This window comes from Medicago sativa, chromosome 2 (assembly GCF_051527215.1).
Source record: "Medicago sativa cultivar Bolivia chromosome 2, Bolivia_mono, whole genome shotgun sequence".
Classification (NCBI taxonomy): domain Eukaryota; kingdom Viridiplantae; phylum Streptophyta; class Magnoliopsida; order Fabales; family Fabaceae; genus Medicago; species Medicago sativa.
The window spans coordinates 24,874,297-24,946,385 of record NC_140750.1 but is presented as its reverse complement, the minus strand read 5'-3'; the positions used below and the strand labels follow the sequence as shown (position 1 = coordinate 24,946,385).

The window sequence follows — 72,089 nt, the reverse complement described above, 5'->3', positions numbered from 1 at the left end:
GGTATCAGAGCCGGGTTAAGGATTGCAATATGGAAATTGGACCCCAGGTCCACGCTAGGCGTAAGGGTGGGTGTTGAAGTTGATTTTGAAGTTGTTTGTAGTTTGTTATTTGTCCCACATTGCTTAGGTTCCCAGACTATTGAGCATATAAATATGTTTGAGTACCCCATCCTTTGAGCTAGTTTAAACATCCAAATGTTTATAATGAGCTTCTTAGTTAGGTGCTTGCTTAACAGTTAGGTGCTTGCTTAACATTAACAAACACGATCCAAAACCACGATCCAAAACCCCCTTTCTAAACCACGATCCAAAACCCCCTTTCTTAGTTTCTCGATTCCGTACATGTTTCATGGTTTCTCGATACCGTACATGTTTATAATGAGCTTCTTAGATCCAAAAAACCCCCTTTCTTGGTTTCGATTCCTTAGATCCAAAAAACCCCCCTTTCTTTGTTTCGATTCCATACATGTTTATAATGAGCTTCTTAGATCCAAAAAACCCCCTTTCTTGCTTTTAATTCCATACATGTTTATAATGATTTATAATGAGCTTCTTAGATCCAAAAAGGGTGACAATTCAAACCCCCTTTTTCTTGGTTTCGATTCCGTACATGTTTATAATGAGCTTCTTAGATCCAAAAAACCCCTTTTCTTGGTTTCGATTCCATACATGTTTATAATGAGCTTCTTAGATCCAAAAAACCCCCTTTCTTGGTTTCGATTCCATACATGTTTATAATGAGCTTCTTAGATCCAAATCCATACATGTTTATAATGAGCTTCTTAGATCCAAAAAACCCCCTTTCTTGGTTTTGATTCCATACATGTTTATAATGAGCTTCTTAGATCCAAAAAGGGTGACAATTCAAACCCCTTTTTTCTTGGTTTCGATTCCGTACATGTTTATAATGAGCTTCTTAGATCCAAAAAACCCCCTTTCTTGGTTTCGATTCCATACATGTTTATAATGAGCTTCTTAGATCCAAAAAACCCCCTTTCTTGGTTTCGATTCCATACATGTTTATAATGAGCTTCTTAGATCCAAATCCATACATGTTTATAATGAGCTTCTTAGATCCAAAAAACCCCCTTTCTTGGTTTTGATTCCATACATGTTTATAATGAGCTTCTTAGATCCAAAAAGGGTGACAATTCAAACCCCTTTTTTCTTGGTTTCGATTCCGTACATGTTTATAATGAGCTTCTTAGATCCAAAAAACCCCCTTTCTTGGTTTCGATTCCATACATGTTTATAATGAGCTTCTTAGATCCAAAAAACCCCCTTTCTTGGTTTCGATTCCATACATGTTTATAATGAGCTTCTTAGATCCAAATCCATACATGTTTATAATGAGCTTCTTATATCCAAAAAACCCCCTTTCTTGGTTTCGATTCCATACATGTTTATAATGAGCTTCTTAGTTAGGTGCTTGCTTAACAAACACGATCCAAAAAGGGTGACAATTCAAACCCCCCTTCTTGGTTTCGATTCCGTACACTGGCTCACTAGATTGTGCTTGTGGTCCATATTTGTGCACTTTCTGTCTATGTTTTGTACCTTTTTGGGATGATCAGGTTGTTTTTATGTTTTCTGTGTTGTGTTTTCATTGGGTCAGGTTCATATAACATTACTCTTAATGTTTTTAGTGTTTACATGATGATTTTACAATTTGACAGGCCAAATACGAGAAAATGCAAAAAAATATCCAAAACTTCGGAAGCAACCCAAAGAATCTTTGTATGGTGACTGATAGACATTCTCGGATTGAGGTACCCACACGGCTTAACTGACTAATCACTATATCTACATATATTATGTAGAATAATTATGTTTTTATGAATATATATATATATATATATATATATATATATATACATACATACACACGAATTGATGAATATATTTTTGTGTAAAGCATCAATAAAGTCACCAATAAATTGAGGTTATCCTCTGTGTTTGTTTTAAGGTAAGAACTTACATTTTTTGGATTGTTATTCTCGGAATAATATTTCTAGGAATAACACTTCTACCCACGTGTTTGGTAAAAATTGATTTTTTAGAAATGTTATGGAAATTATTTGATTAAACAAATAAAAATGGAAATAAATGTGACTTGTCGTGGAAAATTATAGTAAGTTAAATTCTATTCCCATGAGAATGTTAGATTCATCCTCTTTTAAATATGGAAATAATAATAGAAGAAATCATGTGTAAATAACATTTCTGGAAATATAAAATTCATGCGAACAACTTTTCAAAACTTGAAACAGAAGAATGTTGCTTTGCAATCTCACATTTTCGGAAATCATGTTACAAACCTCGAAACAAACACACCCTTAAAAATGGAGAAATTGAAATAAGAGAAGAAACTCTTCCAGAGACTCTTGTTGACATAGAAGTCATTGAACATAACTCCCACCTCTTCTTTAAGCAAGTCCTAGATCCCTATCAATAGCTTGGGTAACACTCTTCAACTTCCTCAACAAAGAAATAATGACTTAGATTGCCATTCAAAAACAAAAAATTGGTTTAGATAGGAACAAGATTTTTGCTTCAACTTCCTCAACACCATTGTGTCGGATGGTCCCAATTGTTGCCATATTATTAACTCAGAAAATGCCTTCTTTTTTTCCTCCTTCATCTCTTACATCCAACGGTTTTGATGCTCAACCACAACAAGCATGGAAAAAAAACCATGAATTTGCATTACTTTCTTTGAGCCATCTTGATCAGGGCCCTAAAAGATTATGGTATTTGTATTTTAATATTTAGAGGTCATCTAATATGGACTCTGGGTCATTTTATTTTTAGTAATTTTTTTTTTTGCATGACTATCTCTATTTTTAGTAAATTTTAATAAAATATTATTTTTATTTTTCTTTTATTATTATTATTAACTTCTTGTTATTAAAAATGGTAAAGGTATATCTTAGACCATTTTTTAGAGGTCTATATTAGATTGAACTTAATATTTACATGGTCTTGCTAATAAGTGCCCTAAAAGACATTGTTTAAGGAACCCAAAAGAATTAAGTTTGTCTTGAAAATATAAGTCAAACGCATGCAAAAATTATAACTACACAATTTTCAATGTAAAAGTTACTACTTTTTAATGCTTAAACAATACCCTAATGACACTTATTAACATTTTATGTATTTATATTAGGCTTGATGAGGTCCATCTTTGGACCATTTCTAACTTGCAGCAAAAACCTCACCAAAGATGAAGTTTGATGACCATGTTTCAACTTGTTCATTAGGGTTATGCTAACAAGTGTCTTAATGACATTGTTTAAGGAATCCATTTCCTTTTAAAATTATTCATTTTTCTTATAATACCTACAAACAAAATATTCCTTATTATCAAAATAATGACCAAAATACACATATATTGATGATTTTCCTTATTATCTTTTTTTGAAGATCATTAACGACCAAAAGGAAATGCCACTGGTTGTTTATGTTTCTCGTGAAAAAAGACCAAATGTTCCTCATAGATACAAAGGAGGAGCTCTCAATACACTGGTGTGTACTCAACTGATTTATCTCTAAGCATTCCTCTTAAATTTCTTTAAATTAAATTCATGATACACACATATGCATATAATTAATCATCTAAACATTTTATCAAATGTGATTACAGCTTAGGGTATCAGGGCTAATCAGCAATGGCCCTTATGTTCTTATCGTAGATTGTGATATGAATTGTAATGATTCATCATCAGCCAAACAATCCATGTGCTTTTTTCTTGATCCTCAAATCTCTCAAGATCTTGCTTTTGTCCAATTCCCACAAATGTTTCACAACATTAGCAAGAAAGACATATATAATAGTGAGGCTAGGAATGCTTTTACGGTATGTCACCAAAATTTCAAGCTCTTTAGATTTTATCCATTCATTTTGTGTCTTTGTCTTGTTTATGAACTAAAATGCATGTTGAATTTTCTGTTAGACAATGTGGAAAGGAATGGATGGGTTAAGAGGTCCAGGTCTCACTGGCAGTGGAAATTATTTAAGTAGAAGTGCATTACTCTTTGGAAGTCCAAACCAAAAAGGTACAAATAGCATCATTGCAATTTCGAGAATTCTAACAAATGACCTGAGGACATTATTAATTCTAACTGCACTTTTCGCCCCCTATGTTTTAAAATGTTGCGATTTTGGCCCCCTATTAAAAGAAATGGCAAAAGTGACCCCATGTTTAGGGAAATATGCTCTTTTGACCCCCCTAACATAAGGGAAATATGATCTTTTGCCCCCTTATCTTCTCAAAAAGTTGCGATTATGGCCCCTGTTTTGGGACACGTGGTGTCTTCTCAGCAATTTTGGGACGAAAGGGGACAAAATTGTCATTTTCTAAATAGGGGGCTAAAATCGCAACATTTTGAAACTGAGGGGGCGAAAAGTGCAGTTTAACCTGTATTTTAAAGATAAAGCTTTCTTTTGTTACATTCTTAACCAATAATCTTAGGACACTCATTAACAAGACTTTTTGTTGTACAATAGTTATGTTTAATTTTTTTTTAATGACAAATGTTATATTTATTCATATTGGCTGACGGAGACAATATATATGGAATTTATAATGGCAGGGGACTATCTACTTGATGCTCAAAACAACTTTGGCAAGTCTACTATGTATGTAGAATCACTGAAAGCAATACGTGGTCAACAAACTACTAAGAAGAATATTTCAAGAGATGTAATTTTACAAGAAGCATGTGAAGTGGCTTCTTGTTCCTATGAGAGAAACACAAATTGGGGTAATGAGGTAAGAACATAAAATACACAAATTAGGGTAATGAGTAACCTAGGGTTCGAACTCCGGTCATGACGTCCGGCCTAACAATTTCGATATTTTTGCCAGTTGAGCTAGGACTTATGAGACTTTTCATTTGTAATTATGCATCGACATTTTTTATGTCCATCATTAACTTGATTGATATCCACAGGTAGGATTCTCTTATGCTATAAAACTTGAGAGTACCATTACTGGCTATCTCCTTCATTGTAGAGGTTGGAGATCAACCTATCTTTACCCAAAAATACCATGTTTCTTGGGATGTGCTCCAACTAACGTGAAAGAAGGAATGAGTCAGTTGATAAAGTGGGTATCTGAACTTTCGTTGTTTGCAATATCTAAATATAGTCCATTCACTTATGGACTTTCAAGATTGCCTATTGTTCATTGTTTAACCTTTTGTCACTTGTCAAGCTTAGCCCTATATGTTATTCCATACACCCTATATGGAATTGTTCCTCAGATTTGCTTCTTGAAAGGAATACCTGTATTTCCAAAGGTTAGAAATGGATAAATAACTTATTTAAATTTTATGCTCGTATATAAATTCAAATAAGTCAATTCAAACAGGACGGATATTTAGTTACTATCATTTTATTTTATGTTACAGGTTACGGAGCCTTGGTTTATAGTGTTTACAATATTGTTTGTATCCAGTCAGATTCAGCATTTTATCGAGGTAATTACAACTGGTGGCTCATCGACACATTGGTGGAATGAACAAAGAAATGCGATTGTAACATCAATCGGGTGCGTTTTTGCAATTATAGAAGCAACAAAAAAATGGTTTGGGTTGAACAAGGCAAAATTCACTTTATCAGACAAAGCAATTGACAAAGATACGCAAAAGAAATATGAGCAGGGTAGGTTTAATTTCGATGGTGCAGCGTTGCTCATGGCACCAATGATTGTGTTACTCATACTAAATATTGTTTGCTTCTTTGGTGGTTTATGGAGACTACTCAATGTGAGGGATTTTGATGAAATGTTTGGTCAAGTTTTCCTTATTAGTTATGTAATGGCTCTAAGCTATCCTATTCTAGAGGGGATTATAACTATGAAAACAAAGGGTGGGTAGCAAAAACCTTTGAACCATGAAATGCAGTGGAATATGTGATAGTGCTTCAACTTTGTATCTTGTAATTTTGTAATCCATAGTTTCGATGAATTTCATTTGTTTCTAACATGAGAAGAAAGAATTTTCAACACTAGATTAAAACAATTGCGCCATCAATTGCTTACTAATGTTGCAATGTGACATGCTTCCCAACCGTGTCCATAAATTCACAACATGTTATAACCTGTAAATTCCTCCAAAAATGTGTGTATTCTATGCACATTGAGTTGCATTTAGAATGTGTTCAAGTTGTATGGTCAAGTGGCATGTGCATGTCGCCTAAGTGATCACCCTGATTCAATTTTAAGTAGATTAAGTAGGTAGAAAAAGGTTGTGTTAATTTTAGCTAGAATCTTTGTGGTGAATTCTTTGGACCTGCATGGAAGTCTAGAGAACCAAAAATCTTCAAGTAAAAGAATGCATCAAGTGTCTTTTTGTCACCATTTTAGAGTAAAAAGTAGTTAGTTTATGTGTGTTTTCGTCGAGCTTTGTAAAGTAATCATTTAAAAAGTCATGAAAAGAGCAACTATGGGAAAAAAGACTTTGAAACACGTCAAAATTACCAAAACCAGACAACTTCATAGTTGTAGCAGGCTTACTATAAGTGTTATACAAGCTTCACATCTTAGAGACTCTAGGTAGCATCGCAAGAACTGGAAAAATTACGCATTGAAGAAGTCACTTACTAAAGAGGTGGAGTGCAGAGAGTAATGATATTTGGTAAGTTACTCCCATATAAAAATATTAAAGAGTATTCAAGATCAAGCGCAGATTCAATCAATGATTTTGACGTCGTGAACATTGCAGATCTGGAGACACGAGTATTTTGGATGCTTAAACACAGTCATATTTGTAGACATATATACTATGTCGTTTTATGCTCTTAACATGGATGTTGTGAGTTTGTTCGCAAATTCATCTTTTTTGATTTTAACAACTTTGAATTTATATTGTATTAATGTACTCTATCAATTTAATTGTATGAATATCGGTTATTTTTGTAAAAAAAAAAAAAAAAAACAGTAGGAAGCAAGTTAGCAATATACTTCCTTCAAAAAAAAAAGTTAGCAATATACTTGCTTTTTGTAAAATGGAAATCTGAATTATTTTCCAAGGAAGTAGAATTGCATATATGATAGGCTACATATTAAAAATTCATATTTCATCCAAAGTATCAAATCCATCTCAACATCATCACATGTGATATTTAATTTATTTGCCAAAGAAAACACAACCAGGTTAATAATTATCACCTATCGGATCAAAAAAAATGCTTTTATAATATAATTAAATAAATCAAAATAAAAACCACGGATAGAAATGAATAAAAAATTTGTATTTTTCCCTTCCAAAAAAATTGTATTTTTGGATTGGTGGCTGCCTCACATGCAGCCCCTTTAGACCGGTCCTGTGTAATATACTACTTGCTGAAGGTAGCAACAATGGTCTAATACTTCATAACTTTAAAAGGGGGAGATACATGTTACCATCCAAAACTTTTAGGCATTAGTTATATGTCTCTCTTTAGAAAAGGGTGTATTGATCTTTTTTTTTATATTGCATAGAGGGCTAAAAGGCTCCTAAATTTCAATGCATTAAATACATAAATTTCGTAAAAACTTATTATTAAAAGAGAAATGCTAACAAGTGCAAGACACTTTTTTTTAAGAAGAATTTTTTTTCTTAAAAATAGTGCATTCAATACATTGAAATTTTAAAAAGTAACTTTTTGAACATAAAATTTACCAATTTTTTCATTTTTAAATCCTTAACAAATGTTCTGCCATAAGGGTACTTCTTAGCAAGACCCTTATTAAAAAACTTTAATTTTTTTTTGTTGAATAAATCAAAAAGATATATTAAACAGAGAGCCATCTTATAGGTACAAGATGTACCACATAAGACACCCATAAATTACATCAAACGTTCAACAACAAAGAAATAAAATTAGCCAAATCCCGCACATAAGAAAGGATTTTGGCACCAGTTATAAAAGCTATAATGAAAAGATACAACATTAGCTTTAAACCACTAAAAGGAAAGAAGCTTGACATTCTCCATAAGCTGCACAAGAGAGCTCTGATTACCTCAAAATATTCTAGCATTCCTCTCCTTCCAAATTACCCAAGTTGTAGCAAACCAAATCAAATGCATGAATGAACGTCTAGATTTACCAAAACCTGTAGAGGAACTAAACTTAATAAAGTGATTCAAAATATGAGCTGGATCCGCCGAGTGAACACAAAGCCAGTTCCTTACAAGCTGCCAAAGTTGTCCGAAAAAATCACAAGACAGGAATAGATTATGTTTGGATTCATGGAGACTGCAACCACTGATACATGACCGGGCCTCAGGAAGAATGATGCCTCTGCGGAACAAATTCATTTTAGAAGGCAATCTATTGCGAAACAAGCGCCATTTGAACACGGAAACCTTCAAAGGAACATCCTTCCTCCATATGAGGTTCGCCGATACATGGTCATTGGAAGGCCTCATAACTGTGAGCAAACGGTAGGCACCATTGGATGTGTATCCATTGACTGCATCAGGGGTCCACCTCCAGACATCAGCAGTATCAACCTGCAACATAATTGTTAGCAATAAATTTATACACTCCTCTACCAGCTCCTCCTCCCACGCCCATAACCTCCTTCACCACTTTTAAGCCTCCCCACCCACATCCCACCCCCATCTCAAACTTTTGCGCCACAGTAGAGTGTTTGTTATCTGATAAATCATATAAGCGGCGAAATTTCTCACAAAGAGGGACATCACTCACCCACCTATCCAACCAAAACAAGGTATTAACACCATTACTGACCTTTAGGCGTAAGTTGGCGAAAAATCAACTACCCAACACCGTACCACCTCCTTCACGAATACTAACAATATCCTTCCACCACACGGACCCCTCCCGCCCACCATGATGTAACCGCCCCCCAAACCCACCATATCTAGCAGCAGAATCCTAAACCAAAAATCTTCTCTCTCTACCGCCATCCGCCAACACCACTTACCCAACAACGCCAAGTTAAACTCCCTATGTCTCCTTACCCCCAAACCGCCAACCTCCTTGTCCAAACAGATGGACTCCCAATCAATCTAAGAAATTTTCCCATTATCCTCACACCCACCACAAAAAAAACGAATAAAAAAGAGATTCAGTAAAGGTGATGATACCTGAGGGAGCTTTGAAGATTGAAAGAGCATAGACAGGGAGTGAGGTCAGGACAAACTTAAGAAGAACAAGACGACCACCAAAAGAGAGATGTTTGCTTTTCTAAAGGGACAGGCGAGATTTAATGCAGTTAACAGCATGATCCCAAAAATGCAATCTACGGGAATCACCACCAACAGGGAGGTCCAAATACAATATAGGCAGGCTGCCGATTTTACAATTCAAGACTTCCGCAACCTCGAGTAACCAAGATTGAGGGACATTGACACCCACAAGCTCACTCTTGTGAAAATTAACTTCCAAACCTGATATTGCCGCAAAAAGATGAAGAACGGCACGTATCGCCGCAAAAAACCTTAATTAATGAGTGTCACGGAGCATCGTTATCATTTCTCATAAAAAAAAAAAAATTATATCACGTTCCTCCTTAATGATTAAAACATGAAATTCAAGTGAACAATGTCTATCTGTTGAGTGAACAATGTCTGTCTGTTGCAAACATTTACTAGTTTTTGTTATTGTTGGTGAGATTAGTTACAAACATTTACTTTACTTTGAATAGTCCATAGATTGTAATTACTTCTCCTATCAACTTTCGTAATCTCCCATCCCTCGTCAAAGCTGGTCTCTCAGACTCGGTCAATAAAAGAACGGTGGACGAAGATATCTACTACGGTTAATGTGGTAGGGACTTGTGAGAGCAAATAGATACGATATGTCAAGAAACATTGAATATTAACATTTCTCCATTTTAATAGTCCAAGGAGATATGGATGACATACCATATATATATTACAAAAGCAATTCTATCAATTTGAATATCAGATGCAATAACATGATCAATATCGCTAAAAACGTAAAATGTGAATCTGCAAACAAACTCACAACACTCAAGTTAATAACATACACGGCAAAATACTTACAGATAATATGATAAAATTTAAATAACCAGAATACACATACTTCCGGATCTGCAACATTGATGTCCAAATAAAAAATGTTAAAATATGTTAATTTTTTTTACTAAAATTAAATAGTTAAAATAAAAAATGGTAAAACATAATATTTCAATAAATGTCCGACATATGCATGTAATAGGGAATTGGATTTCATGTTGTTAAAGCATGACACTCCAATTTCAAATTGACGAATGAGATCGTTTTAAAACGTGGAACTGTGTTTAAAATTTGAACCGTTCAACCTCAAATAAATAAATTGAAATTGTTTACAAGGTCAAACTTAGTGAAACATTGCAATAGTAAATCCGAATCCCTTTAGTAGGTGTGAAGATGTAATAATTTTAAGTCACGTTAACAAACACTCTAAAATTATTGGTTAAAAAATCTACGGTTTAATATATTCTTAGTTCGTATAAAATCATGAATTTTCAATTTTAGTCTCTTAAAATAAATTATTCACTTTTAAACTAAAAATATCCATCTTTTGTAAAAAGTTTTTATATTAGAAATTATTCTTACAAACTACAATATTATGAAGGATTAAAATTACCACTAAAATTTGATAAGGACTAAACTTAAAAGTCTGTGATCATATAGCAACTAAAACCATATTTAACCCAAAAATCTACAAAAGAAACTTTTGTATTTAAAATCTAAGAGAAACATAATGTATTTCTAGTTCATCTATTTTCAAAAAATGGTATTTTTTTATGGCTTAACTAGGTAAATTGTCCTTGTGACTCAGCACTGGAAACGACACATCAACATTGTCTGCTACGTCACACACCACCACATCATCCTCCATTTGCCGCATACATGTTTTTGTAATAGATGATGACAAGGACCAAAAACAAAACGATTATAACTTAAAGGGTTTGTTTTACATAAAAAAAAAAAAGATGCAAGAACGCAAACAAAAAACACGTGAACCTACATAGATGATTTACCTATTTAAGCCTTTTTTATATTCGCCCAATTTTATTTTATTTTTTTCGTTTCTCAATTTCACTTTTTGCTTTCCATTAACATCCCATTTTGAGGTCATTTTTATTGAAGAGCATATTCATTATTGTCACATGACAGCGTTTATGTGATCACACTAAATATCCATATCAGCAAAAGAAAGTCTAATTAACGTTGTCTCACCATTAATGAATAAGCATCACTAAATATGATCCTCAAATTCATTTGGGATGGTCTGGTGTTGTTAGTTTAAAACCTTGGAGGGTGCTCCAAAGGTTTCAAGTTCAATTCTCTCCGATATCAATTTTGATGGGCTAATCCATATGTAGGTTTGCTCTAACTTTAAATACCAACTTAAGCACAAAATGTGGGTAGCAAGGGATCAAGGAAACAATCTCAAAATACAACAGAATTAATAAGCAGAAAACAAAAGGTCAACAAATGACATTACATGGCGGAATAACCGATACAAACAAGTAAATTATTCCACCAAGCATGGAAATCGTAAACAGAATTGGGCCTATACACTTTAAGCCACCACCAAGAATAAAATTTTCATATGCTTGCCATCTAGTAATAAATGACTCTTTGTTTTGAAAAATCTAGAGGTTTTGCTCCTTCCACACAATCCAAACACATGCCACTCATATTATTTGAAAACAAAAATGAATATGCTTCCGGAAAAAATGAGATCCCCTAAATTGGGAAGCATGCGATCCAATATTAGAAGGAAGTGTGCTAAATACCCCCAACCACTGCAAAATGGAAGACCAAACATTTCCAACAAAAATATATTCCGAGAACAAGTGATTAACCGATTCCTCCTGTCCACATCAGTCGAGCATAACAGTGACCATGAGTGAAGAATTTTACGTCAAGCCAATTTATTTTAGTTGGTAATCTTATATTCAGTAATCTCCACACGAAAAGGGACACTTTTAGTAGCACTGTTTTATTCCAAATGATGTCCACAAATGACACTTGAGCTTGCTAATCATCACAGTTTAATAGTCCGTAAACAAAAAAAACTTTGAGTTGGGTCTAGTTTCCAATACCAAGGATCCGCAACATAATAAACAATATTATCCGCAAATAATAACATTCCACAACCATTTTACCATGCAAAAAGTTTCCTCCTCCATCTCCGACCCTAATCACCCTCGACCCCAACATAATTTCCTCATCTCAGCCATTAAAATATTAGAATCGATATGAACATAAAAAAAAAAAAAAAAAACCCCGACTAAAATTAAAAGATAGTTGTAGCATTTTCATTTTCTTTTGGGAGTTGCCTCATTGTAGTAATTATAATGGACCTCTGTTTGTTTTCATCTTGTATTGATCTCTGTTTTGTGGTCCATTATGGGTGTGGCTATCTTGTTTTGTCTCTGTTGGTTTCCATCTTGATTCAAAAGTTAAAAATTATAATTGATCCAGCCGAATTGCACCAAGAACATTAATGAAACATGTACATGTAATATTGTTTCACTATTTGCACAATTATTCTGTCGTATAAGGAGTCAGCACGTCATGCAAGGACTAAGAGGGTGAGTTATGGGCAATGCAGTAGCCCATTGCTAGAATCTAAGGTTGTTATAGCACGACATGAAAGGACTAAGAGGGTTAGTTTGGGGTACGTGTCCCAAAGCATACCAGGCGTGGCTGACCTCACTCAGTTTGATTGGATATCATTAAATTTGTACTTACCACTAGTATGTCTCTGTGAGGAAATTTGTACTTACCCTTGGTATAGTTCTTGTTTAGATGCTGTTTGATTAGGATGCTGGATAATTTGATGATGTTTATTGTTCCTTTATAATGTTTAGTACATTTTAAAGTATCTAGCAATTTATGAAGAACAAAGAGCTTAAGGGGGCGTATATTAGAGCTCCAATTTTTTACGGCAAAAACTGTGACTATTGAAAAGAATGCATGAGCATCTATATCCACATGGATGTTTGGGATGTCGTGGTCAACGGGCGGTTTGAACCGCAAGTTGAAGTTGACGGCATCACGCAAAACAAACCCAAGGCCAATTGGATCGACAATAACAAAAAAAAAAGGGTCCAATATAATTTGAAGGCGAGAAACATACTTATTTCCTCTCTTGGAGTGAATGAGTATCACTCGGTTTTACATTGTAAGACAACTAAGGAAATGTAGGACGGTTTGGAAACTCTCCATGAAGGTACCGAAGACGTCAAGCAATAAAAAATTAATACCCTCATCCACCAATATGAACTCTTTCACATGGAGGATGATGAATCCATCTCCTCCATGCAAACGAGGTTCAATCATATTGTTAACAAATTGCGAAACTTAGTAAAAGATATCCTCAAACCAAAACTGTACTATATGATAAAATTAAAGTGACCGGAATACACATGCCTCCGGATCTACAACGTTGACGTCCAAATCTTTGATTGAAATCTTTTAATTTGAATCAAATAAACACATCAACAAGATGATAAATCAAACAACACCGCACAAAACGACGAACAACACACTACCACGTCAATTCAATTTGTGCAAAATGGTAATATTATTTGGGCATGAATAGCTATTGTAAAAAAGAATTTAAGTGTAGACAAAAATAGGGATATCGAACTATATTAAATACCCTGTAAAAAACAAATCTTCCTGGCTTTATACCTGGGCTCCACGTCAATTCATACTGTTTACTTATTCATGACATGCCAAAGTTGAAAGTCCTAGCTCACCTCAACTATATATATATAACATATATTGAAGTGGTGTACAAATTAAATTCCAATATTAACTTCGCACTTCTGATCTCTCAATTTTCTGCAGCTTCTTCATTGTTTCAGATTGTAATAATTCTACCTTGTATCTCTCTCTCTCTCTCTCTCTCTCTCTCTCTCTCTCTCTCTCTCTCTCTCTCTCTCTCTCTCTCTCTCTCTCTCTCTCTCTCTCTCAACCTGCTTTAACTTCTTCCTCAACTTGGAGATATGGTGGTATGTACCCTGCTCTCTTTCTTTTCATTATATATATATATATATATATATATATATATATATATATATATATGCACTTTAATATGTATTCTTTGTTTCTTATAACTATATGTGTTTATACATTAGGCAAATACGTACATTATACACACACACACATATGGAGTAATGTTTACTCCTCCATCATTGAGTATATACTATACAGTTAGAATTGTTTTAAACAAATTTGAATGGTTTCCGGTGCCTATGTAATCCAGTCATGTCAAAAAAATGAGATCCATAAGGATTGATTTCATAGTGAGAGCAAAATATTTAAATTACAGATCGAGTTTTCAAAAAAATTATGCAGACACATAAACACGTTGTTTTTGCTTTCTGATGTTGCTAGATATGATCTAGAAGGATTAATGACGCGTAGGTAGTGTATGTAACGTGAGTATGGAGGAGGAAAATATTGAATACCTTTGGATGACTATTTTGTGTGAACGGAATACTTTTCAATATAATGATAGATTCTCTCTTTTTTGAACGCAATATTATTATTAGTTGATACTTTACAATATTCTCTTTTCAATCAAGGCACGTAAGTGAAAACGAAACAAGAAGGAAAAAGGTGTTGTTTTAGTTCACGAGCACAAATTGCTCAATGCTATATTGGGGACTTTAATTAATTGATTTTTTTTTAAGGGTTTAACTAATTGAATTTGTGAGTCAAAAAAGATATTAATCAAATTTGGTTTTGTATGTCACGAGTAATATGAAAAGGAAGTTATAAAATGTCTATCAAATATCCTTATTTGCTATTATTTTTAAATTATTGTTTATAGGGCATTACCTCCCATATTGAAGTGAATTTGGCATTGTCGCCCAAAACAAAAATTAAATGAACTTTAGACCTTTAATTTAGTTTTTACCTTCAAGCCTGCTTCGACTTTACAGTAAAATTTTGTCTAATTCGTTGTTATGGATTTACCAAATTGCAGGCCACACAATCTACATAAAAAAATAATTAATTAATTAACCAGCCCCTCTCAAAGAACTTTGTAATAGTCCCCACTCCCCCCCACTTGCATTTAACTTTTTCTTATAGTTTCCTTGAAAATTTGATCAAAAATGACTAATTTATTTTGTACGAAATGTCCAAATAATAAGATTCCTTTTGTTGTATGAGAAAAACACTTCCTGACAAATCTTATGTGATATCAAGCAACATTTCATATATCTTTTAATCTATATTGGTCATCATTTATACGCAATTGCAAAAACTCTTCTTCAAGAGATTTGACATTGCTTCATATGTGGTCAACATATATTTGATTGATCAAACATTATGTTTTATGTATTTTTTTAAATTTTATAGATATTACTTCCTCCATCCTAAATTATAAATTGTTTTAAAATATTTTTTTTGTTTCTAAGTATAAGCCACTTTACTAATAGTAATAAAACATTAACATGGCTTTCTTGTACTATTAATTAAAGACAATTTTGTAAAATAACTCATAATTTATGCTTCTCGTACAACACTATTTGAGTTTAGAGGGTAATTAAGTTTTTCACAAAATAATTAACAAAAGAAAGGGCGGTTGTGCAGGTAAACAAAGAAGAGAAAAAAGAGACAAAAGTTATGCTCACAAAGCCATTGCAACTAGCAAAAGAATCAGATTCAGAAGAGTCTTATAGGGCCCCTAATCTTTTGCAACGCCTATTAAGTTTATTCAAGAATGTACGGCCAGGATCTGATCTCACACGCTTTCAAGTATGTAATATCTCATTTTTATTCATCTATCTATTTTTTGGGAGTAACAACGAGCTAAAAGACCAAAACTCGCAAGACATTTTGACACCAAATTTTTACTTAAAATCTTAAGATTTTGAATTAACATTGATGTTTTAGTCTTTTGATGGCGTAGATTTTTAACTATTTTTTCTCCGATGCTCTTCGAACTCTCCGATAAATGGTATCTGAGTCATAGTTCAATTTGATGGAGGGGTGAATAATACTTTTGAGTTAGACATCAATAATGTGAATATAACTTTTTATCCATAATTATGTTTTGAGAACAACTTTCTGCAATCCTATCTTTTTTTTGGTTACACAATCCTATCTTTTTCAATACACTTCAATATTTATTTTTGGATTGGAAATTTATGTGGAATAGATTCTAAAGTCGATACTAAGAAAATATATACCATGTGCATTAAAATAAATGATAGTTGGATCATCTCCATTTTTCCAAAAGTTATGAAGAAATTCATTTTTTTTGTTGACAAATATGAAGAATTTCATTTAAAAAAAAGGTAGACAAAAAAATGTTTCAATTAGGAAAAAAAATTCTAGTGGAATCTATTGCTAAACAGATTTTTTATTTTTTTTTTTGAGAAATATATCCTAACAATAGAGGTATGGAGAGAGTTCCCTTGTCGGTTTATGTCATATATCCTTGTGGACTTGGACATCAATATGCACATGACAAACATAGTTCATGTTCATATTTATATTTAAAAAACCGTGTGCATCACTTTCAACCAGAATTCTTGTCCTTCGGGACCAAAATATGATAAGATTTGTCAAAATATATATATGTTTGATTTTCTTTTAAATGGTTTACCTTCATTTTGAATTAAATATATTTTTTTTTTAAAGAAAAAACTATTTAAACTGTCGTCCTAATATATTTTTTATTATCAATCGGTTGATGTTGATAACTCATGCTTGAATTTTGGCATAGTCCCTCCAAGAGGCAAGAGTTGTGATTGTCACTTTATTTTTATTTAGTAATAGCATTTTTACTAAAAATGACAAGTCACAACCATGAGATGCAAATATGAATTTGTATTGAGTGACTTTGTGGCAGGAGTTAAGGTAAATTTAGTGTATTTTTGTTTATTTTATGAGCGGAAAAATGTAAAAGACAAATGATAGATAATATGAGAAAGTAACAACATACGAGAGAGATAGACACAAAGTTATGTGACTTTTCCGCCTTAAATTAACGAATCCGGATCCATGCAAATATAGTTGGGACGCCTTGGTTGTCATGTGATATTTTTGTACTATAACTTTTTTTTTTATATAAAAAAAATGAAGTAAAAAAGGCAGCAAGTTTTGTGTACTCTAATTTAAAATGAAGTTTATAAGTAACCCTTCAACTAAATATACAATCATATGATAAAAAAGAAATATATAATCAATGCATATTCTTGTATTTATTTGTAATTTAAATTCAAAATTACAAACTAATAATAATCAATGTAGAATTGTGATATGGCACAAGAATTTGTGACATGTATTGCAAAGATTGATGAGAAATGTTTTATGTTACATGCAGCTGCCACCACAATTTAACTTACCAAAATCACAACTTCAATGCTATGGTGAATCAGTGTACTGCACTGCTTCAGATTTGCTTAGCATATGCAATAGAGGACAGAGTCCATTGGATAGGTTCATATCTGTTGTAGCATGGTCCATATCTACCACACGTCCTACATCTTTTGGTGTTTCTCCTTATAACCCTATTCTTGGTGAGACACACCATGTTTCAAAGGGAAATCTTAATGTGTTACTTGAACAGGTACTCTCTCTCAATTCTCAATTTACATTAACGGTGTATGATTGTAAGAATAAAGATGAAGAAAATGGAATTTTTCTTTAAAAGGGGTAAATTACCCCCAATTCATGAAGGGGTAACGTAGAAAAAACCTTAGTTAAGTTGCACCAGTTAGTTAAGTTTGCTTGCCCTTCGAGCATCTTAACTAACTTGGTTGGTTAGTTACTTGTACTGCAAGTAACTTAACCAATCCTAACTAACATTCTGAGTTATAACTAACTCAGCTTCTAAACAACATTCTTAGCCTCTAATTTGAATTATATCTCAATATTATTGTCTGTTTCCGAATTTTATGTTAGTCCTCATAATTTTGTCCTTAGTTAAAAGAAGCATCGGTGGTTGAAAAGAATGGGCGTTTATACACTAAACTTATCCTCGATTTCAAACAACGTAAATCTTTTTAATAAACAACGTAAGCTCTCAATAAAATCTTTCAAATGCAATGTTGTTGGTATATCAAGTGTGAGTAAGTGTTTTTTATTGAATGGAAAACTAGATGTTGAACAACGTATAAGTGAAAGGCATGATGTCCAATATATCTTACATGGTCTTTTTCTCAGAGTCCAATGTGATAATCCTCCGACCCCCTCATGGTATTAAGGTTATTTAAGCACATGTATTTGCAGGTGTCACACCACCCTCCAGTAACTGCACTCCATGCAACAGATGAGAAGGAAAACATAGAAATCACATGGTCTCAGCAACCTGTTCCTAAATTTTATGGTATATATCTTCAACTTTTCTTGGATCATAAGTATTTCCATCTCATTCACTTGCAATGAAATAGAATATATCATTTCCATAAGATTCTATAATTTTTTAAATTATTACAGATGTATATGTGTCAATGTTTGTGTCATACTATTCGCGTCCTTGTAGGTTTTTCTAAATACAACTCATTAGAGTAAAAAATTGTGTAGTTTGAGACATTGAGTATCTTAAATCAAATGTGCAGGCACATCAATTGAAGCTCAAGTCCGTGGTAAAAGGCAACTGAAGCTCTTAAACCATGGGGAAACATATGAGATGAATTCTCCTAACCTTTTCTTTAGAATTCTTCCAGTTCCTGGTGCTGATTGGGTTGGCACTGTTGATATAAGGTGCATAGAGACAGGCCTAGTAGCTGAGTTATCCTACAAATCAGGTCATTCATTTCTAGGACTTGGTGGAAGTCATAAAGTGATCAAAGGAAAGATCTTTGACTCTTCATCTTTGAAAGTTCTATATGAACTTGATGGACATTGGGACAGGTATTGTAGCTTTCTTAACCATCTGGTTCAATCGGAAACCGGACAATGTGCCCGTTGGTTTGATTATGGTTACATTGAAGTCTGGTTGAACCGTATTAACGGTGGTTGGTTCAATCATGTTTAATTTTTCGCACTTATTTAGTTGCTCTTTAGTATATTTTTTAAATTTGTTATCTGGTTCAATATGGCTGAACCGATTGAACCATGATCCAAAAGTCTCACATGTTTGATCTCTGGTCCAATATTAAAACATTGCATCTAAGTACATATTAACTTTCACTTTTTCTTTTTTTGATTATATTTTATATGTAGTGAAAAGTATATGATTGTAATTAAATAATTGATTAATGAAAGTTTATAAAAATTGACTTAATATACTTTCAATAATTATACTGCTAATTCATATACCTTAGTGTAATTCTCATCCAATTTGTTAAGCAGGGCTGTAAAAATGAAGGATAGAAAAAATGGTAAAGTTACAGTGATATATGATGCAACAGAAGTCATTACAGGGCTACAAGCTCCTATTCTCAAGGATGAAAAGGTACTAAAAACAATTCACTTTTTAATTATTTCATTTATGGACCAATTTCTCTCTTGTTATCATTTATAGGACTAACAAATAAAAGCAAATTCAGGTACATACAAACAAATCAAACATTTAAATTTATGTAGTGTATTATAGCACTAACACTTCAAATTGAAGTTGTATCTAATGGCAATGACACGTGATTATATTCAATAAATTTATTTTTTGAAATTATTATAATGTGTCGATGACGTGCCATTGTTATATGTGTCAGTATTATATGAATTAAACTTTTTATTTAAGTAATTAAGTGGCATGTTTTGCTGAATGTGCCATGAAATTCTTTTGTTTATTAGAGTGTATGGCCAACTGAATCAGTCCATGTTTGGAGTGGATTGAGCCAAGCCATAGTGAGCAAAGATTGGGAAAATGCAAGAGAAGCAAAGCAAGTAGTGGAGGAGAGACAAAGAGAGCTCATGAGAGAAAGAGAGTCAAAAGGGGAAAATTGGATTCCTAAGCATTTTGTAGTGTCTTATAGCAAAGAAGTAGGGTGGGACTGTACACCTATTCATAATTTTGTATCAGCTGCTCCAATCATAGCACTATAACTGTATTATGTATTTGATTTATTTTCTTTGTTTATATATATATATATATATATATATATATATATATATGCAATTAAACATTGAAATAAAAAGAATTTTTATTTGCTAAAAAAGGAATTTTTATGTTAAAATGATTTATTGTGAAGAACAGAAAGAGAGAAAAAAAAACTTTAAAGTACAACAATTTTTTTTAATCTAGGAGAAATGATGAGCATTTATTTCAAGCAAAGAGAGAAACATGATGAGAAAGGAATCAATCTGGATATATTTAATGACAATAAGGGTGCGTTTGATTTGTAAAAGGTATGATACTGGACAGAACAGTACTGAACAAGTGACTGAGTCACAGGACAACTTTTTATACTGCACTGTGTTTGACGGTCGATGCACAGGACAAGCTGTTTTGTCCTATATCTTATTTGATATGTTGATGCACAAGACAAAATAATGCAAAATTTACTGTAATACCCTTTGTGATGTACAATTGATTTTTCACTGTGTAAAAACACAACAAAATTTTAAAACTATTTTATTTATTTTTCTAATAGTATAAAAAAAATTTAAAACTATTTTAAAAAAATTAAATTTGATAAAGATGTTTATATATATATATATATTATCAACTACATGGAATTTTTTTTTGAAGGAATCAACTACATCGTATTATATAATAGCTTCTAACAAAAAAAGTGTGACATCATAATAATCATCATATATAACACACACGCAGAGCAGAGAAGAAAAAACAAAAACAAAATAAAAAAACAGGAAAATGACTAATTGAAAGAAGAATTACCTGAAGATCGAGAGTTTTGAGGTTTTAAGAAATAGAAGCAATGAAGGGATAAATTAGTATTTTTTGTATAAGTGAACACGGGACAAAACTTTGTCCACTGGTTTGGCGCGGTACAAAATAATAGGTAGTTGTCCAGTGCATCACTTCTTATTTTGTGCTGTCCTTTATAGCTTTTTCAAATCAAACGCTGGACAAATATTGTTGTCATGTCCAATGCATCATTTTTTTACAAATCAAACGTTTCTGAAATCTTTTATATAATACAATTTTTTATTCCCGTGAGTTTAGTTAAAGACAATGCATAATATATGCAACATCCGGGGTTCAAATCCTGACCACCAAAAATAATAAAAAAAAATACAATTTTTTACATTAAAATTTTTTTTTTTTTGGCCCCAAACATTAAAGATTAGGAAATCTAAGAGTGTCAGAAGGGGTTTATATTTTACATTAAAAATTTTAGGGTGGTGGAGTTGTGTCTTAAGCATTAAAGATTTCAGAAATCTAAGAGTGTCAGAAGGGGTTTATATTTACCTTCCTCTAAGACACTATGGGTTTGAGGCTCTGGCTAGGGTACGAGACCATCATAGGTCTCTCACGGTGCAAGACTTTGTTCTTTTTTTATTTTTTTGTTGCAATTTGTTTTTAAACCATTGGATTTACTTTTGTTAATTAGTGAAGGGTGTGGATTGATCTAAAAGTTCCCAAAGTTGGCCAGTTAAAATTTGTATTGTTGATAAACATACTTTCATTTAAAAAGGGTAATTTTCAATGAACCAAAAACCAAAAATACTGTTAAAAACACGGTGGATTTGGATGTTGTGGAAAGCCATTGAAATGGATGGATTTGCACCATGTGTGCTGGAAAAAATTAGACCAGATTTTTTAAAACGTAATTAATAATTGTCCTTATATTTAGGAGTGAAAAGACGGGTACATAAGTGTCCGTTTTTCCCCTCTTTTTATTATGTTGACGTTTGATAATTATGAACGATTTTTTTTTTTGAGAATGATAACCAGTGCCCTCAAGGCAATGGTTAAACATCTAAAACAAGTAAGTTTTAATGAAAAAGATGTGTAATCATTATTTTATCAAAAGTAACATCTTATGTTTCCAAGACAAAATTTCTAATTGTAGGTTTCTTAACCATTGCCTTGAGGGCACTGGTTAGCAAGACCCTTTTTTTTTTTTTTATAAAATTTAGATTTTGATTAAAACTAAAAATATAAACGTTCGTTGCTTTCAAGTTATAATAACAAACCAAACTAACCATGATTATTTATTTCAATGACATCAATAATATAATAAAAAATATATATAATTTAATTCTATGAAGTCCGGATACGATACGGGTACGCGGATACGCGAAATTTTTTAATTATGATACGATAAGGCTAAGATATGTTAACAAAATCAATATCAATAGTTAGTATATATATATAAACTAGGTTTTTATGCCACCACATGTCACTTTCACGTTTATTTGCATTATTTTTATTATTTTTCTATTTTTTAAAACCAATATTTGATTTGGCATAAATGTCTCAACAAACTTTTGATCTTATCTATTAAATATTTTACTTAACTTTTTCATTGAATTCCTAATATTTTATGTACCAGAAATATCTCAACAGAAATTACACAAATTCCTAAAAGTTAATTTTATTTTATATGTGTTAATATTTTTATTAAATCCAATTAATTTTATATGTATGTGCATCTATAAATTAACACTAAATTAGCGATGTGTATTTTTGCACATTTTTTTCCTATTATACCCTCATTTAAATCCACCAATAAATTCCTACTTTTTTGCAGACACTTTATCTTTCCAATAAATTTAATATGTTATCTTTCTCCACCAATAAATTCCTACTTTTTTTATTACACTTGAACTCTTCAATACTATATAATTATAAAAGTCACAATATACAAAAAATAATACATGTGATCAAAATAAAAAATGTAAAGTTTTCGTGTAAATCATATTCTATTTTCATCCATATGTGAGGTTATCTCCTCTTTCTCGTTACATTCATCCACCAAAAACATAATTTTTAATTGGTTATCGAAAAACAATTATAGTGATTCATATCTTAAATTGAATCATATACATCTCCATTGAATTTTCACATCACAATCTTTTTTTTTACACTTCGTTTTTTTTCTTCCAGGATACGTCTTCGTGAAGTATCTTATAACAAACTCAAGAAACCATGTTTATCTTTTTCAATAACAACAATAATTTAACAAATATAATATAAATCCATACATTTTTTAATACTACCAACAATATAACATTAATTCCTTAAAAAAAACAATATAACATTAATATATAGGAATTTTTTTTAAGGATTATTTAATTTAGAAAAATTTGTTTAAGAGTATAATTAAAATTATAAAGTATTCAACCCAAAATCTCTATCCCCTTCATATATAATATTGTTCACGTTGTAGTGAGACAATCTTTCGTTCTTTGATAATCTTTTAAAGACTAACTTTCGTTCTTTTAGAATCTTCTAAAGACCAACTTCCGTCCTTTGAGAATCTTCTAAAGAATAGTTTTAGTTCTTTGAGAAACTTTTAAAGACTAACTTTCATTCTATAAGAATCTTCTAAAGAATAACTTATGTTCTCTTATAATCTTCTAAAAACTATCTTTCGTTCTTTGAGAATTTTCGAAAGATTAACTTCCGTTCTTTAAGAAAATTCAAAAAACTAAGTTTCGTTCTTTGAGAATATCCTGAATACTAACTTTCGTTCTTTTAGAATCTTCTAAAGACTAACTTCCGTCCTTTGAGAATCTTCTAAAGAATATCTTTCGTTCTTTGAGAATCTTTTAAAGAATAACTTTCATTCTTTGAGAATCTTCTAAAGAATAAATTTCGTTCTCTTAGAATATTCTAAAAACTATCTTTCATTCTCTGAGAATTTTCTGAAGACTAACTTTCGTTCTTTGAGAATATCCCGAATACTGACTTCCGTATGTTAGAATCTTCTAAAGACTAACTTCCGTTCTTTGAGAATCTTTCAAAGACTAACTTCCGCTCTTTTAGAATATCCTGGATATTAACCTCCGTTCTTTAAGAATTTTCTAAAAACTAAGTTCCATTCTTTAAGAATATCCTGAATACTAACTTCCGTTCTTTTAGAATCTTCTAAAAAATAACTTACTTTCTTTAAGAATCTTTTAAAGAATAACTTTCATTCTTTTAAAATCTTCTAAAGACTAACAAACTTTTAGAATCTTTCGTGATATATTTTCCTATATATAATATATCTTAATCTGTCAAAAAAAATAAAAAAACAATGTTTAATTGTTTATCAACGCCGGTTTGAATTAAAAAAAAAAACAAACAACTTACAATAATCTATATGATACTCTCTACTCTCTCTGTTTCTTTTTAATTTTGACTATGAATTTAGTGTTCTTATTTAAATGTTGAGATCATTTTTATTTTGTTTTACAATTATTAAAAAATATGTGTATGATATTTAGATTACAAATAATTATTTGTTATATGATATTAACCTCCGTTCTTTAAGAATTTTCTAAAAACTAAGTTCCATTCTTTAAGAATATCCTGAATACTAACTTCCGTTCTTTTAGAATCTTCTAAAAAATAACTTACTTTCTTTAAGAATCTTTTAAAGAATAACTTTCGTTCTTTTAAAATCTTCTAAAGACTAACAAACTTTTAGAATCTTTCGTGATATATTTTCCTATATATAATATATCTTAATCTGTCAAAAAAAATAAAAAAACAATGTTTAATTGTTTATCAACGCCGGTTTGAATTAAAAAAAAAAACAAACAACTTACAATAATCTATATGATACTCTCTACTCTCTCTGTTTCTTTTTAATTTTGACTATGAATTTAGTGTTCTTATTTAAATGTTGAGATCATTTTTATTTTGTTTTACAATTATTAAAAAATATGTGTATGATATTTAGATTACAAATAATTATTTGTTATATGATATTAATCTCCGTTCTTTAAGAATTTTCTAAAAACTAAGTTCCATTCTTTAAGAATATCCTAAATACTAACTTCCGTTCTTTTAGAATCTTCTAAAAAATAACTTACTTTCTTTAAGAATCTTTTAAAGAATAACTTTCGTTCTTTTAAAATCTTCTAAAGACTAACAAACTTTTAGAATCTTTCGTGATATATTTTCCTATATATAATATATCTTAATCTGTCAAAAAAAATAAAAAAACAATGTTTAATTGTTTATCAACGCCGGTTTGAATTAAAAAAAAAACAAACAACTTACAATAATCTATATGATACTCTCTACTCTCTCTGTTTCTTTTTAATTTTGACTATGAATTTAGTGTTCTTATTTAAATGTTGAGATCATTTTTATTTTGTTTTACAATTATTAAAAAATATGTGTATGATATTTAGATTACAAATAATTATTTGTTATATTTTTGGTGGTATCCGGGGTTTGAACCTCAGACCTTGCATATATTATGCATTGTCCTTGTCGATTGTGCTAAGCTCACGGGGACAAATAATTGTTTGTTATGGGAGAGAGATAAAGTGTGTTAAAAATATAAGAATTTGTTGAAGAAAAAGAGAGTGACTAACAATTTTTTGTTATAAGGAAAAATAACACACTAAATTTATTGGTGGATTAACATAGGATACATATAGGAAGAAAACGTGGAAAACACACATTTCTTTAATTTTGTGTTACTATTACAAAACGACGCTTAAAAAAGAACGAAGTGTGTAGCATATATATTAAACGAAGACTTAATTTATTTTTATTCGAATATAGTTAATATATTACTCCCTCCGTCCCTTAATGTAACCACCCATTTGATTTTATTTTTGTCCCTAAATGTAACCTCCTTTTCAAATTACTAGATGCATTTATTACTTTTTTCCTAAACATACCCCTAATTAATACTACTAACTCGTCTTGAAATATGAATAGTCAAATTTAATACACATACAAACAAAGGACAATTTGGTAATATTAATACACAAAACAGACACATTAATTACACCGACAACTTTTCTTAAGAAATGTGAAAAATACAAAGGAGGTTACATTAAGAGACGGAGGGAGTAATTTAAATAGTTGGAAATAATTAACATCTTCAACAAGCTAAGAAAAAGAGGATAGGTGCTATATATGAATTACCTAAATTGACCCATGCATTTAGTACATAAAAAAAAAAAAAAAGCTTATAATGCACCACGCACGGTAGGAGACCCATTGATATTGCCTACAGGAAACGGCGCCTGGGTTTGAAGCCGCAACCTTCATACCTCTAATATGCAACTTGTCTTTTTATCACTAGAACATTTTAGATCCAATTATTGACTATATAATAACTATATATTCATATTTGATTATTTCAATCAAATCTATCATCAATAATGACAATGATGATAAACAAGTTTGGAATTGCTCCCATGATGGTATTTACACGGCCATTCATGGATATAGGGGGTTGGATCGATATTCAACTCAAAATTTGGTGCCAACTACTTGTTGGAATGACTCCCTTGATGATATTTTTTTTTTAGATAAACGAAATAACAATAGTCATTGAAATCACATAAATATTCATAAGTTGAGAAGATGGGGTTTGAACCTTAGTCACAACGTCCAATCCAACAATTTTGACATTTTTATTGGTTGAATTATGATTTATGACTCAATATATTTGTTTTTATTCCAAAAGAGAAAGAAAAAAAAAGTTAAATGACATTACTCACTTATCCTTAAATTAAGTGATTTTTTTTTGTTTTTTCTTAATTAATTCAAAATTAATTGAGTAACACTGAAATAATTTTTTAATCTTAACGAAACAATTTTATAATTTTTTACTCCCTATGTCTCACAATAATTGTCACTTTAGCATTTTTTCTTTTTCTCAAAATAATTGTCACTTTACAATATCGATGCATCATTTATTACTTTTTTCCATTATTATACCCTTATTTATTGAATTTCATCCAACTTAACTACTCCACTAACTACAATTAACAATGATATTTTAGTAAATGCTACTAATTTTACCATTGAAATCAACACAATTAATCATTTCCTTAATACAAACCTTAAACGACTAATATTGTGAGACGGAGGGAGTACTAATTTAGATAAAAGAACGGGACAAAAGTGCGAGAGAGGTTTAGGGTTGGCAAATTAAATGACCAAAACAAAGAAAGTGTCAATGTGATCTACTATACCCAAATTATTGGACCTGAATGGGTCTGATTGACTCTTAGCATAAATTGGATCCTACGAGGTCCGTATCAGAGTCATCTAGAGTAAAGATCGATTCGCTCAAACGGAGATGTTTGACGGTGGATCTGATAGAGGTTCATGACAACATACCCAAGATTCAGATGCGATTGTGTGGGATTTGTGACAACATGACCCTTTAGGGAAACAAACATCATGGAACATGGGTGTCAATCCTCTCTATATCCATCCAAATGATTAGTAGCCCTGATTGACTGAAAATGCTGAAAAACCCAAGCTTGCATAAACAAAAACATATTGGTATCAGAATAAATAAATAAAAACATGTTTAACATGTAAATAACTCATTAAAATGTATACTTGTAACAAGGTCAAGTGTCCATCTAGTTGTGAAGTCTTATAATGGGATCCACTATCAAGCTATACATGTGAGCAAGTGTAGCTGCTCCCCATGCTTAATCAGAAACTAGCTCTAAGTCCATGAAGTACTTCAGGTTTGTTACGTCCACATAGTTTACGCTCTTGTTATTGAAGAATGTGACACCCACCAAATAAAGTAGATAGATGCATGGAGTCTGATCCCGCTTCACTTGGAACTCTTCACCATCACCATGTTCCTGAAGACACTTCTTAAAATTTGCCCTCAACCAACCGAAATGTTCATGAACACCCTTTTTTCTCACCTAATACTCAGCCTCAACCACATCAGACCCCAATAGCTCCACCATCGTACTGTGGTCTAGGATTCGGCCCTCGATGAGGTGTAGCAGACATGACAAATCATCAAGTGTCAATATCATCTCTCCAATCGAAAGATGGAAGCTAGACGCCTCCTTGTGCAATCTTTCAACAAAAAGCACACAACATGTCATAGTTAAGGATATGATAACTGACATTTTGGAGCCATTTAAATCCACTGACTCGCATGGCATCTTTGAACCATCACTGTTCCATGCTGTCCAATTTGGTTATTGTATAGACTATAACTTTTTTCGTTGTTCACACACTTTAAATTGACACGCCGCTACAAAAATTAATATCATGATATGATTCAATTCATTTTACATAAATAAAAATAATCATAGAATTCAGTTTACATAAAAAAAAATATTACAAGAGTTGTAAAGTGTTAGTACTCCCTCAGACATGTGATAGACCACATGAAGATGGCACTGGTGGCACAAATATGTCATGTGGACCACTAGGATAGTCATCCAACAGTTGTGGTTCTACCCCCACCTCCACCTACGGCTTCTCATCATCAGTCGTGTTCTCCACCTCCACCACCACCTACTCCTCCATATCGTGCTGCTCGGGCTGGGGTTCACGCTAAGGGGTTTCCCCTCCCAATGTGCTTGCCCATCCTTCCTTCTGCTTCATTCTTCTCGTACTGCTCTCGTCTAGCAACAACAATCATGGAAGGTCTGTCATTTTTAAAGCGGTAGATGTAGTCCATATATGAAACATGAAACATCATATATACATACAATTAACAAAACTCCACAGTAAATTGAAAACAACATATATTGTTTCAATTCATATTTTATAAGCCGAACCAGGAGCAATCTAGTTCGACAAATATAATCCGAACAAGTTCAATGATAGGTAAACGAAATTACAACCCAAACATTGAGAAATCGAGGGAATGAGACCTTACCTTGTGTTTGTTGTTTCAAAATGCTTGAAATTAGGAAAGAACATTTAACCCATAAAATTTTCGACATAAATCATGATCAATATCAATAAAACAAACATCAACGCCCGCTATCTAATACCACTTGTCGGAATTAATTTATTAATTCATCAATATAAATCATGATCTATAAAGATCAAAACTATAATCATAACTTTAGTGGCGGAATACACATATAACATATGAGCATGGATATTATCGGATCTATAACATATTTGATCTATCAAGAATTATAAGGAATTAAGTATTAGAAATACATGTATCAATGATGAAAAGGTTCTCTCACAATAATCCATAATAAAAAGATTATATCAATGATGAAAAAGCTCTCTGGCAATAATCCATAATAAAAAGAATGGTTAGCGGTGGCTAATTTGTTTCTTCCTCAATTGGTATTATTATGGCTTGAATTCTCTTCAAATGGGAAGAATAGCGATTATGCTTGTGTACGGTATATTAGGGACAACATGTTTGGCCAATTAGGGTTTTTCATTGTTCCGTTAATGAGTCATCCAAATATTGATTCAATATTGAGTTCATATCAATTAATTAAATAATAAATTATCTAAATAGAAATCTAATCAACGTTTCACTTTGTTTGATTAATAATCAGTTAATGTTACTAATAAATAAATAACTAATAATTATTATATAGATATTTGTTCACGTAATGACATTGAAATATAAATATATAATAAATTCGAATCTAAATCACCTAATCTTGATTGAACGATCACCTCGCCAAATGCGTGAAATATTGACTATAGCCTATAGGAGAGAAGGGTCCCTTGTCCACGAAATGACGTTGAAATATAATTATATAATAAATTTGAATCTAAATCATCTAATCTTTGGCGATGACCTCATTCAAATGCATAAAATCTTGACTATAGCCTATAGGAGAGCATAGTCCCATTTTTTAAAATTACAGTTATATTTATCACAACCATAAAGTTTTTTTTTAACTAAATAACAAGCAAAAAAGCAAATGACACTACTCACTATCCTTAAATACAGCGATTCTTTTTATTTACTATAAAGTAGTAACACTAAAATAATTTTTTGATCGTAAATATATAAATTTTTTTATTTTCTTACTAATTTTTAATAGTAAGAGGACAAAAGAGGGAGGTTAGAGGTTGGCAAATTAAATGACCAAAACAAACCAGAATAGAATCCCGTTTTATTAGTACCAAAGGAAAATGTGAACCCCTCTTCCATCTATATTAATTTCCAATTTTGATATAAAAAACTATCACCAATATTCATTCACCTTCTAATCTTAGATATATTCATTTTTAAAGTGGTTCAGGCGGTCCATATCTAAAACATGCTACATCACATATACATATAATGAACAAAAATTCACAATAAAAACAACATATATTGTTTCAGTTCAAATTATATAAGTCGAACTAAGAATAATCTAGTTCGGCAAATATAATCTGAACAAGTGTAGTGACAGAAAATGGAAATTACAACCCAAACATTTAGAAATCGAGGGAATGGGACCTTACCTTGTGTTTGCTGTTTCAAAATGCTTGAACATAGGGAAGATCATTAAACCCATAAAAGTTTCAACATAAATCATGATCCATGATGAAGTTCTCCGCAATAATCTATAATAGAAAGAACGATTAGCAGCAGATAATTTGATTCTTCCTTAACCGGTATCTTTATGCCTTGAAAACTATTCACGTGGGAAGAAGAGAGAATATGTTTGTGTACAATATATTAGGGACTATAGATGTTCGTCAATTAAGGTTTTCCATTATTTCGTTAATAAGTCATCTAATTTTATTTCCGTTAATTAGGCCAATTAGGGACCACATATATTCTTATTTTTTTCCAATGGATAAATAGTTAATATAATTATTATAATGATATTTGTCCACAAAATGACGTTGAAATATAATTGTATAATAAATATGAATATGAATCACCTAATCTTAATTGAATGATTACCTCGTCCAAATGCGTAAAATCTTGACTATAGCCGGTAGGAGAGCAAAGTCCCATTTTTTAAAATTACAATTATATTTATCACAGTCATAAAGTTTTTGACTAAGTTACAAGAAAAAAAAAAGTCAATTGACACTACTCACTATCCTTAAATACAGCGATTCTTTTTTTTTGGTCTTAGATGATTTTTTTTTTTGTCTTAGATGAAGTGGTAATCCACTGAAAATAAACCCACACATAACTGTGAGGTCCCGGATTCGAATCCGGGTCACGGCGTTCGGCCTTGTAATTTCGGCATTTACCAGTTGAGCTAGAACTTCTAGACAGCGATTCTTTTTGTTTACTATAAAGTAGTAACACTGAAACAATTTTTTATCCTAAATAAACAATTTTTTATCTTCTTACTAATTTTTATAAAGAAAGAGGACAAAAAGAGAGAAGTTTGGGGTTGGCAAATTAAATGACCAAAACAAAGAAAGCATTCACTGTTATCTGTTATAATCAGAATCCTGTTTTATTAGTAGCAAAGGAAAATATGAACACCTTTTCCATCAATATTAATCTCCAATTTTGATATCAAAAACCATCATCAATATTGATTCACCTTCTTAAACCAAAAAATATTATTCATTCACCTTCTTAAACCAAAAAATATTCATTCACCTTCTCTTCTTAGATATATTCATTTCTGATTCCTATATCAAAGCATCAACAATATTCATTAATTCCTTCATCCTTTATACTCTATTTTCAGACATGGTACGCACCTTCTTATCTTTTTCTCTATGTTTATTTGTTTTTTATAAAAATTCTCTATGTTTTTCTATGCACCTTTTTGTTAGCTTCTTCATACATATTTCTGCCGGAAAAATAAACTAAAAGCTGTATTCCGGCAACCTTAATTTTTGTTCGTATCGATGTTTGATACTAGCTAGTGGATCGTTCCATTATTATTTTATACATATTATGATATTATAATAATGATTTACTTTTGTATATATTAATGCACATGTGAATGACGTACTTTAGTTGATTCCTTTTTCTCTTTTCGTGCACATAACGCTGAGAAAAGAATAATACAATAATAGTATACACATTTGCTTTGAAATTCATCGTGTATCCGCCATCTGTGGCTTTGTGCTTACATACATTAAACTAGTTGAAGGAAATTGGATGTAGCTAGCATTGTATTTGGTACTTGTTTTTTACTTTTTTTTTTCTTTCTTTCTTGTAGCTAGTCCCACATTCCCCTGCATTCACGTAGTTAGCCACGCCACATTGATGACCGTTGTATTGAAATCGTATGATGTAGAAATAAAAAATCTACTTGAATCTCAATGCAACAATCACCAATGTGACTAACCGCGTATAAGCGTGAGGGAACATGTAACGGCAAAGAATTTGAATTCATTTTTCTTTGTGCTATATTTAAGTAGGAAGAGAAATCCAAGGAAGCAATCCTTGAAATGAAATTTTAGACCTGTCACTAATGATTTAAGGGGTGGTAAAATGGATCGAGCCAGTAGGGCCAAAAAAATAAACTTGATCCTTTAAATTGGTTTGTTCTGTTAAACCCATTGAAAAGACGGGGTGGGGTGAGTCGGTCCGTGAATTTACTTTAAATGAAAATTGTCATTTTTATCGTTTTTATTAAGAAATTACGTGGATTACAACATAAAGTCATTAGTATGCTATTGTTAATGAGCTTTTTGGTAATAACAAAAATAAATCATGTCACCTCAAACATAAAAAATTACGTGAATAAAACAACAAAAAATTATGAACTTTTATGATTTATATGAATAAAAAAAATATATTTATTTGACGGGTTAGTCCGTCAAAGAACATGACATGTGACAATTTGAATTCGACAACCTAAATTGATATGTCTTGTTTCACTTGGTTGCCCCGCCTCATCTTACCCTATTTGTGATGGGTTAAAAGTGGAGCAGACTTAAAAGAGGCATACAAGCCCTCATTGTCATCCCATTATTCAACCGTAACTTAACTTCTCACAAGGAAAAAAGGAAAATTTATACACTGCTTTTTTTCCTTTATCTTTTTTAGGCACAATACATTGTTTTCAATGACACAATAACACAATTTTGAATTTGAATCGACTGATCAAGATCTATTGACCCACATTTTAATAGTGTTATATGGATTGATTTCAAAAATAGGAAAATTAGCCTTGGTGCGTTACACGCTTTTTTTCTTGGTACAATCTTTATATGCTTTTTTTCTTGGTACAATCTTTACACACGCTTTTTATGTCATCTTTTCTATTTTGATTTATACGCTTTTTATGTCTATCTTTTCTATTTTGCATAAAAGAAACAAAATTCATTAAAATCCTTAAGGTGTAAGAAATCAAATATTTCTTGTTTCATTAGATATATTTGTATACATAATTAATAACGAAATCAAATTATACGCATGCGCTTGTGACAAAATCCATCAATGCATTGACTTGACATGCGATATTTAACCTAATGAAGGCTATAAATTACCACCAGTTAAATACTATTGTTTGTTTGAAATTTTGTGCACATAATCCATTATCAAATTCACAATATTCAAATTTGTGAATTCATACAAATTTGCTATATGGAGATGCAGGAAATTGCAAATAGTATTGTGTTGACGAAGCCATTTTCGTTAAGAAATGATTCAGATTCAGAGGAAAATTACAGTGCTCCTAATCTATTGCAACGTATATTAAGTCTTCTTAAAAATGTGCGGCCAGGATCTGATCTCACACGTTTTCAGGCAAGTTTAATTTCACATGTATACTTTTTTTCTTCTTTGTTTGGTTGAAATTTTCTTCATTTCTTATGTTTTAGGATGAGTAAAAATAGGGGAAATTTTACTTTTTTTTTTTTGTTGGATTTAGAGGTGAAATAGGAACTATAAGAAAATAGTATATGAATCTTGAATAAAAGTTTTCACCCAAGAAATTATGAGGACAACCGTTATTTTTGACAAAATCTCTAAATTATCATATGAAGAAAATATGGTCCAAGTGGCTGGTAGTATTGACCCTTTAGCCATATGTTGATGATTGAATCTTAGTATATGTTTAGTTTGGTGTTACCGTTTGTAAAACCGCGGCGAAAATTCATGTTAATGTCGAGGCTCCACTTTATAAGCTTTTACTTTTGCACGTCAAGATATTGTGCAATCGTGCGGTGGTGGTGAAAAGAAAAAACGAGCGGGGACTACGAAATCATAAAGGGTGTTTTTTATTTTTTATTTTTTTGGTCAATGGGATATTTTTTGGTCAAAAAACTAGGGTCTAAAGTAGCTAAATTGAGAGATTAAGTGTGCCAAAAGTGCAATTAAATTTTTTGTTTGAAGGTAGTATTTGTTTAATTTTTTTTATATAAATATTGTCTCTCTCTCTCACATATTTTACATTATCAAATAGCGTAAAGCCAAAGTTTTTATTTTATTTTATTTTCTCTTGCCAACAACTAAAAAATATCTTCTTATTTCAACTCTTTTTCCTGTACATTTTTTTTGTTCACTTTTTTCCACTCATTCTTTTTAAAACTAAATATAGTGTTTATTATATCTAACAATGTTTGAATAAGGTGACATGATTGTCTTCCAACTTAATTTTGTTTTCACAGTGGTCCTCCTCGACCGGCTCCAAAGTTGCAATATCCAATTTATACAACAAAAAATCGAAGAGAAAATGAGAAAATAAAACGTAATATTTGTATCATTTTTCTTTCATTTTTTGGTCGAGTAAATCAATTCATTTATCTTATTTTTCACCAAAGTTTTCCCATTTCATGCAGTTTCTTGAAACAAATAAAGTGCACACTTATCTCAGTTGGTATGGACAATGCATAAAAATATGCAAGGTCCGGGGTTCAAAACTCAGCCACCACAAAAGAAAATGGCTATAGATAAATATAGATTTTAAATTAAGAGTTCAATGAATGCATATACAACAATAGAGCAAAAAAGTCTTGCATAATTATCCCATAACATTTTAATGTGATGCTTTGTACAGTAATTAAGTTCATATTATAGATTATTGTAAAAAATGTTCATATTATAGATAATTATACTTTATATTATTTACAAGAAGCACGGATACGGACATGGACACTGATACGTCGACACTGATAATAATTTTAGAAAATCACATAATTCAGTGTAAGTATGTGTCGGTGTCGGAATCCGACACTTAGGCATGTCTAATCTGAGGAGTGTTCGTGCTTCATAGTTTACAAGAGATTGATTCCACTACAGGGAAGATGATCCATAAAAAATAACATTGTGTTGTTGGTTGCTTGGTGCAGTTGCCACCATTATTCAACTTTCCAAAGTCACAACTTCAATGCTATGGTGAATCAGTATATTCCACATCTTCAGACTTACTAAGCAAGTGTAACACTGGGAAGAGTAAAATTGAAAGACTCATATCTGTTGTAGCATGGAGTATATCAACCACACGCCCTCCAATTTTTGGTGTTGCTCCTTATAATCCAATTCTTGGTGAGACTCATCATGTTTCCAAGGGAAATCTTAATGTCCTACTAGAACAGGTACATGTTTTTTTCGTAATGCTACATGCTTAGTTTGGTCACAAAATGATTAATTTGATGTGTGACAAGACTCTCTCAACTTGGCCAACTTTGGTTTGAATCATAGTTAGGAAAAGTTCTCGTATATAATGTCTGACACGTCTTGAATAAGATTATAGAAACCTATGGAAAAACAAAAGAAATTATATATACCAAAGTTGCCGGATTGGTTGGCCTGACTGATTGAATGGGCCAGCCAACCCAACTTAACATTCTAATCGAGTCACTTAAGTCATGCCGAAAGATATGCTTGTTTTTATTTTACTTGTTATTTTATAGTCTAAACCATGTTAAATTATAGACCAATCGGACCGGCTTACCTGTTTTTTTTATAGTCAAACCCATCTTAAAATATGGACTAGTCGAATCGGCTCATTAGGCTAGGCCATTTGACACCTCTAATGTAATACTGACAATGTAAATTTACATAAAATTTAAACAATTTTGTCATGTTATAAACAAGTTTTACAATGAATAATTTGTTAAGTTGGCGAAATATGGTTGGATATCTATGTAAATTTTACGATGTGTTTATGGTTGCTAAACTCATTTTCCTTAGATGATTGAATTGTTGTATTTGATTGTTTGCAGGTTTTACACCACCCTGCTGTATCTGCCCTTCATGCAACTGATGAGAAGGAAAACATAGAAATCATATGGTGTCAGTATCCTGCTGCAAAGTTCAATGGTAAAAATATGACATCTCTTGTGTGATAAGAGAAACTTGATTTTTACTACTTTTAATAAATTTGTATCTATTCCCAATTGAGTTAGAACAAGTATGTTATATTTCTAATGTTCTGTAGCATATACAAATTTGACGTTCAATTAAAGTTGTGGAGACATAAAATAAACCAAATATGTAGGTACTACAGTCCCCTCTAGGTAGTTCGGTTGGTGAGCTAAGGAACACCGGAAAAGTTTTAAGGAGGTCTAGGGTTTACATTAATCGCTAGCTTACCATCATTTGTCTATCCAAAAAAAATGTAGGTACTTCAGTGGAAGCTCAGGTGCACGGAAAACGGAAACTGAGGCTCCTCAATCATGGAGAGACGTATGAAATGAATTCTCCAAATCTCTTTATAAGAATTCTTCCTGTTACTGGAGTTGATTGGGTCGGGAATGTCAACATCAGGTGTATAGAAACAGGTCTTGTGGCTGAGTTAAGTTACATAAGTCAATCATTCTTTGGATTTGGTGGTAATAGAAGATTAATAAAGGGGAAGATTATTGATTCACTGACATCTAAGGTTCTCTTTACAGTTAATGGTCACTGGGATAGGTATGTATCTCACTTTTAAACTTTCACTTCTTAATATTTTGATGATGGTATCCTATATACTATGTTCCTAATTAATACTATAATATGATGCAGTACTGTCACACTGAAGGATACAAGTAATGGCGAAGAAAGGGTGATATATGATGCAAAAGAAGTCATTTCAAGGCTCGAAACTCCTACTGTTAAGGATGCAGAGGTAACGACTAATGCGCAATATGTGTGTATATGGGCGCGAACGTGTTTGCATGACACTGTTAGTTGAATATCTAGAGAACATGTATAAGTTGAATCTTTTTCTTGCACAAACATTTTGATTGCTCTTGTTCCAATCGAAGTATGAATATTTACGGAATGAAAAGTGTTCCGGTACACCAAAAGTCTAGCATTCACTCTATTCATCCCACTGAGTCGCCTTCAAACTGTGGAAAAAATTGTGAGCTTGCAAGACTTGAAATCGGACAGTAGCTCTGAAAATTGGTGTTACGGACTTGACTTTGAAACATTGACATTAGAAGTAGGCCTAATCCCACTAGGGCTGACTGGCCCTTTAGTCCCTTGACCTGAATTGGGTGGGGTACCTTTCCGGTACACAAAAAAGTACTATATTACTTGAGAATCAAGTAAAGCAGTACAGATGACTTGATTTCGGGAAAATAAATAAATTAGAGGAGTAACAACGTTTAATGTATGTATTTTGCATATGATAGCTCGATAATAACAGAAGCATATTTTTATGTAATGTATGAATGTGAATGTGTTTATCTTTCTGAATTTAGTCTGAGATTCTCTTCTGTTTGCTTCATCAGAGCGTGTGGCCAACAGAATCGGCTCTTATTTGGAGTTCGTTAAGCCAAGCCATCTTGAACAAAGACTGGGAAAAAGCAAGAGAAGCAAAGAAAACTCTGGAGCAAAAACAAAGGGAGGACTCAAGAGAAAGAGAATCCAAAGGAGAAACTTGGGTTCCTAAACATTTCATACTGTCTCAAAGCAAAGAAGGGTCTTGGGACTGTTTACCTATTCAAAAGTGGGTCCCACCTTCTCCTATTGTAACCTTGTAATTTGTCATATAGTTTACCATTTCAGCATTACTATAACATTGCTAAAGTCATCATTAGTTAGGCCAGCTGATTTATCTATAAACTAAACAATTATGGTCTGCCTTTTGGTATACCTCATTTTGGTTGGTTCTTAGAAGGAACCAATTTTGTCTCAAAACACAAGTTTGGCTACCATAATCTTAACAAAATATTGAGTTCAATACTTTCTTTTCACTTCATTTGGATTTTAAATATCATACCAATGGTTTAAATAACAGTCGTGGTTATGCGGTAATCTTTAATATTGCGGAAAAATGCAGCCGATGTGGTTGAAATTACAGTTGCGAGACCTCCAAATTCTTTATATTATGGCTGCAATTAAACTATGTATCGTACCGGTCATTAAGATTTATAAATTGTGTGTATATTCTAATCATGAAATCTAAAAACTTCACATGGGACCAAGAAACTTACAGATTTCACTGGCAGAAATTTCTCTTGATATGATTGCTTCATAATCTTTAATTACAAAGCACATAATTAAGGGCTGCTTTGGATTAACGTATCTGAGTTATCTACAGGCAAAGAACTTATGATACTGTTCAAGAGAGCTTATAAAAACAAATTATGTTTTCAGTTTATTTTCACAAGATCTCCCAGATAGCTTATATGAAAAAAGTTTGACTTTGTTTATCGTATGTTATAAAAATAAATATAAACACTTATATAAGATAAGTGCTTATGTTATAAGGCATTAATCGAGTTGTTTATCGAAACAGGACCTAATTAAAAGATTACAAGGCTTAAAAAGATTGTGAGATAATTCATGTCTCCAAAATTTCACTTCACTTGATTTCAATTCTAATTAATAAGACTTAAATCTACAAACTGAAATATCAAGAGCTTAAACATTTACATCATACCTTTAGGAGGATTCATAGAAAAATCAAACACAAGAAATATTCAAAAGCAAATGTCTCAACTTTTTTTCCTTTTAATCAATAGATTCATCGAACAACCAAACATGCCCTCTTTCTCTCTTGTATTACCTTATTCCACAAGAGAATGCAAACTTCATTGATATTCTTTCAAATCGGATTCATTACTTCTATTGAATGACTTCTCTCTGATAGTATCCAATAGAGGTCTCCATAACCGCCCTCTACATGTGCTTCGTCCTCCATACGTCATACCGTATTGTTCGGCCACTGCAACTCTGCCGGGACTCATCGAAGGCGAACTCCAAATACTGCTCAAAGCATCTTGGTTTGATAAGGGACTACTACCTTTCAATGACTTTTTCTCATCAAATCTACTAGTCTTCGCCTTTGCAGTGAGCCTTTTCGCAAGCGAAGCCAAATCCACAGGCGAAACATCGGCTTGTAGAATTGAATAAGGTAGCATGAAGTAAACATTTCCTGGTTGAAGTTGTGTATCTCCTTTCAATGGTTTTGAAGAAGATGAAAGAAGTTGAAGGGAGGTACAAACAAAGTGAGTTGGCGGATTTCGACTATTGATCACTTGGTTAACTGAAATTGGTTGCTCAAAATCTTCTACATAACCACTTAGATGAACCAAACGGATTTTCTTTGATGTGCATGATGATCTTGAAGAAAAACACCCTCCCATCTTTGTTTTTCAAATAAAACGAATCTAAGCGACAAGGGTTGAATCTCAGTGAATCGTGTTATTTGATTGTTCTTGATAGAGGATGATGAAAGTGTAGTACTTTTATATAGATCAATATGCATATATTAACAATATCAGTGAATATACAATAGCAAATTGGTAATATGGAATTGACTATTGATGCATATATGAATAAGTTTAAGGCTAATTAGTCTTTGTGTGTATCTTAAGGCATAGTTAATTTTAAAGAGACACACAAAGGACACAAAAGGGTGGCTATTTTGAAGTGATTTTAATTTGAAACACAAAGTGAAACTTCATATGACTTATATATAAGTAAGAAAATTTCTAATAACGTGTAATGATCAAGTTCAGATAGAAACAGAAAGTCTCTTTCCATTTTTAAACAGAAAAATCTTAGGGAATATGGGTTACTCATCAAGTGGACATGGTCCTTTTTTTCTATATGCTAGCTTGAACCATTGAATCAGTCAAACCATATAACACGACATAAGTTAAAAACAACTTATAACAATAAGCAATATGAAATAGTTCATTAAAATAAAATAATAACATATCATAACTCTTTCAAATTCTCACGCAATTACTTCTGTCATAGGATAAACTTAAATTAACTCTTCCAAACATTCTTGACTCTACTATACAAACCACGTAATCTATAAGTTAAAGTTAAAATTATTTTAATGATTGGTTGTGATAATTATTACCTAACTCACCTAAATATTGGTTTTTATTTCTAGCAATGACTTTAGTTTGAATACCAATTTTTTATATATCAAAAATTAATTACACATGAATAAAATCAGGCGGACAACAAGTTTTATTGTTAGACCTTTTTGGATAGCAATAACAATATTTGTAAACACAATATTCATAGACCTAAGAGACATGACATTGTTGTACATGACCCTTTGAACTCTATGTAGAAGGTCAATAGCATCTGGTGTTGGTAAGCCAAAAGCGTTAAAAACAAATAGTATAAAAGTATGTTGATTGTGAGAATACATTTTATCATGTTAAGCCATTTTGCTTGACGCGGCTTTTAGGGCTATCTGTCCTACCGTAAAAACTTTGACCCATAATTCCACGAGTGGTGAAACCCTGTCAAGTCCACACATGTATGTTTTCCTCCTACCCATCCGTACACCATAACATCTGTAGAACTAAGTTTCGATCTTCTATATAATAGGTTAGTCAAGAAATGTGCTTCCTTCTTTATTGATACTCCCGCCTCTCTTAATATATAAAAAAGATATCCTTAACAAAGTTATGTATGTTGATTTTATCTTTAGATGAACTTTATTTTTTTTTTTTTTTTGGTGAACTTTAACTGTGACTTGGCCGTGATGCTTGGGACATATTATATGGTATGATTTTATTTTCTTCCATAAAGTATTATATGGTTTGATTACGTATATGATAGGGCCCTTGATTGATATGTGATTATACATTAAGGTAGACTTAGAACACGAGGACTTGACTGAAGTATAGAAAACGCAAACTTACTTCATCGTGGATATGACTCTTGACATTTTTTAAATGGTGGCTCTTGCAGCTGGTGTGTCACGTTTTGCTTTAGTCTAAGTCGAGATTTTCTACTTCTTAGTAGTGGTAGGTGATACCATTAGAGTTAGACGTACACGTTTATATTTATTTAGCAATATGTATTTATCACAGTATATTATATTATATTGCTCAACTCACTAATAAAAAATTGCACGTATTGCAAATTGCTGACTTCAATTTTTTATTGTAGGGTGATTACGAAATAGTTGTATAGTATACACTAGTTTGTTCAAATTCAAAACCTTCTAAATTAAAATCGCAAACAAATTAAAAAAAATTGAAAACCGCAAAAAACCGAATATATTTCAATTCGTTTGGATATTGTTTTATAACAACCACTAAGATCGGATAAGATTTCGGATCACTTTCTCAAAATCGAACCAAACCGAACTGAACCGCAAAAGTAAACAATAATGCTTATTTATTCTCTTATTAGTATTATATATTGCATTATTATGTTGCTTGTTTGTTTTTAATCTTATATATTGCACTAATTTAATTTATATCATTATTACTTCATATATTTAAAAAATAATCGATAATTTTCATACTTTAATTTTAATATATTTTGCATCAAACCTATTATTTTACCATGTTGTGTAATATTAATATTTATAAAAAATTGTATTCTTAAAAAAAGTAAATAAAAATAATATATATTTTGCATTTGGATATTCAAAAATCGATCCAAATTAAACCGCATATATTTTTATCGGATCGGTTTGAATTTTTTTATAATTGTCATCTAAACCGAACTGAACCGCATATTATTTTTATTTTGGACCTGATGACATTTTACCTTAAAACCAATCCAAACTGCACCGTGAACACCCCTAGTATACACTATTACCCTTTGATTTGTTGCGAAAAGGAGAAGAGAGAAAAATGTGAAAAATAGCAGGAGACAAAGAAGTGAAAATTCGAGTAGATTTGATTTTGTTATGGAAAATAGATGATAGAGAGAAAGAGAGAAAAATGTGAAAAAGAGCCAGAGACAAAGAAGTGAAAATTCGAGTAGATTTGATTTTGTTATGGAAAATAGATGATGGAGAGAAAGAGAGAAAGAGAGAAAAATGTGAGCTTTAATTTTACTTATGTTTATAATTTTGCTATAAAAGAACTCTATTTATAGAGAAATACAGAGGTGAGAATATGTCAGGTCGTCCGTCATGGACATATGGTCCGACCTATTTAAAGTCTGACTTGACCTAACTCATTTATTAAATAGGTTAGGCTCAAGATTTTTAAAAAGTTAATTAATTCAAATAGGTCATGTTAAAGCTTATACAAAAATCCAGTAGGCCGACCCATATATGTATAATTACATATACTTCATTATATTAATAAATTTTTGGTCCCTTCGAATTTTCAATACCACATTTTTTTGGCGATTCTTTTTGCCATTTCAGATTTCCAATGACTTACAAAACTCTTGGTATTACTCTCTTTTTTTCAATTCCAACGAGTACAAATATTTTTTCATATTACCCTCTTAATATCTTACTATTGTCTTCCTCATCTCATTCTGAATTATAAAGTATGCAAACATATTAGCAAAAAAAAAGTATTATGCCAAATGCATGCAATATATGCTTATTAGCCTCTACAAAATGGATGTATAAACCTTATATATTTTTATTTCATATACAGGTAATATATGTTTATAAAGTGAAAAAAATGGATGTATAGGCTCAACAAAATTTTATTGGCCTATTAGCTTGTTTAGAAATATATGTTTATTGACCTTTTATAAATATGCCAAATGTTCTATTTAAAATATTTAACACAAACTAGGCTTTTAAACAAGCTAATAGGTCAATTCTGGTTTCTAAAAAGGTCAGGTCATGCTTAAAATAAAGTCTTTGTCTTTGTCTCACTTTTAATAGATCAGATTAATGTGTTCTTTGTCAAAGCTCTTATTGGTTTGTAGGATTTCAGATGAAGACAGTTTCCATCTTTTATTTGAGTGCGACAAAAGTGTTGCTTGTTGACAACGTATTTCTATTTGGCCCTCCTTGATTTCTATTATTTATCCAACTTCTAGTTTTACTTTAGACGTTTTTTGTAACGCACTCCTTTTTATTTAATTATTTTTATTAAGTTAGAGTCTATTTATGTGATTTATTTAAATATGTGAGGTGTTAGTATTTTATTAAGTGACATTATTCTATTATTTATAAGAATATGAGAATTATTAGAGTAAGTAGATTTGGAGGTAGTTTTGAGATTAGATGTCTTTTTATGATTTAGTCGATTTATTTTGATGAGTGGTATTTTGTTATGTTATATGTTGGTATTTACTAGCATAATATATTTGTTATTTGTTAGAGATATATTTGTTATTTGGTGTAGAAATATATTTGTTATTTGTTAGAGATATATTTGTTATTTGGTGTAGAAATATATTTGTTATTTGTGAGAGATATATTTAATTTAGAAATAAATAAGATTATGAGGAAAAGAGTAGTTTTGAGGGGTAAGAGAAATAAGAAGGTGTTATAAATAGAGAAGTTAGGTTTTTAGAAAGAGTTTTACGTTAAACCGCTTTTTGGAAAAGAGGAGAACAAGAGAGAAGTCAAGAGAAGAGGAGAAGACCTTAGGAAAGAAGAACGCTGCTGCTGATTCAGGAATTAATCTAAGGTGAGGGTGAGACTATCTTGCATTAATATTAAGTTGTTTTGGGGAGAGTTTGTGAGAATTTAAGAATTAGGAGAGATTTGATGATTAGATGATGAAAACTTGTTGAATTGATGTAGAAATTGTGTACAAACCTTAGATAATCATTAGGATGATAATTAGAATCAGTTTTGAGGTTAGCACCATGAGATTAGGTGAAACTTGAAGAAAATCTGCATTCTGCCCGAATTTTGATATTAAAACTGGTATTGATCGGTGCAGAATTGGTCTTAGGTGTAAACACGAAAGTTGTAAGTATGAATGTTAGCTTTCTAATGTCGTTGGTCTTACGTCAAAACGATTTATAGAACTTGAGTTATTGTCAAATTACTGCACGTAGGTCACAATGAATTTTTATGGACTTTCAGCACAATATTTCCAAATTTAAAATGAAAACTGGTATTGATAGGTACAGAATTGGTCTTAGGAGTAAACATAAAAGTTTTAGATAATTTTGTTTGCTTTCTAGTGGCTTTGGTTTGACGTGAAAATGATGTTTGGTCTTTGAGTTATGATGAAAATACTATAGGGAGGTCTTAGCGAAATTGTACGGTGACAACATTCTCTGTTTCATGTTTTTGCGTTTTGTTCATATGTTTCTGTTTTGAATTGATCTTTGTGGTAAACATGAAAGTTGTTGATATTTGTGATATCTTTCCAGTAGCTTTGGTTTGATATGAAAATATGTTATGGATAATTTATTATGTTTTTACAAAGATACATAGTGAATTATTGTTGTTGTTTAAATACGATGTTATATGAAATTGTTTATGATTGATGAATATGATGTTTTAAGATGTTGTTTATTATCATTTGATATTGTTATATTATGATATGGCATGAATTATTTATGTGATCCATATGTTGTCAAGATGCTAAGATGTTAAGATGTTAAGACGTTAAGATGATAAGAGTTGTTAAGTCGTCGAGTCGTTATGAAGTCATCAAGTTGTTAAGATGTTATGTTGTCAAGATGTCAAGATATTAGGATGTCATAGATGTTCATGAAGTTGTTTAAGTTGTAGAAATTTGAGTCCATTGCATACTCATATAAGTTGGTTGGGGGCTTGATGCCCTGGAATGCTTAGTCATTCACACGATGGGCGAGGGCTTGATGCCCTGGAGCCTTTGCTCACTATGTTGGGGGCTTGATGCCCTGAAGAGCCTATTTACGCTCATATAAGTTGGTTGGGAGCTTGATGCTCTGTAATGATACCAAATGCATTCGCATTATCAAGATGTTTAAGATGATTTAAGATGTGAAGTCGTCGAGTTGTCAAGTTGTTAAGATGCTAAGATGATTTGAGATGTTAAGAGTTGCATAGTCGAGTTGAGTGAGGTTTGATTATGAAGTTTGATTGTGATTTGATGATTATGATTTAATGATGAGGTTTGTTTATGAAGTTGATTATGAATTTGATTATGAAGTTGTTTTCGATAATGCTATGTTTTGATAATGATACTTATGTGAATTACATGATGATGCTTATGATTATATTTGATGTTAGATGTTGATGCTTATGATTATTATTGATGTTAGATGTTATGTGATTTATGATAAGGTGTTTGTGACAATTATTTGATGACATGTGATGATGTTTTTATGATTAATAATTGAGGTTATTTGATGAAGTTTATGACTAATGTAGGAAGATTAATGGTACTAGTTAAGGAAGTTTAAGTTGTTAGATATGATTAATGAATTATAAGATGTTTAAGTTGTTAAATGTACTTTATATGATTTATATGCTTAATATTATTGTTTGAGAAATCTCACCCCTCTGCTTGGAAATGTTGCTCTTCGTATGGGTAACTTGCAGGTAATCAAGATCAGAGGCGTCGTGAGTGGACTCCTCACATGTGTGTCTAGGTGCTCTCATACGTAACGGGATGGGACTTGACTTTACTTCTATTCCTTACGTATCGTTTATGAACTTTTATGAATAAATATTGAACTAAGACTTGTGAGATTTTCTGATGAGGCCTGCGTGCCAAAGAACTTTTTATGTTGAATGAACTAATTCCACTGCGAAGTTTTGAATTACTTATGTTAAATGATTTTGAAGAATAAATTGTTATTTATTCAGTTTATGAATTTTTAAGAAGTGTAGCATTCCGTTTAAAGTTGAATTACTCTGATTTTTAATTATGAAATTTTTACGTTGGGAAAACGGGGTGTTACATTTTTTTCCTCTTTACAATATCCTGATACCCAACAGAAGCAAATTTTGGGGGTGACTTTGTGGAGTATCTAGATGCACGGGAATAATAAGGTTTGGAATGATACGATTGAATCAGTTTCAATGATTTGTGAACCGGAGAGCACTCTTTTCAATAGCCAGTCAATGCCCAACTTATCAGGACCTTCGTCCCTAGTCAGACTTCTCACACTGAGACAGTTGTTTGACGAACACCAAGTGTTGGTAGTTATAAGTGTAATATGGATGCCTCTTTTTATCATGTGTTAAATAAAGTTGGCCTTGATATTTGTACTTGAGATGATGAAGATCATTTTGTGTTAGCCAAAATATAGTGGTTACCACCGTTACTTGATGTTGACATGGGAGAGAAGCATTTGGACTGTTGTCTGCTTTTCGGTTGGTACATGATCTTCAATTGGAAAATGTGGATTTCAGATGGACTCAAAGGTGGTGGTAGGCATCATCTATGGTCTTATACTCGGTGTCTAAGATTTTGCGTCAATTATTAATGATTGTCAGCACCTACTTTATTATGATTTAGCAACCTCTGATGTTAGATTTACTAGGTGACAAACCAACGATGTTGCTCATAGTTTAGTTGGAGTAGTTTCATGTCATGCTAGTTTCTGTATTTTCATTTGAATTTTATTATGTATCTATACTCTTATTTTAAATGAAATGCATTAAGTTTTCTCTTGTAAAAAAAATAAATAAATACATTTAACATCTCATAATACTCCATTCGTCTCAAAGTAATAGTCATTTAAGGTTTGTGTACGATATTTATGAAAATGATTAATTGTGTTCATTTCAATGATAAAATTATGGGTGCCCCTAATATGGTCCCTATTTTTAAGGGTGCATCCATGGTCCCCTCAAAATGACCTTCAATAGTAGGTTGCACAAAAAAAACTGTTTTTTGTCCCACATAATAAAAAATTATTTTTTAAAGTAAGTTGAGTAATTACTTTTACGCCCTTTGATGAGCCTTAAAATTCCAAGTGTAGAACAAAACCATTTTCCTCCTCTCATCTCTATCTTCATCGCCCAAGAGCATTTTCTTCCTTCCACTCTCTATGTTAATTGCCAAACTCATCAGTCATGGCTACTTCTTCTATCAAAAATTAACCTTCACCAATCACCACCCACACTACTCCATTTAACCCATAACCTGAAGGTGAGAAAAACACAAGAAGGGGGGTTGAATTGTGTTTTGGAAAATTCTTCGTTTCTCCTAAAACTGAACACACTGATCAGAAGCTAAGTGAAACAGCTTCTGAAGTGATAATCAGAATCTACACGCAGCAGAATAAAACAGAGAGAAAAGAAGAACGACACAAAGCAATTATACTGGTTCCTTCCACAATCCGGAAGTAGTCCAGTCCCCCTTGCACTTCCAAGGAGATTTCACTAAAAGTAATATCTGATTACAATTGCTCAAGCACACCTGCAAGAGACTTCCTTTGCTCAAGCACACTTTGCAAGAGTCTTTCTATGCTCAAGAACACAATCAAGAGACTTCCCTGCTCAAGCACAACTGCAAGAGACTTCTAACTAAACAAAATTACACAGAAAATTGTTTAAGGTTGAACACTTGATATACATTCAGAGGTGCTCACAGTACAAATCAGATACAGACTCAATAACTTAAGAATTTCTAAAATGCAACTTTGAGACACAGAAATTCTAAGTGAATGCAGAACAATTTCAGCAGAGATTTGGCACTTGTAATAATGTTGTGAGTCTTTCGTTCAGCATTACCAAAACTCTAAGTCTCCACTCCTTTATATAGAGGTGTGAAAGAGACGTTATGAAATTGCCAGCACATCAAAGAGTCGTTGTTGAAGCTTGATCTTTCACCAATGATCTTTTGCCTGATTTGATTTTTGTCCTATGAAGAACCAATTAGAAATCCATTCCTTATCCAAAGGAACATCTATGCAGATGAAGCCATATTCTGGAGCTGTTTTCTTGTCTTGTAGCGTGGACACAAAACAGAGTAGTGGAGAAGGTGGTTGTTGATGACATGCTGTCATTACATAATTTTTAGGACTTATTGTGACATTTTGATAGAGTTCTCATGCAATTTACACTGTTCTGGAGTGCAAAAAGCTGAAATATTGAAGTCTGTTTGAAGCAAATCGCGCCATGCCAAATTCAAGCCTTGCCGCGATTTTTGAAGAGAAATTTCACATCTCCCTGTTTTAGAGGAATCGCGGCGCGCCATTATACAGCCGCGGCGCGATTTTATGCTTTCAGGCCCAAAACTCTATAAATACTGCACTAATCCTGAAGAACAAGGGTTAGGATTTTGGAGAGCAAAGTGCGATTTTGAGACATCGGAGACGGCTAGAAGGGCGATTTCTTCTACCTTTTACCAATTCATGTATGTTTTAATTATTTCATTGATTATGCTATTTGTAAACTTGATTATGAGTAGCTAAATCTCTTAGAGATTAGATCCGAGATGAATCTTTGTAACCCTAATTGACACATGTTGCTGTGAAACTCTATTTTGTTTATGAATTATGTTTTATCTTGGTTTTTCGGGTGTCAAACATTGATTACGTTTGAACCTTTTTAACCTTTGATATCTCATTTTTTCTTGGGAAGGGAAAAATAAGAAAAAACCCTTGAGACTCGAGGTCCGGGAGTTGTTTTCGCTACGGGAAGGTGTTAGGCACCCATAACGACTATAGTATCCTATAAGAACCGTATTTACTTTCTACGCGTGCGCTTTATTTTTAAATGCTATTTGGAAAATGATATTTACACCTAAGAGTTTACTAAGTTAAGAATTGGAGGGAGAAGAAGATGTTTGAATTTTTATTTTATTTGAATTGAAGGAATTTTGATTCCTTGCCTACGTACCCTTTTAAGGGATCAAATTCACCGTAGTTCTCTTCCAAAAATGTTTTTGTTTTTGTTGGTTGATTTTAAGTTTGAAAATGGAATTTTGAAGAATGAGAGAGAGAGGCCTCAAGGGCATAAGATTGTGAAATTGTGAGGTTGAATTAGTTATTTTGCAAAAGAAAGTCAAAGTATGATTTATTTTTGTTGAAATTTGATTAAGAAAAGAAAAGGAAAATACAATGGGATTTTGATCCCAAGGTTTATTTAGAAAGTGATTTGAGTGATATTGTTCATGTTTATTTGGAAAATGATTTTTCTAAGTGTAAAGCCTAAGCATTCATCTAAACATTCAATCCTAAACATACATCTAAACATGCATATCCTAGCCATACATCTAAAGTGAGGTGTGTGCATGTGTCGGTGCTTGTGTCAGTGTACATCATTAGAGTCCATTGTCCTTTACATCATGCCCTAGATACATTCTATGGTCTTGCAAGAAATTTAAATTGCATAGAAGTAAAGTACAAAAAATCTCTAAGTTTTACATTCTAGCTTTTGCATGAAATTTAAAGTGTAAGAAAATAAAGACTAAGAATATAAGAGGGAGATGAAATGCTCATGGATGAATGAAACATGAAATGAAAGGGTTAGTAGCACAAATGACATAATAGCAAAAGATGAAGCAAGTAAAGTAAGCAAAAAAAAAAACACATTGAAACTTGACACTTTTTAGACATTTTGAAAGGGTAAAATCATAGAAAAAATAAGGCAATGACATGGAAGTAACCAAGGGATTATGAGCATATATTTTGACACATCTTGAAGCCAAGAATTTACCAAGAGCAATAAAAAAGATTAAAGTGCAAGGGATCGACATAATAACATGCCTAAAATAAATCATTATGGACCTTGTAAAATGTAAATCCAATGATTCTAACATCATAGCCAAATTTTCAGTCATGATACAAGAATCAAAAGGACTAATATTTCACAAAATTCACAATGATTCCTATAAGCATAGTTATCACATTTATTTCCACATTTTTATCAAGATTCGAATGCAAACTTAACAAGCAAACAAGAAGGAAACTCACGCACATTTTTCATGCTTTGGAGGTAAAATTTAATGTGCACAAATTCAAGAAACACACACGAGAAAAGACTATGCAAGAAATACATGATTAATTTGGAGTTTTTTCTCAATACTTTAACAAAAAATGAAAATCAATGGATGGATAAAGAAATCAATATATCTTCCCATATTTTTTAGATCCAAATTAATCATGTATTAATGCTAAAAAAACAGTTAGGATTAACAAGAAGAGCATTGCAAAATTTTTAGAAAATTTTTAGTACAAAAAAAACAATCAAACAGGGGGGTGCTGTAAGCACTGCAGGGGTTCAAACATAACAGCAGGTAAAACAATGGGCTTAGGGCTGAATCCACCAGATCCATGGGTTGGGGATAGAGCTGGAGCGGGTCAGGGTCCATGGTTTGTGGGTTAGTTAAAAGATGATGCTGATGGTAAAAGAAACATATTGCTTGTTGTTCATATTTTTTACAAAAACGTGAGAGTGGTGCTCTCTCTCTACCTCACAAAACCAGTGATCGGAGAAGAAGGAGTTGCGGTGGCCGGAAATCCTCCGACGCGGTGGTCCGCCGTAGCGCCGCCGTGTCGGAGCTTCAACCTTATTTTTTGTTATATTTTTTTTGCCGAATCACTCAACTCTTCCTTCTCTTCTCGATTTCCAAAACGGAATTTCAAAACAAGCATTCAACACTCCTGGATCTGGCTTCGAATAAACAAGAAAAGATGAACATATACCTTCACTGCTTGAACTCATGTGTGGCGATTTCTTTCTTCTTCGTTTCAGATATGTTCCGCTTGCTACGATTGATGACGAAATTGATTTGGTTCGGTTTTGGTGTTGGAACTTGTTGATCCGCGCCTCTGTGATGTTGTTGTCGAAATCTGCTTGTTCCTTTCCTTTCAGTTTTCAATTTCGCTCCAAGCTTGTGGATGTATTAACAGTGATGTGAATGATTTTGAGGTTTTTATGTTCACTGCTGAAAAGATGATTTTGAAGATGGCAGTAACAGTGTTGGATCTTGAAAATTTGGTGAAGTTTGTGGTTGTTGTTCTTGAAAAGTGTTGCTGGAAATCATGAATTTGTTTGAGTGTTCTTGATTTTTTTGTTTGTTTTTCCTATATTTGATCTAAAAAAATAGGATGAAAAAAAAGATTAGGGTTTGTGATGGTTATGGAGGTTGAAGATGAAGTTGTGGTGGTTAGAAAAGTTTGTTATGGTGGAGATAGAGGATGAGAAAATTTGTTATGGTGGAGGAAGTGGTGGTGGAAAGTTGGTTGTGGTGGTGGAAGAAGAAAATTGATACGGTTAGAGAGAGAAGAGGAAAAAGAAAAAATTGATTTTTTTTGTGATTTTTTGTGTAAAATGATTAGTGTGAAAAAAAATGATTAACTCCTTGACTTTGACCAATGGGACCTATTATATAGGTGATGTGGGAATGTTTGGACCAATAGGAGTAGGACAAGTGGCGTAACTAACTTCTTGGACAAAAAATGAACTACAATGCAATTTTAACAACTTGAGGACTAAAATGCAAAATTAACTAAAGTTGCATAAAAAAAGTAATTTTGAAAATTAACGTAAAGTGAAATGATTAAAAATAACAAAACAGACTAAAATGAACCAATTACTGAAATGAAGTACTTCACAGTAACCTTTCTCCGTCAAAATTTCGTGTGAAATGACCAAAATGCCCTTAGGGACTAAAATGACTCAAAATGACTCAAATGCAATTTTTAAAACGGTTTTTTAACATGGAAATAAAACAAGAATTTATACAAGCAAATTAAAAGACTCAGAGACAATTTTTTAGGGATTAAAAAGAATTTTAACACAGGAAATGACTAAAATGCCCCTAGGGGCTAAACTGACTCAAAGACTTCAAATGTGATTTTTGAAATGGATTTTAACATGAGAGTGAAACAAGGACTTATACAAATCAAATGAAAAGACACAAACAATTTTCAAGGACTAAAATGAATTTGAATGCAGGAAATGACTAAAATACCCTTTTTCATGAATTTTGCAAACAATATTGAAATAAGATGCAGTGAAAGATGCAATTGATCAGAGACACTTTTAAATGACTTAAAATGCAAGAAAAGAAGAATTGAGCTGGTATTTTTAGGTCCAAAATTAGGGTATAACAAATTAAATTGTAGTTTATTCAATTCAATTGTTCTTAATGCTTTTTATATCTTGATCACATATAACTTGATTTTGTGAGAACGAATGACCATTGACCATGGCTTTCGACTTAGACCTAATTGAATTGTTCTAATAAACAGGGTTAGTCTAGGAATATATAATCGTTTGTTAGTGATAATAGGTTAACGTTCGGTAAAACCTTCAAGAATTATTAGACCACCTAAGGAATTAGGGGTTGTAGTTTAAGAAGAGGGTCCTAACTCAAGGGATTGATTAGGGCTATTTTGTTAATCATCGTAAATTAGAAGAGGATTCATAACAAATAGGTGCAGTAGACCAATTAGGGGAACTTAGAGGATTCGAAGGATCTGATCTCATCTCCTTATCTTTTCCAAAACTATCTTTATTTTTTGTTTATTTAGTTTTATGCAATCAAACCTACTGCCTCGGGCACTTATAAAATTTACACATCCTAGATATTAACTTTATTGCTAAGTTGAGATTAACACAGTCCTCGTGGGATCGATATTTTTACTACTTCGATAGTATTTGGTGCACTTGCCAAACGTCTATCAAGTTTTTGGCGCCGTTGCCGGGGACTGTTGAATTATTTCAACAAGGCAATTACGTTATAATTTAGGATTTCTGTCTTTTATATTTTTGTATATATATATATTAAAAAAAAAATATTATGCTCTTTGTTTTCTTCTCATTGTACTGTGCTACTGAAAAGTTTATCCAAGTTTTGCAACTATGATAAACAGGGTACTCCTCTATGACACAGAAGAGATTGCTAAGTTGCAGTATGAAAAATATATGCTATCTTTTAAGATCAAAATTTTGGACAACAAAATCTCGAGTTGTGGTCATTATGAGGCGAATCAACAAGGTAGTGATGGTGAAGGGAAGAAAGAGGTGATCAACATCGATTACAATACTCAACTTCAGAATATTTTAGATGATTTCTTGGTGTTAAATCAAGTTTTATTTGAAAAGTTTGATGTTTAGTGTGGTGATCTTGTTGAGAAAGCACATGAGTCTCAGAGGAAGCTGGTTCAGATGGAGATTGAGTGTCACAAGGTTGTGGTGGAAGAAAATCCAAAAGTGAGAAGTGCTGACATTTTCCCGAAGTCTGAACAAACAGGGGTTAAGGAAATCACTCGTGTGCAAATGGATGCATGTCCTTCTCTAAGGTGGGAGAGCTTAAATTCCAAAGGTTTAACTGTGAGCACATGGGAGCATCTACTTCTTTATGCCAAGTTCATGGATTTCCTGCCTAACAAGAGGAAGAAAAAGGGTGATGTGTTCTTTCTGACATATTTGCCACCCTAACAGTGGTTGAAGCGTCAAGCTCAATGACGTAAAAGAAAGCGCTTGGTGGGAGGCAACCCACTAGATTTAATTTCAGGTAGTATTTATTTTTATTGTTTTCAATATAAAAAAAATATATTTTCAACAACGAAACACAAAACAGGCAGGAATTTTTCTTTCAAAGTTTTAGTGTGCAAGCCCTGCCAAGAAGATTGTGATACAATACTGATGTTGTGTCACAATCTTCTCTTCAAAAACTCTTGTTTCTTAAAAGTGGAAGTCCAGGAAAAATTGCAAACTTTAAAATTTTTTTATTATGTCTTCAAAGTCGCATTACGATTGTCAAATCATAATACGATTTTGAAGTAAAACTGCCTGGACTTGACCGCTTAAATTTTATTACGATTGGGGGATCGTGGTACAATTTCAGAAAAATTTTGCACCCCTTTCTGCCTCAGCCAAATTGCGTCACGGTGGTGACAATCGTGATACGATCTTTGTGATAATTTGAAAAAGGTAACCGTTACAAACTGCCATCGCACCACGATTTCCCAATCGTAACGCGATTTTGCCAGAGCCTATTAAAGAACCAGCAGTTTCAGCATAAACCTCTTTCCATTTTCCTAGTTACTCTGCCCAATTTTCTCCAGGAACCCTAACCCACGAAAATTCATCAATTTTTCATCTCCTTAGCATATCCCAACACCAATTCATCCAACATTCTTCATCTTCATCCATTTCAATTAACCAAAACAACTTACCCTTTTTCACACACTCTCAAACTTTCACACAAATGGCACCCAAACCATAAAATGTTTCAAAACCAAAAACTAGACAACAAACCAAGCCTAAGACAACTACCACCCAACCTTCATCTAGCCAAAACAAACGCAAAAGAAACGTTGTCCCACCATCAAATGTTAACCGGTTTATTTATGATGACGCAAGAGAATGGTTCGATTATTGCAAGAGTTTGAGGGTGATTTGCATACTCCTACTGTTCAGCCTATCACGGACAAGACCATGGATGTTTTTATGAAGAATTATGAGGAGTTTATGAGGAAGAGAGGTGGTGCACCTGAAGCACCCCCACAGCAGCAGCCACCTCAAATGGAGAGAGGAGAAGGTTTTCCACTGAGTTTGCTGCAGAGGCACAAATACATAGGAGGCCGATCACTGGCTCTTTCGAGAGATTTGACAAATTCCGCCAGCCTTCTTTGATGGGTTACCTGAGACTGGTGGTGATGAGGGTGTGGACATGGGACTGGACCACTGAGGGTTCATCTTTGCTTGTTTTAGTGTGTTCGTTGTACTTTTCTTTTTAGTACTTTGTTTCTGTTTCGTTCTGTTTTTATATTCTTGTATTGTCAAAGTCCATTGAACTTGTTATTCCCCGTATTGTGATGAATCTGCACTTGTTTATTATTGACGAATTTGTTTGTTAGTTGACTCTTTACAGTTTAGTAACAGTTGTTTGATGAAACGGTATTCCAAAAGTTCTAAAGGAGGGGTGACTTGATTCATAGGCGAAGTGTACGGCGTTGCTAGGTAGTCACATACTCCCAGAAATCTCAGCCATAAGGTTCATTGCCAAATTTTGTTTTTCAATTTACTTATATTTAGATTAGTTTTCCATGCAACTACATTTCTAGAACTTGCATTGTTTTTCTATTATTGATTGGTCTTTGTTAATTACACACTGAGGCAAAAGTGCTTGGTCCTGTGAGCCTTTTTGAAGCCTACCCTGTTTTAATTTGTTGAATTTATCCTTTCTTAACCAATTGTGAGCCGGTAGGATTAGAACTTTTTGTTCGGTGACAAACTACATTACAAGCCTAGAGACTTTTAGAACTTGTCCCTTAATGTATTTTCTGAGTTAAGACATTGTAGAATGTTGCTAAAGATTAAGTTTGGGGTTGCTATTGGAATTTGCAACCAACTAAGTTTGGGGTGGGGGTACTAGAGAATAAGAGAACAGAAATGAAAGAAATATGAAATTGTCATGCAAAATATACACAAAAATGGTGTATCACAAAAAAAATGAAATTGAATGCTGAAAAAGGGACAAAACATTGAAAATCCGAGGAACTTCAAACTCGATTGTCCCTAAATGTTAAAAATATTCTCTAGTACCTTTGCATTGATTGTATTTCCACAAGGTGAATGGTTGAAGGATTGAATTTTGTGCTTTAACTTCCGTAGGAATGCCTAACTCAAATTTTGTGTAGCCTACTTATCCAAATATATCCAACCTTTCACCTAAGCCCCGTTATAACCCTAAAGACCTCAAAAGTGTGTAATGATATTGACTTTGATTGATGTTTAGAAACTTTTCAAGTGTATGGTAATATGTAGACCTGCATGTCGACTGGTAGAACCCTATTTCAATTTGATGCGAGGAGTTGTGAATTGGTGGATGCGAACAAGTCAAACTAGCTCATCTTTAGCTAGAAGGAGAATGAACTTTTGGGTACTATCGTTTTGTCAGGTAACTGTTATTTTACTGTCGTTTGTCACTGTTGCAAGCAAATTCCTTGAGGACAAGGAATGGTTTAAGTTTGGGGTTGTGATGACATGTTGTCATTACGTAATTTTTAGGACTTATTGTGACATTTTGATAGAGTTCTCATGCAATTTACACTGTTCTGGAGTGCAAAAAGCTGAAATATTGAAGTCTGTTTGAAGCAAATCGCGCCACGCCAAATTCAAGCCTTGCCGCGATTTTTGAAGAGAAATTTCACATCTCCATGTTTTAGAGGAATCGCAGCGCGCCATTATACAGCCACGGCGCGATTTTATGCTTTCAGGCCCAAAACTCTATAAATACTGCACTAATCCTGAAGAACAAGGGTTACGATTTTGGAGAGCAAAGTGCGATTTTGAGACATCGGAGACGGCTAGAAGGGCGATTTCTTCAACCTTTTACCAATTCATGTATGTATTAATTATTTCATTGATTATGCTATTTGTAAACTCGATTATGAGTAGCTAAATCTCTTAGAGATTAGATCCGAGATGAATCTTTGTAACCCTAATTGACACATGTTGCTGTGAAACTCTATTTTGTTTATGAATTCAATTCTAGTTTATTCAATTCAATTGTTCTTAATGCTTTTTATATCTTGATCACATATAACTTGATTTTGTGAGAAGGAATGACCACTGACCATGGATTTCGACTTAGACCTAATTGAATTGTTCTAATAAACAGGGTTAGTCTAGGAATAGATAATCGTTTGTTAGTGATAATAGGTTAACGTTCGATAAAACCTTCAAGAATTATTAGACCACCTAAGGAATTAGGGGCTGTAGTTTAAGAAGAGGGTCCTAACTCAAGGGATTGATTAGGACTATTTTGTTAATCATCGTAAATTAGAAGAGGATTCATAACAAATAGGTGCAGTAGACCAATTAGGGGAACTTAGAGGATTCGAAGGATCTGATCTCATCTCCTTATATTTTCCAAAACTATCTTTATTTTTTGTTTATTTAATTTTATGCAATCAAACCTACTGCCTCGGGCACTTATAAAATTTACACATCCTAGATATTAACTTTATTGCTAAGTTGAGATTAACACAGTCCTCGTGGGATCGATATTTTTACTACTTCGATAGTATTTGGTGCACTTGCCAAACGTCTATCAGTTGTACAGTTCGTACAATAGTACAATGTCAACGCTTTCGTCCAAATTGCAAGCACATGCCTTCAAACACCTTTGAAATGACCGTTGCAAAATTCCACTAATCTTTTGTTGTGTTTTTGAATCTAATAGACAGCTTTTTGCAGTGATGATTCTTCAATCCTTGAATCTTTGCAAATTCATTTGATCTTCAGCTTCTGGTGAAATGACTTCTGATGAGGCAGCTTCTGATAATGCAGTTTCTGATGATGCAGCTTCTGATGATACAGCTTATGAAGATACAGCTTCTGATAACGCAGCTTCTGATGATGTGGCTTCTGGACCTCTTATCTTCAGGAGCACTGTTCTTCAGGAGCACTATTCTTCAGAAGCACTTTACTAACTTCAGGAGCGGCTTTGCTTTATGAGCGCTTTTTCTCTTCAGGAGCGAGTTGCCTTCAGGAGCACTAAGCTTCAATTTTGTTGATTCCTTTTGCTCTTTATTTGCTCATTCAGAACCAATAAATGATGTAACTTTTTAATTATGGTCCTGTACACTTGAACAAATATTAGCTAGTCCAATTTACAATTTTTAATACCTTGTTATCATCAAAACTCTTTAAGGTTCATTGTTAAACACATTTTGTTCCAACAATCTCCCCCTTTTTGATGATGACAAACACTAGTATTTAAAATTGATCAATTGTTGTTAATCTAATTAACAAGTTGACTTTGGGGTTCTGAGTTTTGTAAGCTCAGAATCTGAGGTTTGTAAGCTCAAACTCCCCCTGAGTCTGATAGTCTTTAAGGCGAGGTTTGTAAGCTCCCCCTAATTTCTATCCAAGTTAATTAAATTCATTTTGCGCACAATAATATCAGAGCTTAAAATTTTTTGAAGGAATTGACTTATAGATAAGAAGAATGGTTCAATTAATTTTATTTGAAATTTGATACTCCCCTTTTTGATACACCGTTTTAAGGTAAAACAAAAGGATAGAAATTTTCAAACTTTTCAAATATTATTAATGGGGCTCAGAGCCTTTAAATACTATCACATATACTCCCCCTTTTGTCATTAGCAAAAAGAAATTAACAAAAAGAAGAGATGAGAAAAACATAAGATAAAAGGTTCAGAGCATAATAAATATCTATATAACTTAAAGCATATTGACCATCTTCAAAAATAGCATAAATAGAGCATAGCAAACAATATTATCAGAGCAAATACTTATAAACAATCATAATATTCAGAAGTGAGAAAAGTTCAGAAGCATAGAATATCAGAATATATTAGAAGCCTAGTAAGTTAAAACAAAAGCTACAGGTGTGCAACTAAGGGTTTGGCTTAGATTGGCTTTCTAAAATCTGCTTCAGAGTCTCTTGAATATCAGCATATCTCTGGTTCATCTCTGATCTGTTCTTTTCTTCCCTGATTCTGGCTTGTTCCATTTCAGCTTCAATTCACAGCAGCTTCTGATCTTGTTCTTGTAGCTTCTGCTCTAACTCTCTGTTCCTTTCCTTCAGTACCGTGTTCTCCTGAACTAGAGCCAGGTTAGGTGCAGTATTCTTCAGGTTGATCTTGGAGAGGAAAGTTAAATCCAGATCCTTGGGATGAATATAGTTAGGAAGGAAATCTTCAGGATCCCTTCCTCTTATGCTCAGAGGATTCTTCACCCAAGTACCAAGGATTTCTATGTCATCCACATCCTCATCAATCCTATTGATCCAATCTTCCAACTTCTGCTTGGCCTCCTCCTGAGCTTGTAGACAAGAATCATGCAGAGTTGAGATCAAATTGATGACTCTCTCCTTAATCCTCCTCCATTGCTTCTGATAGCTGATCTTGTGACCCAAGTCACTTCTTCCTTTAATCAGCCTGTGTACTTCAGAAGTAATATCTTCCCACACATCTTGCAGTACATGAGAATCTAGAAAAATGGTGGGTAGTGAAGGTTGTTTTGAGGGTTTTGGAGGAGCTATGGGTACAATGGCTTGACTTGATGTTGATTGGTCGTTTGTGGTTAATGGTTGGCTAGTTGAAGGTTGGTTAGCACAGTTGTCAATAATCATATCAGAGGAATGATCATCTTGATCATCCTCAGAATCAGTGTCCATATCACACACACCAGTGTAGTGGGTGATTTTGACAACCTGTACAGATAAAGAATTTGTAGAAGAAGAGGTTGGCTTAGGAACATGATATTCAGGAGCAGCAGGTTCAGGTTCAGTAACTGGTTGTTCAGGAATAATGTGTTCAGGAACGGTTGATTGTTGTTGTGGGGGTGATGAAGTTTTAGGTTCAGGTTGAGGGGGTGAAGAGGCTTTTTCTGGTTCTGGTTGTTGTTGTGGGGGTTCTTCTGAAACAACTTTATCAGAAGCAGCTGCTTCTGGGGTTGTCTCAGAGGCTTTTTGTGAGGTAGACTCAACATTTTCTGGTACAATCATGTTGAGTGGTTGAATGTTAAGAGGTTGAGGGTGATGGCGGAGAATGGTATCGATGACTCTATCTCTCTGCTCAGCCATTTCTCCTAATTTCTGATTGATTATGTGACCAACTGGCTTATAAGTGCTTGACTGAAAGGGCTTTTTGTTTGTCTTGGTTGATGTTGAATGGCTTTTTATTGGTTTTCGAAGAAGTTGTCCTATGGGTATATCATCATCAAAATCAGAAGATGATGATGAGGATTTTGAAGAAGGTGAAGGAGAGTCACTGGATATCTCATGTACTACAGGTTCTGAGTGTGTGAAGACATTACCTGTTGTAGAAGGTTCTGAATAATCAGCTGACTTCATTTGATCATCTTCAACAGTGCCAGGAATTTTAAGAAGTTGTGATACTTCTGTCATTACTCTCTCTTGAAGTTCAGAAGCAATTTCCACAGCTTTTTCAATAGCTTCTGACACAGTAGTAGCAGCTTCAGTTTTCTTGGTAATAAGAGGAAAATCCTTGGTCCTCCTTAATGCTTGCTTCCTTTTCTTCTTTGGTATTGCGGGTTGATCAAGAGCAATACCAATATCCAGCATCAAACTTGAGTTCGTGTCTTCAATAGCCTTTTCAATTGATGGCATTCCAGAACCACCAATTTTAAGCTTATCAGAAGTGACTTTAGCCTTCTTCGCAGATTTTTCAACTTCTAGGTACTCTTCTGCAGTCATCTTCCTTTTTGACTTTCTGCCTCTCGTGGCAGAGCACCACCATACATTTCCTCGGGTACATCTTCCAATCTGATTCTTTCGTTGGTTGCCTCAAAGTGCTCTTTGATGTAGTACATCTGCACATCAAGAGGATCCTTCTTGCAGATAGGTGGAAAATCCCTCATAAGATCAGACCTGACATGGGATTCACTCAAATCAGTTTGAAGTTTGGTGACCTCACTAATTAGCTTCATATGCAAGAGTGGATGAGCATTGATGAACTTCCCAGTCTTAGCGTCAATCATCTTATCAGTGAAGGCTTGAGCACTGCTTAGACTGTCCAAGACACCTCCTTGATAGAATATTTCTGATAAGAGCCTTCCATAAGGAACCCAGGGTTTATCCAGCAGTTGAATCTGTTTCAGACATTCTATCAAGTACTTGAACATGTATTTTGGCACGTTCACCTTTTCCTTCTTGATGAAGTGCTGGAGAAAGACTTTCTGTGCCAAATTGGGTTTTTCACATCCACCACACGGTAGTAAGTTCTCATTCTGAATCTTCAGAAGCATCTTAGTTTCCATGCCCAATTCAGCATATTTCCTTTCCCTCTTGGAATTGTATATAACCAAGTTAGCTTTTTCTTTCCAAATGCGTTCTTCAGCAGCACTTGAAAGATCAATTCCAAAGTAATATCCAGAAGCTTTTCGACCAAGTACAGCTTCTATCTGCCATTGTGTAATTCTCACTGGAATACCACGGATGCTTGACCTGATTTAATCTTCTGTAAATGGCTCAAGTTCCATTTCTTCTCTTGTCTTCCCTTCCAATTATGGATAAATCAAAACCATTTGACTTTCTTCGGCTAGAGATGCTGCTTTGTCATAAACTTTGGCTCTTACCCAGAAGTGCCTAACCAATGCTTCATATGTTGGTCCATTCAACATCTTGAAGTATTTCAGAAGTCCTTGCTCTTCATAGTAGCTTCTGATCCAACACTTATGAAAAGCGAGTGATTCAAAATCCACTGGATTCTCTATCTGAACCTTTAAATCCCATTCTTCCAATTTCATGCTTCTTCCTCTGTAGTCATATTCAGGGATCATACATGCAGAAGATTCTGAAACTTCTTGTTGCGAGCTTGATGATGCCATTTGATGAAGATTTGAAGAAGATTTAGGGTTCTAAGGTTTTTGCGCTTACTTCGCAAGAGATTTGAAAGCAAATGTGTTTGTTGTGAGTGAGTAGTGTGTGAATTGACAAGGTGTTAAAAGTAAAACGATTGCAATTCAAAAGAGACAAACAAACACAACATTAATGACAGAATTGGGGGCGCGTGAAAAGTACTTTCAAAGCTATTAAATCATCATTGCCCTTTTAAGTTATACAACAATACATACAGGCCACGTCGGAAGTTCTCAGAGTAAGTACCAAGTTAGTGGGCCAGAAGTTACCACAAAAAGTAACTCCCAACGTTTCCACTAACTCTACTATTCAGAAGCACAAAATCCAGCTTCTGGACTTCAGATGCTGACGTCATCATCAGAAGCGAGTTTTCCTCAGAACCTCAATAAAGAGCTTCTAATGGACTACTGCTTCTGAACTAACTTCAGAACCTAAAATCCTATTCAGGGGCAAGCAAACATTTAATCAGACACAAAGTGCATGTTCAAATTTTTCTTTATAAAATCAAACCTTTCAACAGTTAAAGGCTTAGTAAATATATCAGCCCATTGATTTTCAGTATCAATGAATTGTATATCTAAAATTCCTTTTTGAACATAGTCTCTGATAAAATGGTGTTTGATTTCTATGTTCTTAGCTCTTGAGTGCAAAATTGGATTTTTAGACAAACAAATAGCAGCAGTATTATCACAATAAATGGGAATACTGTTAGCAATTATCTGATAGTCTTCCAACTGATGTTTCATCCAAAGTAGTTGTGTTCAACAACTTGCAGCTGAAATGTATTCTGCTTCTGCTGTAGACATAGTAATAGTTGTTTGTCTTTTGCTAGCCCAGGATATAAGATTATCACCCAGAAATTGACAATTGCCACTGGTTGACTTTCTTTCAATCCTATCACCAGCATAATCAGCATCACATAATCCAATTAGCTTATAATCTAAGGATTTCCTATAAAGGAGTCCAAGATTAGTTGTTCCTTTCAAATACCTGAAGATTCTCTTGACAGCAGTCATATGAGATTCTCTAGGATCTGATTGGAATCTTGCACACAAGCATACACTGAACAAAATATCTGGCCTGGATGCAGTGAGGTATAACAAAGAACCAATCATACCTCTATACAGCTTTTGATCTACTTTAGCTCCTTCATCTACTTTGCTTAAGGTGCACGTAGGGTGCATTGGAGTATTCATCACTTTACAATCTTCAAGCTTGAACTTCTTCAGAAGCTCCTTTGTATACTTTGATTGATGAACATAGGCTCCATCTTTGCATTGGTTAATTTGAATGCCCGGAAGAACTTCAACTTTCCCATCATGCTCATTTCAAATTCATCCTGCATTAACTTAGAAAATTTCTTGCAAAGAGATGAATTAGTAGAACCAAATATTATATCATCAACATATATTTGCACAACAAGAATATCTTTCACAAGGGTCCTTCTGAAGAGTGTTGTATCAACCTGTCCTCTTTTAAAATCATTTTTGATTAAGAAATTACTTAGCCTATCATACCAAGCTCTGGGAGTTTGTTTCAAGCCATATAGTGATTTCTTCAGTTTAAAAACATGGTCAGGATATTTGATATCCTCAAATCCAGGAGGCTGCTTAACATACACTTCTTCTTCAATGACACCATTAAGAAACGCACTCTTGACATCCATCTGTTATAATATTATGCCATGATTAACTGCATAAGACAGAAGTAACCTGATTGCTTCCAATCTTGCAACTGGAGCAAATGTTTCAGTGTAATCAATGCCTTCTTGTTGACTATACCCTTGTGCAACAAGTTTGGCTTTGTTTCTTGTTACTTCTCCTTGCTCATTCAGCTTGTTTCTGAATACCCATTTTGTTCCAATAATGTTCTTGTGCTGAGGTTTGGGTACCAGATCCCACACATCATTTCTCTGAAATTGATTCAGCTCTTCTTGCATAGCTAAGATCCATCCATCATCTGAAAGTGCTTCATCAACTGTTGTAGGTTCAATCACTGAGATCAGTCCAATCATTGATTCTTTTTGTCTGAAGTATGATCTTGTTCTTCTTGGACTATCTTTGTTTCCAATGATTAATTCCTCAAGGTGTGAAGACTTGTGCTTGAAGGTGTTTCTGGGAGGATCTGCTTGATGTGAGCCATCTTGTGCTTCATCAGAAGCAGCTTCATCTTGCGCTTCTGATGTGGGTTCAGCTTCTGGACTATCTTCAGATTCAGCTATCTGATCAGGTTCTGGAGTAACTTCAGGAACCTGTATCTCTGCAGAACTTTCACCTTGCTTTGAAGTTTTATCTTCAAGCTCTTTGTCATCGAATTTAACGTGCATAGATTCTTCAACACAGAGTGTCTCTGAATTATACACTCTGTATGCCTTTGACCTTTCAGAGTAACCTAAGAAGATTCTTCTTTGGGCCTTGGCATCAAATTTCTTTAGGTAGAGCTTGTTATTCAGAATGTAACATGTACATCCAAATTGATGAAAGTAAGAGATATTGGGTTTCCTTCCTTTAAAGAGTTCATATGCTGTTTTCTCCAAAATAGGTCTAATACAGATCCTGTTCTGGACATAACATGTTGTATTCACTGCTTCTGCCCAAAAATATTTTGGTAAATTGTTTTCATGGATCATAGTTCTGGCCATTTCTTGTAAAGTTCTATTCTTTCTCTCTACAACCCCATTTTGTTGTGGAGTTCTTGGAGAAGAGAATTCATGGACAATTCCATGTTTTTCACAAAAAGCTTCAAATGGCTCATTTTCAAATTCTCCACCATGATCACTTCTGACTTTCAAAATCTTTGATTCTTTTTCAGATTGAATTTGAGTGCAGAAACTACTGAATACATCACAAGCAACATCTTTACTCTTTATGAATTTCACCCAAGTCCATCTGCTATAATCATCAACAATGACTAATCCATATCTACTTCCATATAAGGATGCAGTACTAATTGGTCCAAATAGATCAATATGAAGTAGTTCCAAGGGTCTGGAGGTTGAAACATTGTCTTTGGTTTTAAAAGATGATTTCTCAATTTTTCCTCTCTAACATGCACCACAGAGTGCATCTGAATGATAGTCAATGTCTGGTAGCCCTTTGACAAGTTGTAACTTACTAAGTTTAGAGATTAATCTCCAGTTAGCATGTCCCAACCTTCTGTGCCACATCCATTTCTTATCATTCACTGATAGAAGGCAAATCACCTTCTGATCAGCCAGTTCAGAAAAATTGATTTTGTAGACATTATCAACTCTCTTTCCCTTGAACACAATGGATTTGTCTTCCTTGTTGATTAGAGTACAGTTGGTTTCTCAAAAAGCACATCATAACCATTATCACAAAATTGACTAATGCTCAAAACGTTATGTTCAAGACCATCTACCAACCATACATTATTAATTGAGGTAGAGGAATTACCAATAGTTCATGTACCTATGATCTTGCCAGTTTGGTTGCCTCCAAATTTCACACTTCCTCCTTCCTTCATTGTTAGGCTGAGGAAGCTGGACTTTTCTCCTGTCATGTGTCTTGAGCAACCGCTGTCTAGGTACCATGATTTTTGCTTTGGTGCTGCTCTTAGACATACCTGCATCATTGACATTTTCAGATTTAGGTACCCATTGTCCTATGGGTCCTGAAAGGTTAGTACTTGAGGTTTTACTCTTCAATTCCAGTACCTTGTGCTGTGAGTTGGATTGCTTCTAATTAACCGTCACCTTAGGTTTTGGTACTTCAGAAGCAGTAACTGTCTTGTTCTGAAACTTAGACTTCAGAACCTCAGATTTTGGCTTCACCGGACTCTGAGGAATAGGTTCTGATCTTTTCAAGATCTGATCTTTGAAGTCTTGGATTCAGATTTGATCATAGCCTTTGGCTTAGAGTTCTTTGGCTTTGAAGTAATCTTAGTCTTAGAGCCAGAAGCTTCAGGTTCTGATTGAACAACAGTTTCCAACTCAGCACCTTCAGGTACAAAGAAGGTTTTCAGACCTTCCTTGATGTATTCACAACAAGATTTAAGATTGGTTTTCTCAAGTTTCACTTCTGGAAAACCAATTCCTCTGCCATTGTTCTTGTAAATGCTATAAATCATAGAAGCCACTCTGCTTCTGTCAATGCCAGATATAATAAAATCTTCAAGAGCCATTTCATGGTTGCTTAAAGGTCTTTCATTACACTTTTCTTGTAGCTTCTGACATAAGAACCTGAGCTGATCTTCATAAGTTTTACACATGAAGTCAAAGCCCCTAAGTCATTGTTCAGAAGCTTTCAGATCCAATAGAGTTGATTTTTGTTGTTTTACCAAATCAGCATATTTTTCTTTTAAATACTTCAACTCATTTGTTCTTACTTCAAAATGTGTAAGAAGTTCTTTAAGTGACTCAACAAGTTCATCTCTGGGAATCTTAGAATATACCTCATTTTCATCTTCAGAATCTGATTCTGATCCAGCTTCTGAAGTTGCTGTGGCAACTAACCCAACTGCTACCTTTGCATCTTCATCAGCTTCCTCTTTATCAGATCCTGATTCACTTCCCAAATCATCCCAGGTTGCCATTAAACTCTGCTTGATCTGCTTCTTGAATTTGCTTGGTTTGAACGTTGACTTCTTTGACTTGTCCTTTGACTCCTCCTTCTGAAGATCAGGACATTCAGCAATAAAGTGTCCAGGCTTCTTACAGTTGAAGCATCCCTTCTGATCTTCTTTCCTTGAGCTTCTGGAGTTACTCCTTCTTGCTAGAAACTTTCTGTTCTTCTTGGCCAGATACTGAAGTCTGTTGGAGAGCATGGCCATTTCAGCAGCATCTGGTTCAGAATCTGAACTTGATTGTTCTTCCTCTTCAGATTCAACCACTTTGAGAGCTTTTGATGACTTGCATTTGGATGGAAGAGCTATTGATTTACTCTTCTTAGTAGACTCATGTTCATTAAGACTTAACTCATGAACTTTGAGAGAACTAACAAGATCTTCGACACTTAAAGTGTTTAAATCTTTAGCTTCCTCAATGGCAGTCACCTTTGGTCTCCATCTGGCAGGCAAGCTTCTGAGTATCTTGCTCACATGGTCAGAAGCAACATAACTTTTCTTCAGGATTTGTAGCCCAGAGACTAAGGTTTGAAATCTTGAGTACATCTCCTCAATAGTTTCATCATCCTTCATCTTGAATAACTCATACTGATGTACAAGCATGAGAGCTTTAGCTTCTTTGACCTTTTTGCTGCCTTCATAGTTTGAACAGAGAGAAGCAAACATAGCTTTAGCATTGGATTTGTCACTCATCTTCATGTACTCTGCTTTAGGAATAGCAGTGACAAGAGCTCCTCTGATAATATGATGCTTCTTGTAGAGTTTCTTCAACTCAGGAGTATGTTTCTTTCTATCCACGGCAGCTCCTTCTTCATCAAGGACTAAGTCACCAACACCATCTTCTAGAATATCCCATAGTTCTTCATCTAGGCTCATGATATAACTATAGAAGTTGGTTTTCCACCAAGAAAATTCTTCAGCATCTCCATTGAATTTTGGAATCTTTCCAACACTGGATTTCTTACCATCACTATAATCATGTGAGACATTCTTATAGCTAGTTCCATCAGGAATAGGAGTTGGAATAGGACCAGACATGTTTTTCTCAGATCTTTGACTGTTGCACGGTTAAGTGTTACACAACAGACCAAGGCTCTAGATACCAATTGAAGGTGAGAAAAACACAAGAAGGGGGGTTGAATTGTGTTTTGGAAAATTCTTCGTTTCTCCTAAAACTGAACACACTGATCAGAAGCTAACTGAAACAGCTTCTGAAGTGATAATCAGAATCTACACGCAGCGGAATAAAACAGAGAGAGAAGAAGAACGACACAAAGCAATTATACTGGTTCCTTCCACAATCCGGAAGTAGTCCAGTCCCCCTTGCACTTCCAAGGAGATTTCACTAAGAGTAATATCTGATTACAATTGCTCAAGCACACCTGCAAGAGACTTCCTTTGCTCAAGCACACTTTGCAAGAGTCTTCCTATGCTCAAGAACACAATCAAGAGACTTCCCTGCTCAAGCACAACTGCCAGAGACTTCTAACTAAACAAAATTACACAGAAAATTGTTTAAGGTTGAACACTTGATATACAATCAGAGGTGCTCACAGTACAAATCAGATACAGACTCAATAACTTAAGAATTTCTAAAATGCAACTTTGAGACACAGAAATTCTAAGTGAATGCAGAACAATTTCAGCAGAGATTTGGCACTTGTAATAATGTTGTGAGTCTTTCGTTCAGCATTACCAAAACTCTAAGTCTCCACTCCTTTATATAGAGGTGTGAAAGAGACGTTATGAAATTGCCAGCACATCAAAGAGTCGTTGTTGAAGCTTGATCTTTCACCAATGATCTTTTGCCTGATTTGGTTTTTGTCCTATGAAGAACCAATTTGAAATCCATTCTTTATCCAAAGGAACATCTATGCAGGCGAAGCCGTATTCTGGAGCTGTTTTCTTGTCTTGTAGCGTGGACACAAAACAGAGTAGTGGAGGAGGTGGTTGTACAGTGATGGCGTATTTCGCAAGTGTACGAAATCGTTCAAGTAGTAAATAAAACGGTAAGACCGAGTGTCGAACTCGAGGATCGCGTTATACGGTTGAATTGTATTTATGACTTAATTGAACAAAAGGTTAAGTTGTTTGTTTATCGCAATATTGAAAATAACGGAAAATAAAGTGATTAAGATTAATGAGAGAAAGATGCTAGGGATGAGTTTCGCTAGATGATCATGAAAAGCTAATAACCTAGTCTTAACTATTGAGTCGACTCATATGATTGTTACCGAATTATCTAATTTATCCTTGCCCTAATTCCTTAGTGACAAAAACTTTAATCCTAAAATAAAAACCTAATTCCTTAGTGAATTTGAAGATTAGGGTTAAGCATTAACGAACAAGAATTCTTTTAATGATTCCAAGGGTTTGTATCTATTCCTAGATTACAAAGGCAAGGATCTCTTATTTCAAAGCGTTTATAAATTCAACTTCCGTTTCACAAAATAAACCGTAAATCAATTTAAAGGTGATCAATCGATAAAAAGCATTAAGAACGGAAATAAGAGAAACAATCATATGAATTTCAATCAATAATAAAACTAGGTCATAACAATCATGTTCATCTAGGTCTACTCATCCCCAACAAAGGAGGGTTTAGTTACACATGATCAAACAATAAACAATAGAAGAAGAATTACAAGATGAATTCATGAATAAACCTTGTTAAAACTCCTTCAATGGTGTTCCAAGATGCTCCAAATCGCTCTCCTATGTGTTTCTAGGTCTCTTGATCTCCAAAAATCGTCCTTCATTCAGAAACACCTCTTTTCTATTTATAAGAAGCTAAAAATCGGGCGTGCTCCAGAAATCGGTGGCCGATTTTCTCTTATCGGTGGCCGATTTTTTTCGAAGCTGATGGCCTAAAACTGCAGCAAAAATCGGTGGCCGATTTCCAGTTTTCAAAATCTTCATTTTCTTTCCTTTTGTAGCTTGTAACTCCATGCATTGCAATGAATATGACCCAAAATGACATAAAAATGCCTAAGAAAAACTAGGATGACAGAGTGTCATCACAACCCCAAACTTGAACTATTCCTTGTCCTCAAGGAATTTACTTGCAACAGTGACAAACGACAGTAAAATAACAGGTACCTGATGAAATGATAGTACCCAAAAGTTCAATCTCCTCTAGCTAAAGATGAGCTAGTTTGACTTGTTCGCATCCACCGATTCACAACTCCACGCAAACATATGAAATAGGGTTCTACCAGTCGACATGCAGGTCTACATATTACCATACGCTTGAAAAGTTTCTAAACATCAATCAAAGTCAAAGTCATTACACACTTTTGAGGTCTTTAGGGTTGTAACGGGGCTTAGGTAAAAGGTGGGATATATTTGGATAAGTAGGCTACACAAAATTTGAGTTAGGCATTCCTACAAGTGATAAACAAAATGCAATCCCCCAATTCCCAAAATTTTAGGTACCTAGAGAACATTTTCAAAACTTGGGACACTTCGAGTTTGAAGTTTACTCGGATATAGCATTGTGTGTCCCTTTTTCACTTTTCATTCTTTTTTCTTTTCATTTTTTTTTTCAAATTTTTTTTTTTCGATACACCATTTTGTGTGTATTTTTCATTCTTTTTCTTTCTTTCTTGTTCTCTAGTACCCCCACCCCAAACTTATTGGGTTGCAATTCCAAAGGCAACCCCAAACTTATCATTTAGCAACATCCTACATAGCCTAACTCAAAAATAAAATTTTCGAGTAAATCATCCTAAAAGGCTCTAGGCTTCATTTGTAGTTTGTCACCGAACAAAAAGTTCTAAACCTACCGGCTCAAATGGGCTTAAAAATGGATAAAGCAAAATTAAACAAAATAGGGTAGGCTTCAAAAAGGCTCACAGGACCAAGCACTTTTGCCTCAGTGTGTAAATGACAAAGACCAATCAACAGTAGAGAAACAATGCAAGTTCTAGAAATGTAGTTGCATGGAAATCTAATCTATCATATAAGTAAATTGAAAAACAAAGTTTGGCAATGAACCTTATGGCTGAGATTTCTGGGAGTTGTGACTACCTAGCAACGCCGTACACTTCGCCTTTAAAAACCAAGTCACTCCTCCTTTTGAACTTTCAGAATATCATTTCATCAGCTCACTGTTACTAAACTGGAATAGGTCACCTGAAACAAACAAATTCGTTGATAATAAACAAGTTCAAGAACAAGTACAAATAAGGGACACTACTCAAGTTCAAATCAAAATACAACTGAAACAAAGTACTAAATGACATAACAAAAATAGAAATACTGAAAGCGATAAAATAGTAACTGTTTGGGCTAGACAAGGTGCCCAAATCACTGATGTGCTTTGGATGACCCTCCTGGTCCTGAAGGCGGAAATGTATAGTATATAGGCCATGTGTTTGCATCAGGATGCCTCTCAGCTTGAATCCTAAAGTACTCCGCCCTAATGCGCTCCTCTGCTCTGAGTCCCCGCTGCCTCTCCTCTGCAAAATAGTTCTCCATCTCAAGCGGGCTAGCAAACCTGTCATAAGCATTGGTCCTTGCAGTAGCACTCTGGCGGTAGAGCTCAGCTGCCTCATAAAATGGTTGAGGGAATGCTGGTGGGGGCATCCGATCACGAGAAGAAATGTCCTGAGCCCAGTTGGCCATGGCATATGTATACTCCATGAAATTGGGTGGGAGACCCTGCTGCTGCATCTGTGGTAGTGGCACCTGTTGTGGAGGCACCTGTGGTGGAGGCACCTGTGGGATGTGATCTTGCTCCATAGCCTGATGCTCTTCTGCCTCCCTAAGCTTCCGATCATAAATTTCCTGTTCTTTCTCAAAGCCTTCTAACACAGAATCAGATATAAACCTCAAAGACCTCACATACACATCAGTGGGTTCGACCGGAACCTGAGCTTCCTGACATAGTCTATTAATCAAACAACAATGTCCTAAAGTATTCTTATCAGTGCTAATCAGCTTCCACAAACTATCAGTCATCAGTCCAGCAACATCTATCTCATCATCAGCAATCATAACAAGCTAAATAATTACCCGGTCTCGTATCATCTCAGATGTTGACGAAGTTTGCTCAATGACAGTCAAGATAAACGAAGCCCACGCCTTGTACTCTGGCAGCAAATCAACAGTGTTAATCCTCTGAGGTCTAACCACCGGTCCTATCCATCCCTTCCCGTCTCTCATCAACCCTTCAAGCAACCCATCCCAATCACTTCGACTTCGGAAAGTACCATAGACCTGCTTTCGATACTCAACATCACACTTCTCCACGTCCCTCAAACCCAGCACTCGCTGAATGTCCCTCTTACAATAACTAACCTTCTTCCCGCGCACATAAGTGCACCCATTTTTCGAAACAAATGCATTTGCCAAGAATTCTAAGGCAATGCTCGAATTACTCTCCTCGGTCACCATGTTCACAATTCCTTGCCACTTTCTAGCTTCAATTTGCCACACAAAAACAGGGTGTTTTGTTAACTTATCCATAGAAATACCCCTTTCTTTGTTGAAACCCCTCTTCTTAATCAAATTATATCTTTCCTCCGCAATCTCCGAAACAAACCTTTGGTATGGTGGTTGGATGGGTGGTTGAGGTTGTGGTGGGCTAGGTGGTTGTTGAGAAGAAGTTCCGGTAGATCTTTTTCCTCTAGTTCTCTTTGTGGTGGGTTCTTGAGCTTGGTTTTTATTTTTGGCCATAGTTGTTGTTTGAATTGGGAAATGGGTATGTGGATTTGGGATATGAAATTGGGGATAAAGTTAGGGTTTGATGAAATTGATGGAATTGGGGTTGAATTTGTTGGTAAAAAGTTTGTGGGTTTGATGTTGATGATGATTTGTGATGAATTTATGGTTTTTGAGAATGATTTTTGAAGGTTAGAGGTAATGGGTAGTGGTGTTTGTGATGAAGGTTTATGAGATGGTGAGGTTAGAGATGAAGATGTGTGGGTTTGTGGTAGTAGAGAAAGGTTGAAGATGAAGTTTAAGTGTAGATTTGTGGTGTAGGTAAGTGAGAATGATGAAGATGAAGATGAACCAAGAGAGGTTGTGGGTTCCTAGAGCAATTTTGGCATGGTAACACTACTTGTGGAAGTTGGGAAGGAAGAAGAAAGGGTTGAAACTTATGTATAGGAGGGCAAAAATTCGGCCAACATGTGGCCTTCAAAAAGGAAAATCGGGCGCCGACTGGATAGGGGTCGGGCGCCGATTTTTTGCGAGGCGAAGCCTCCTCCTGCACTCCAAAATCGGGCGCCGACTGTGTGGGGGTCGGGCGCCGATTTTGGACCTTTTTTTTTTTTTTTTGAATTTTGCGATACAAAATCGGCCACCGATTTTGGAGGGTCGGCCGCCGATTTTGACCTTTTTTTTTTTTGAACAGAAATGTAAAAATTATACCTATTCGAAACCAGTGGGTTGCCTCCCACTCAGCGCTGGTTTAACGTCCTAAGCTTGACGGTCCACTTCTCTTCCTTCAAGTGGAGTGCAGCGGGAT

The 72,089-nt window shown here is 33.7% G+C and overlaps 4 protein-coding genes across 7 annotated transcripts in view; 3 read left to right on the top strand and 1 right to left on the bottom strand.

Annotated features, from left to right (window-relative positions):
• LOC146945746 (quillaic acid 3-O-glycosyltransferase CSL1-like) overlaps positions 1 to 6,024 on the top strand; it is a 7,323-nt gene extending 1,299 nt beyond the window's left edge. The window contains exons 2-8 of the mRNA XM_085744020.1: positions 1,677 to 1,769; positions 3,424 to 3,525; positions 3,644 to 3,856; positions 3,954 to 4,056; positions 4,594 to 4,772; positions 4,954 to 5,301; positions 5,413 to 6,024. Of these exons, the coding sequence (XP_085600146.1) occupies positions 1,677 to 1,769; positions 3,424 to 3,525; positions 3,644 to 3,856; positions 3,954 to 4,056; positions 4,594 to 4,772; positions 4,954 to 5,301; positions 5,413 to 5,880 (1,506 nt within the window). The 3' untranslated portion in view covers positions 5,881 to 6,024. The remainder of the gene's footprint in view (positions 1 to 1,676; positions 1,770 to 3,423; positions 3,526 to 3,643; positions 3,857 to 3,953; positions 4,057 to 4,593; positions 4,773 to 4,953; positions 5,302 to 5,412) is intronic.
• A 7,744-nt stretch (positions 6,025 to 13,768) lies between these two features.
• On the top strand, positions 13,769 to 20,004 carry LOC146945745 (oxysterol-binding protein-related protein 4B-like). Of its 2 annotated transcripts, XM_085744018.1 has the most exons (7): positions 13,772 to 13,994; positions 15,586 to 15,750; positions 17,324 to 17,569; positions 18,232 to 18,328; positions 18,561 to 18,855; positions 19,297 to 19,399; positions 19,741 to 20,004. In XM_085744018.1, exons 1-7 carry the CDS (start codon positions 13,989 to 13,991, stop codon positions 19,990 to 19,992), a joined length of 1,164 nt encoding a protein of 387 aa, XP_085600144.1. In that variant the 5' UTR covers positions 13,772 to 13,988; the 3' UTR covers positions 19,993 to 20,004. The 2 variants fall into 2 exon arrangements, with proteins under 2 accessions (XP_085600145.1, XP_085600144.1); XM_085744019.1 differs by lacking the exon at positions 15,586 to 15,750 and having other exon boundaries at positions 13,769 to 13,994.
• An 11,277-nt stretch (positions 20,005 to 31,281) lies between these two features.
• LOC146945744 (oxysterol-binding protein-related protein 4B-like) lies at positions 31,282 to 37,818 on the top strand. Of its 3 annotated transcripts, none has more exons than XM_085744026.1 (7): positions 31,282 to 31,439; positions 33,300 to 33,449; positions 34,994 to 35,239; positions 35,870 to 35,966; positions 36,269 to 36,560; positions 36,654 to 36,756; positions 37,367 to 37,818. In XM_085744026.1, exons 1-7 carry the CDS (start codon positions 31,437 to 31,439, stop codon positions 37,616 to 37,618), a joined length of 1,143 nt encoding a protein of 380 aa, XP_085600152.1. In that variant the 5' UTR covers positions 31,282 to 31,436; the 3' UTR covers positions 37,619 to 37,818. The 3 variants fall into 3 exon arrangements, with proteins under 3 accessions (XP_085600152.1, XP_085600151.1, XP_085600150.1); XM_085744025.1 differs by having other exon boundaries at positions 33,294 to 33,449; XM_085744024.1 differs by lacking the exon at positions 31,282 to 31,439 and having other exon boundaries at positions 33,288 to 33,449.
• A 608-nt stretch (positions 37,819 to 38,426) lies between these two features.
• On the bottom strand, positions 38,427 to 39,525 carry LOC146945743 (uncharacterized). Its single transcript, XM_085744027.1, has one exon. The coding sequence runs from the start codon at positions 39,224 to 39,226 to the stop codon at positions 38,672 to 38,674; it is 555 nt and encodes a 184-aa protein (XP_085600153.1). The 5' UTR covers positions 39,227 to 39,525; the 3' UTR covers positions 38,427 to 38,671.
• Positions 39,526 to 72,089: the final 32,564 nt, after the last annotated feature.

What these genes read in the sequence shown, in the direction of transcription:
- LOC146945744 (XM_085744024.1), top strand. Translation starts at nt 33,288, where the DNA reads ATGGAGATGCAGGAAATTGCAAATAGTATTGTGTTGACGAAGCCATTT. An exon ending in CTGATCTCACACGTTTTCAG is followed by an intron (nt 33,450 to 34,993) that starts GCAAGTTTAATT and finishes TGCTTGGTGCAG; the next exon opens with TTGCCACCATTATTCAACTT. An exon ending in TCCTGCTGCAAAGTTCAATG is followed by an intron (nt 35,967 to 36,268) that starts GTAAAAATATGA and finishes AAAAAAATGTAG; the next exon opens with GTACTTCAGTGGAAGCTCAG.
- LOC146945743 (XM_085744027.1), bottom strand. Translation starts at nt 39,226, where the DNA reads ATGGGAGGGTGTTTTTCTTCAAGATCATCATGCACATCAAAGAAAATC.
- LOC146945745 (XM_085744018.1), top strand. An exon ending in ACCTGTTCCTAAATTTTATG is followed by an intron (nt 18,329 to 18,560) that starts GTATATATCTTC and finishes TCAAATGTGCAG; the next exon opens with GCACATCAATTGAAGCTCAA. An exon ending in CTTGATGGACATTGGGACAG is followed by an intron (nt 18,856 to 19,296) that starts GTATTGTAGCTT and finishes TTTGTTAAGCAG; the next exon opens with GGCTGTAAAAATGAAGGATA.